The following is a 72,089-nucleotide window of genomic DNA, read 5'->3' on the forward strand; positions in this document are numbered from 1 at the left end:
ACAGTGCACAAGGGCTCATTTTCTCCACACCCTCACCAACATTTATTTTTTTGACTTTTGATAACAGCCATTCTAACAGATGTAAGGTGATAACTATTTTTGTTTCGATTTATATTTACTTGATGATTAGTGATGAGCATTTTTTCATATGACTTTTTGGCCATTTGTATATCCTCTTTCGATAAATATCTATTCAGTTCCTTTGCCCATTTTTTAATCAGGTCATTTTTTTCCATGCTATTAAGTTGTTTGTGTTCCTTACATATTTTGGGTATTAACCCCATATCAGATGGCTTGCAAATATTTGGTCCTATTCACTCTATTGATTGTTTTCTTTGCTGTGCAGAAAATATCTAGTTTGATGCAATGCAATTTGTTTATTTTTGCTTTTGTTGCCTGTGCTTTGTAGTCATATTCAAATATCATTGTCGAGACCAATATCAATAAGCTTTTCCCTATGCTAGTAATTTTATAGTTTCACATCTTAAATCTAAGGCTTTAATTCATTTTGAGTTCATCTCTGTATATGGTGTGAGACAAGGGCCCAATTTCATTCTTCTGCCTGTTGATATCCAGTTTTCCCAACACCATTTTGTTGAAGGGACTGTCTTTTTTGACATTTTGTGTCTTTGGCACCTTTGCTGAATATCAACTGACCATAAATATGTAGATTTATTTCTGGGCTCTGTATGTCTGTTTTAATGCTAGTACCGTGCTGTTTGGGTTAGTATAGCTTTGTAATATATTTTGAAATTAGGTAGTGTGATGCCTCCTCCAGCTTTGTTTTTCTTGTTCAAGATTGCTTTGGCTATTTAGGGTATTTGTGGTTCCAAATGAACTTTAGGATTGATTTTTCTATTTCTGTGAAAAATACCATTGTAATTTTGATAAGGATTGCATTGAATTTATAGATTACTTTGGGTAGTATGAACATTTTAACATTTTAATTAATGCTTCGAATCCATGAATTTGGAATATCTTTCCATTTATTTGTATTTTCAATTTTTTCCTCAATGTTTTATAGTTTTCATTGTACAGGTCTTTCACCTCTTTGGTTATATTTATTCCTAAGTATTTTAAATTTTGATGCTATTGTAAATGGGATTCTTTTCTTAATTTTTTTCAAATAGTTCATTTTTAACATATACAACATAACAGGTTTTTGTATGTTGAATTCATATCCTGAAATTTTACTGAATTTGTTTATTAGTTCTAAGAGTTTTTTGGTGGAGTCTTTAGGGTTTTCTATATACAATATTATGCCATTTGCAAACAGAGGCAATTTTACTTTTTCCTTTCCAATTTGGATACCTTTTGCTTCTTTTTCTTGCCTGATTGCTCTGGGTAGGGCTTCTAGTACCATGTTGAACAGAAGTGATGACAGTGGGTGTCCTTGTCTTGTTGCTGATCTTAGAAGAAAAGCTTTCAACTTTCACCATTGAATATAATATTTGCTGTGAGCTTGTCATATGTGGCCTTTGTTTCATTGAGGTACATTCTTTCTATACCTAATTTGCTGATTTTTTTTTTTTTTAATCATGAAAGGGTGTTGAATTTTGTCACATGCTTTTTCGGCATCTATTGAAATGCTCATATATCACATTTATTGCATTGCATATATTGAAACATCCTTGAATCCAGGGATAAATCCCATTTGATCATGATATATAATCATTTTAATGTGCTGTTGAATTTGGTTTGCTAGTATTTTGCTGAGGATTTTTGTATCTATGTTCATCAGAGATATTGGTCTGTCCTTTTTTTTTTGTTAGTGTCCTTCTCTGTCTTTGGTATGAGGGTAATGCTGGTCCCAAAATGAATTTGGGAGTGTTCCCTCCTCTTCAGTTTTTGGAAGAGTTTGAGAAGGATTGGTATTAACTCTTTTTTAAATGTTTGGTAGAATTTACCAATGAAGCCATCAAGGCCTGGGCTTTTATTTATTGGGAGGTTTTAGGTTATTGATTCAATCTGCTTACTGGTGATTGATCTGTTCAAATTTTCCATTTTTTTATGATTCAGTTTTGGTAGGTTGTAGGTTTCTAATAATGTATTCATTTTTCTAAGTTATCCAATTTTTTGGGATATAATTGTTCATAGCAGTCTCTTATGATCCTTCGCATTTCTGTGGTATCAGTTTTAATATCTCCTCTTTTATTTATAATTTAATTTATTTGAGTCTTCTCCCTTCTCTTAGTCTGTTAAATATTTGCCAATTATTTTATCTTTTCAAAAAAACCACTCTTAATTTTATTGATCTTTTTTGTTTTTTTCTTATTTCTAATTCATTTATTTACTGCTCTGATCTTTATTATTTCTTTCTTTCTGCTAACTTTGGGTTTAATTTGTTTTTTTTTGTTGTTCCTTTCAGTGTAAAGTTAGGTTTTTATTTCAGACCTTTCTATTTTCTTAATATAAGTATTTATTTCTATAAACTTCCCTTTTGGAGCTGCTTTTATTGCATCCTGTAAGTTTTTGTATGTTGTGGTCCATTTTTGTTTGTTTCAAGATAATTTTGATTTCATGGTTTTGATCTCTTCTTTGACCCAATGAATATTCAGTAGTATGTTATTAATTTCCACATATTTGTGAATTTTCCTCCTGTTATTGTGATCATAAAAGATACTTTATATGATTTCAACCTTTTTAAATTTGTTAAGACCTGTTTTGTGGCCTAACATAGAAGCTATCTTGGAGAATAATCTATGCACTTGAAAAAAATATACATTCTGCTGCTGTGGGATGGTATGTTTTGTTTATGTCTTTTAGGTTCACTTGATGGAAAGTGTTGTTCAAGTGCAATGTTTCCTTATTGATTTTTTTCTCTGGATGATCTAGTCATTGTTCAAGTGCAGTATTGCTGTCTATTTCTCCTTTCAGTTGATTAATATTTATTTTGTATCTTCAGGTACTCCATTATTGAGTACATACATATTTACAATTATTATATCCTTTTAATGAGTTAACAACTTTACCATTATACAATGACCTTCTTTGTTTCTTGTGACAGTTTTTGACTTAAAAATCTATGGTTTTGATATAAGTATAGCCACTCCTGCCCTGTTTTGGTTATCATTTGCATGGAATATCTTCTATCTCCTCACTTTCAGCCTGTGTGTGTACTTACAGAAAAACTGAATCTCCTGTAGGCAGTATATAGTTGAATTGTGTTTTTTAATCCATTCAGCGACTCTGTCTTTTGATTGGAGAATATATTTTTTTTTTTTTTTGTAGGGTGCAGCTCACAGTGGTTCATGTGGGGATTGAACCAGCAACCTTGGTGCTAACAACACCACACTCTAACCAACTGAGCTAACTGGCCACCCCCTGATTGGAGAATTTAATCCATTTACATTTAAAGTAATTATTGATAAGTAAGGAGTTACTATTGACATTTTGTTAATTTTTTTATTGCTTTGTAGTTCCTTTCTTACTCTCTTGCTGTCTTCTTTTGTGATTTGACATTTTTTTTTTTTTTTTGTAGTGGTATGCTTTGAGTCTTTCCTCTTTATCTTTTGTGTATTTACTATAAGTTTTTTCTTTGTGAGTACCATGAGGACATCTTATAGTTACAACAGCCTTTTTAAGCTGATAACTTCAACTGCATACAAAAACTACGTTTTTACTTTTCCTCCTCCCACAATTTACAATTTATATTTGATGTCACAATTTACATCTTTTAATATTATCTACCCATTAACAAATTATTGTAGCTATAGAATTAAAATATGTTGTCTTTTAACTTTTATACTAGAGTTAAAAGTGATTTATGCACCACCATTACAGTATTAGCATATTTGGATTTGATTATATTCTTACCTTTACAGTGAGTTTTATACTTTCATATGCATTCATTTTGTTAGTGTCCTTTCATTTCAACTTGAAGGACTCCTGTTAGCATTTCTTGTAAGGCAGGTCTATTGTTGATGGACTTATTCAGCTTAAAAAGAATGTTATTATTTTTATTGGTTTGGTAAATTCTCTATCCTCTTCATTTCCTAAGGACAGCTTTGCTGGGTATAACAATTTTGGTTGGCAGCTTTTTTCTTTTAACACTTTGAACATGTCATCCCACTTTCTCCTGGCCTGCAAAGCTTCTGATAAGAAATCCACTGATAGTCTTATGCGGATTCCCTTGTATGTGACAAGTTGCTTTACTCTTGTTTCTTTCAAAATTCTCTTTTTGTCTTTGATGTATAAGGATTTGATTATGATGTGTTTTGGTGATGATCTCTATGTCTAATCTATTTGTGGTTTTCTGGGCTTCATGGACATGGATGTTCATTTACCTCTTCAGATTTGGGAAGTTTTCTGTCATTATTTCTTTAAATAAGCTTTTTGTTCTGTTCACTTTCTCTGCTTCTCCTGAGACTTTAATAATGTGTATATTGGTTCACTGCTAGTGTTCTGTAATTCCCATAGGCTTTCTTCACTCCATTTTATTTTATTTTTGTTCCTCTGACTGGGTGATTTCAAGTAACTTGTCTATGAGCTCAATGATCCTTTCTTCTACTTGATTGAGTCTGTTGAAGCTTTCTGTTGAAAATTTCAGTTTAGTCATTGTGTTCTTCAGCTCCAAAAACTGTTTGGTTCTTTTTCATGGTTTTTGTATCTTTTTTGAACTTCTCATTTCGTTCATGTATTGTTTTTCCAATTTCATGTAGTTGTTTATCTGTGTTCTCTTATAGCTCACTGAGCTACTTTAAGACAATTATTTTGAATTATTTGTCAGGTAGTTTGTAGATTTCTATTACTTTAGGATCAGCTCTAGTGCTTTATTTGTTCCTTTGGTGATATCATGTTTCTCTGATTATTCATGATCCTTGTTGCCTTGTGTTGATGTCTGTGAATTTGAAGTAGTCACCATTTTGAGTCTTTACAGACTGGTTTTGACAGGGAAAACTCTTAACCAGCCAGCCTGTCCAGAGGTTCATGGGCCAGCTTGCTGCTAAAGTCCCTGGGGGTGCTGGCTTTGTGCCCTGGATCAGTGTGTAGGTAGGCCTGATGTCTGGGTCCACTGGGGCCAGCCTGATGCCTCGGTCTACAGGTGTACACCTGGAACCAGAGTACACTGGAGTGGGTCTGGTGATGGGGTCTGCAGGGCCTGGATCCTAGGCCTATGAGGGCTAACCTAGTACTGGGGTCTACAGGGGTGTGTCTGGAGACTTGATCTTTAGGGGTGATCCAGACTCTGGGTCTGTGGGGACCCAGATGGCACTGGGGTGGGCTTTGAGTCTGTGTCATTAGGGGCCAGCCTGACAAGGGCATGAGCCAAATGCCTGGGTTCTCAGGGATGGATGAAATCCTAAGTCTGTGGGGGCTAGCCTGGCACCAGTGTCTATTGGGACAGACCTGGTCCACGGGTGCTGAGATTGTCCTGGAGCCTAAGTCCATGGTGGTGGCCTGGAGTCTGGGGCCAGAGGCTGGCCTAGCACTGGGGGTGGACCTGGAGCCTGTGGCTGCAGAGGCTGGCCTGGTGCCAGGGTTCACTGGGGCAGCTTGATTCTGTGGTTCACAGCAAAGATGGGTGCTCACTTCACTGTCCTTTCTCCACAAAGTGGGTATCTGTCTCTATGTTGCACTGTAAGGGGTTGAGGGAGGGGTGGCACAATGTGTTAGTCTGTTAAGGCTTTTTAAACAAAATGTTGCAGAATGAATGGATTATAAACACAGAAATTTCTCACAGTTCTGAAGCTCAACATCAGGGTGCCAGCATGGTCAGGTCCTGTTGAAAGCCTTCTTCCACATTGAAGAATGCTGACTTCTTGCTGTGTCCTCACATGGGAGCTTTCTTGGCCCTCTTTCATAGGGGCACTAATATTCGTGGGAGCTCCGCCTCCCAATGTGTCCTAATACCATCACAATAGACATTAGGTTTCCACATATGAATTTTGGCAGAACACAAACATTCAGACCATAGCACCCTTTCTACCCCTTTCTGTCCTTTGTACCCTCTTCGATGCATCTTTTCTTATTTCTGTGTTCTACTCAGGTGCTGCAAACTCTCACCTGGTTTCCTTAGCTCTCTTGAAGGTATCTTCATGTGTGGGTGATTGTTCACACTGATGCTTCTGTGAGGAACAAGTGCTGGATGTCAGCCTATTAATTATATTTCCTTATTTTCTGCATTCTTGATACTCTGGCATTTGGGGATCTTACAGACCTCAGGAGAGTCTGCCCTTCACAGAGCGAGACAATTCCTAGAGCAGGCAAAGGGCTTGGCCAGGGGCACATCTTTTATATGCAAGCCAAACAATCCCAAGTCTGTAGCCCCAACCTCTTCCTTATCTAACGCTCATACAACAAGCCAATACTTCCTCTGCCCTAAATCATCTCAGGATCAGGTACAAGGCAACTAGAGACCATCCCTATTGCCCAAAGCCCACTGCAATTATTCAATCTAGTCAATCCTAAGCTCTTTACCCTACTCTGCCTTGCTGCCTTTCCTGCAGAAACCCCAGTAGAGACCCCTGACTCTGACTTTCCCCTGAGCCCTGTCTTCTGCCTCCTGACCATTCTGATGCTTCCCCTGTGACCATGCTTGGAGTGATATGTCACTTTCTCTTGGGAAATGTAAGTAATATATTTTTCTTTCAATGACATTGGCCTCTCTGTGTCTCCTCCATAAATTAAATTCCCACAGTAAATTTCAGAACAGAAGGTGCTAATAAATACTTGTCTGTCGCAATGAATAAAATAATGAATGGATGAATTAAAAATAATGTCCAGTGATCTTAAGTGGCTTTCCCAAAGTCACCCAGCTAGGCAACAATCAAAAACTAAAACCCTCAGTCTCTCAAATTTTATTTATTGCTGCCTTCCTTTGGGTCTCAAAGTAATTGCCATATTGGTGTACAAGGAGCTGGCATAAAAATCTAAAAAATACAGACAGCCCACAAAATACTCTGTTGTATCATAAATTTGACCTCCCCAAACCATTCTTTCAGGCTATCGCAGATAAAATGTATATTTCCTTCATAATTGTATTTGCTTTTTAGAATTTAAGAGGTTTTAGGGACGATTCATATGTTTCTTTTTAAAAGTTGTTTCAGGGAGAGTTGAATGGAAGCCCTCTTTTTCTTGTAATAAGTTACCCCACAGCAAGCAAAAATCCCACTGATCCGTCTTCTCAAAAGCAGTTATTGCATCTTCTGAGTTTTTGAAGGCTGGGAGGGCTTGAGAACAGGGTCTTCTGAATCTTTTCATGTTATTTCTGTTCTTCACCATCTCCCACTATGAAGGGCATTCTGAAGGGTGGGAGTGAAGGGAAGGCAGCAGAAGCAGAGAGGGATTTATAGGTTGAAGACATTGTCTTGTGGTCTTGCTAGCCTCATTGCTGCCTGAGTGGAGGAGATCCAGCAGGCTAAACCAGCAGGCTAAGGAATGACTAAAGACCTTTGTGAAGTGCTGTTTTATGAGATAATCTAACAGTCCTGGAGAATAAAAATGGTGAAAATCAAACTAGAAATCAGGAGCTGTCTATATACTGTAATGGTTCAGAGAAAAGTCTTCAGGACAGCCAGACTTGGATTTGAATTCTACCTGTATAACATTAACTATGCTGATTAAGCCTCAGTATGCTCATCTGTAAAATGGAACCAAAAACATCCACCTTCTCAGCTTATTCTTAGAATCAGATGATATAGCAATGCCGAATCAATTAAGTGCCTATCAAAAAGAAGCTGTTGTTACATTTCATAGCGTAGGACAATGGAAAGGTGATGGTTTCATAGAAAAGGCCTTGTATGTATGATGCTAATGTGAGGGCATAGGTATCTTTCCAGTGCTAGATTACCTTAAATGCCCAGGCTCAGAGACTTCAAGTCGGGGGAGAGAATTAACAATTTGGACACACTTGCATAGTCACTCATTCTCTGAGCTGGGAGATCTGCCAGGGGAGGCCCAGCTGATGCTGATCTTACTCTGTCTTCCCTGTGTGTGTCCTGTACAGGTTGGCTGATCACCAGCTCACACCACAGTTAATAGGGGCAGCCTCAATCTCAGGAATTTTATGTCAAGAAATCACCCAGTCAAACCCTAGGCAGACACTATTAATTACCTACTGTACACAATGCACTAAGCTTACAGAATCTATTCTTGTCCTTCTTCATGAACCAAATGAGAAGCTGAACTTTCCTGGAAGCAAACAGGCTGGAAATCACCTGTTTTTGTCAAGGGTTGAGATTTTCCAGAGCACTGTGGAAAAGAGTCATAGCTGACCTTAAAGTTACTGGCTATTTTGGACTTTCCAATACAACTGAACCAAATGCCATCACAAAACTTCCGGAGGAATAAGTAGAACAATATGATTTTCAAAGCTATGAGTCTTTGAGACTAAAAAAAAAAGGTAACAATTCAGAGGTAATTTTAATAAGATAATTATCATCCTGTTGAATTAACTACAGCATTTAAAAATAATTTTATGTCTTATTTTCATAAACGTTTATTTTTAAACTTAAAAAATAATATATGTGCTTTTTACTTTACACTATATATAAAAAGTAACTCAAAGTGGATCAAAAATCTAAATATAAAAGCTAAAACTATAAAACTCTTAGAAGAAAACATAGGAGAAAAGTAGCATGACATTGGATTTGGCAATAATTTCTTGGATGTGACACCAAAAACACAGGCAAGAAAAGAAAAAACAGGTAAACTGGACTTCCTCAAAACTGAAACTTTTGTGTATCAAAGAACACAATCAACACTGTGAAAGGGTAACCCATGGAATGGGGAAAAATATTTGCAAATTACATATCTGGTAAGGGAATATTATCTAGAATATATAAAGAACTCCTACAACTCAACTACAAAAACCAAACAACTCAATCCAAAAATGGACTTGAAGAAAAGAACTTGAGTAGACATTTCTCCAAAGAAGATATATAGTGAAGATATACAAATGGCCAATAAGCAAATGAAAAGCTGCTCAACATCACTAGTGCTCAACATTTAGGGAAATGCAAATCAAAATCACAATGAGATACCATTTCATACTCATTAGGATGGCTATTATCAAAAACAAAACAAAACAAAGCAAAACAAAATAGCAAGTGTTGACAAGGATGTGGGAAAATTAGGACCTTAGTGCATTGCTGGTGAAAATGTAAGGTGCTGTGGAAAACAGTTTGGAAAAAATAGACAAACTATACTGGACCACTTGAAAGAATTATTGATGATGTAATTTTACAGTTGAATTAACCAACCCTAAGAGTACTTTACACTTACAAATTTTCATTTGTAAGTAGAGTTTAGATAGTCTTAGATTGAGGATCACTTTGTTTCTTGAAGAGATTATTTTCATTATTTGTAACTCTTATTTTGAATCACTGGTACCTTAACATGTCTGATTTTTGTGTTAAAATGATGCAGACTGAATATTTCTCTAATCTCTTCTCCATGGAGGGGTAAGAAACTACCAAAAAAAAAAAAAAAAAAAAAAAGAAATAAAAAAGCATCTTTAAAATAAATTCGATAGACTTGTAAAACTGGAAAGGCTGTCAAGAGTTAATTTAGCCTATTGCCCTGACTAACTCTAAGCAGGCCTGATGAGAAACTACCCCATAACATTTCTTCATATGCTTTTCATAGACACAGACATGTCACCACCTCCCTTGCTGTGGTGCATTCCAGCATGTTAATGCCAAAGAAGGAGACACAGTGTCAGAGTTTTATCCTGAAATAAATGTGGTGGCATTTGTCCTGATGATAGAACCACTTTCTGTTAGTGTGTGGAGGCCTTTCTTGCTGCAAGAAAACCAACTAATTTATAAAATAGAAAGAGTCAGGAAAGTGAGAGTTTGAACTGCAGAAATGGTTTTATTTTACAAAATGCTTCCAAAGTGTTCTTTTGAACATAGAACTCACCAAATGGATTAAAAATATAACTTAATTTTGAAAATAAAAATCCAAAATACTACATATCTAATGGGTAATTTATTTTGAGTGATAATGCTGTTAAATTTACAAAACCCCTCTATTATATATAGTAGCTATTGGGAAGCTTCTACTTTGGGAGTGGTGTTTGCCTTCTCTCCACCAGGGACTTCCCTAGGGTGGGGACATGCTCAACTACCCTAATTCCTTCCACATGGAGGCTATGGCCATCTGCAGTTGTAAACCACGATTCTTTGACACGCAAATCCCAGATGGTGCTTTGAATTTAAGGTCCATATTGCATGCAGATTTCTACCACATGTGGTTTATTTATTTATTTTTTTCTTTTATTGTTACCCAATGCATGCTCGTTGTGGGGGAAAAGGTAGATAAATAAATGACACAAAGAAAAAGAAACTCTAGTAGCCCCATGACTATTAAAATTTTGAAATTTGTTCTTTTAGATGTTTTCTAGGCATATTCATTTATACATATAACTTTATTTGTTTCTTACAAAAATGGTTTTGCACCCTGCCCTGCTCAAGGTTGCTCACCATCCTGCATGTTCACGCCGTGGACACCATGGCTCACAGGTAACCTGATATATGTCTCATGAGATACTGCTCAAGAGCCCATGAACCTAGCATCATATAGCATCATACTTAGTTGCTGTTCATCAACATGAAAGGAAGGGCCAGGGGGCCAGTGGGCCCAAAGCTACCATGTATTGAGCACCTACTGTTTGCTAGTTGAGATTCTATGTGTGTTATCTCTACTTCTCACACCTACCCTCAGGGATGGTTTGTTATCACCTCTTTGCAGATGAGGACATTGAGATTGGCTGAATCAGAATTTAAACTCAGATTAATTTGGCTCCAAAGCCAGTATTTTCTATGGCACCACAGTGCTTCCGGTTAGGCAGCTGCAGTAACCTCCAGATCAGAGAGATCTGGAGTGGAGGCAGCAGGGAGGGGAAGATGCTGCCCATGGAGGAAGATGGAGATGGAGATGACATGAGTTACTCATGATGGACTGTGAGGGGGCACCCAGGGGCTGCTTTCTGTACAGTCAGAAGGGGACACCAGTGGCCAGGATTAAGGGAGAGGCAGAGACTAAGGTAGAAGAGTCAGGAGGGAGAATGAGTTCCTTAGGGCAAGGCTGGCCTGGGGAAAACCACAAGACTAAGAAAGGTTGGTTTTCATCCATCTGCAAAGCCCTCAAGCTTACCAGGTCCCTGCAGTTCCCTCAGGGACCCCAGGCCCCATGCCTGCCTTTCTAGCCTCCTTGGTAGGTCTCCTACCTGTCACATCAAAAGTCCCACATGCAATAGTTAATCTCTCAGAGTGCTTTGTCTGCTAGAGCTAACTCCAGAAAAGCATTCATATTGTTAGGTTAATGGATATTATTGGCTCAATGTACTTCTTGCTCCCACATACTTGCATTTTTAACAGTATTGTGGTACTGAGTGCTGGAAATACAAAGATGCAGCCACTGTCTCTTAAGCAGCTCCTTATAGTGGGGAGACATGATACATATAGTGGGAGAACATAACACAGGATATGACAGAGGCATGTGCAAAAGGTTTTGCTGCATTTTTTCCCCCTGGAGAGAGGTGGTTGAGTGTAACCCTGGAAGGAAATGTTTGAATGGGGCTTGAGGGATGAGTAGGAGATCAACACCAGGCTGAGTCACTGAGCATGGAAAAGTGACACAACTGAGATGCCTGGAAACAGTGATGGCCTCTGCTGTGGCTCACTAAAGTAGGCAGAGGCCAGTGTTATGGGCTGGACTCACATGACATTGTAAGACACTGGGGCTATATACTGTGGGCAGCTGGCCCCATCAGATTTAAAATTGTTTTAATCAGTGGAGAGACTTAATCTGATTTGTGTTCTGGAAAGATATTCTTAGTAACAATGAGGAGGCTGGATGAGTCACTTGGAGAAAGGGAGACCATATTCCAGAGAGTTCTGTAATATGGACATTTTCAACAGATGGTGAGGGTGAGTTTGGGTCAAGGAAGCCTTTTCCCAGGGTTCCCATGAATGGAGACTAGCTGTGGTCTCAGAGAAAGGACGGCAGCCTCAAGGAAATGTGGGGGTTGGTGTCTGGTTCCTAAGGACATAAGAGGAGCAATTATCGTAGCTCAGGGGCTACAGGGGCTGAAGACCTCAGTTATGAATTGCAGCAAGTCTTGGGACTGGCCAGTGGGAGGCCGTGGAAAGCTTCCTTTCTCATGTTCAGTTTTTAATGGCAACCAAGCTTTGTAAATCTCTTCTATTTCCGGAGGTGGGGAACAGCACAGGAAACAAGCCCTGGGGTAGTTTGTCAGGCCCTGGGAAGGGAAGGGATGTTCAGGTGGGCAGGAAGGTTCCAACCTAAAGAGAAAGCCAGTCACAAACTTTGGGGCACCTTCCAGGGGGTGAGAGCCAGCATGGGCGGGGTGTGGTCTGCCACACACCTCTTGGGCAGAACAGTTGCTTTAAAATGCAGTTAAAGAGACAGTGGCACATCCTGGTTAAGAACAGGGAGCTAGACTGTGTATTCACGTCCTAGTCCTGTTGCCTCTTTGCTGTGCACCTTTGGAAAGCCACTTTATCTCTCTGTGCCTTGGTTTGCTTATCTGTAGTATGGGGCAATAGTGATACTCACGCTGCAGGTGTGTTGTGAGAGCGACATGAGTTAATACACCTACAGAACTTAGACAAGTGAGTGCCTCGTGAGTACCATGTATGAAGTATTTGCTCTACTAGAGACCCAGGGTCGCATGAGCTCTGAGGAAATCACCTACCCAGAGTCACCCTGGCTGAAGTCTCTTCCATCCTCTCTCCAACGCAGGTGACAGCTGCACCGTGAGATACCACCCTTCTCTCCCTGAACTCCCTGCAGATCCAAGGACCAACTGATGCCCAGACACACCCAATTAAAGGGTCCGGGAGGGGTGGATGGCACCCTGCCTGTCCCCAGCCCAGTGTAGCCCAGCCCAGACTGTCCAGCTGTACCTGGACCATACCCCTTGCCTGGAACTTCAAAGTGGTTTATTTTTTCCTTTTGCATTTGGCTTCCAGGCATATTTAATGGGGTGTGTTAGAGCAAAACAGCCATAACTTGCAGTCTCTCTCTCCAGATTAAACAGGTGCATAATCCTTCTTTAGCCAAGCTGTCAGCTGCAGCAGCTGGGAGCGCCCCATCTCTGTGGGCCTCTGTGGCTGCGCCTTCCTCCTGTCTTTGGGGCTCCCCAAATGCTCCTCTGTTCAGAACTGTGACACTCCCAGCTGTCCTGGCCCAGGGAAAGACATCACACTCCTTCATCATGCTGGGCAAACCCATCTTAGCTATGAGAGTCTAAGGTAAAAATGAAAAATATCTGTCAGCAGGTGCCTTTGGCTGAATTCACATGATTTCCAAGGGGGAGGGGAAATCACACTGTGACAGGCATGTGGAGCCTTTTAGGTGAGCTCTCCTCCTCCTCTCCCCCCTGTAAGAGAGAATGTTAGGGAATGTTCCTGGCATGTCCTCAGGGATAGTCTGGTAGAGACCTGGCTCAGCCCACAACGACCGGGCCTTGAAGAGGTTCGGCCTCCACATGGGCGAGGCGGTTCCTCTGGCCCAGTGCTGTGTTTTCTGCCACCCTTCTTTTTTACCGGGTTTCACAATCGTGTTCTAACATAAACAATATTGTCAGAGAGGCCGGTGGCCCCTCGGGAATTCCACTGAGCAGTGGTGATTGATGGGCCTGAGGATGGAGTCTCAGGCCCACATCAGTCACACCTATTGCCTGGCTCCGAAACGGGCCTGTTAGCACAGCCTGACTTGGATCATTTGTCTCCAAGTACCAGGGGATTTTCAAACAGCTGTGGAGCCAACCATTTCAAAAGGGAACATAGTTCTGGTTTGTGGTAAGAATAACACACACCGCATGTGCTCCAGAATCCAGGCCTCTGAATTCCTGGAGCACCGGGCGTGGCGAATTTTCTCTCTGGGCCTGCTGTGTCACCACTGCGGGTAGCTCCCGCTCTGCACCTCCTCGAACAAATGGTCATGCCATTTAGAGCCACTGAGGGACTCAAACCCAGGGCACACTTAGGTGGAGGACATTTTCCTCCCTTCCCCCCTCCCTGTGACCTCCTTTCTGTCAAACTCCCAGGGGGAGCGGTGCTTGGTGCCAAAACCTGGGCCAGGAAGGATATTTATTTCCACAGGTGCAAATCATTTTCCTTTCTTCCTTCACCCTCTCCTTGTCCCTTCTCCCTATCTCTTGCCTCTTTCTCCCTCTATCTCATTTTATACTTTTCTTTCCTCAGGGAGGCCTTGCGCTGAGGAGGGATGAATTCAGATCTGGAGTTGTTACCAAGCCTGCGCTGTGGGTCGGAGAGAGCAAGTGCAGGAAGTCCACAGGGTCTAAGAGGCTGATAATCAGCAAGACACAATGTCCTGATAGAGAGGGAAGTGAGAGCAAGGGCTGAAGCACAGAGGAACCCAGGTGGGAGCCACAGAGAGGCCCTGAGGGCGAGGAGGGAGGGAGGGAAGGAGAGGGAGCTGGCCAGGGCTTCAGGGCTTTACTGCCTTTCCCAGTACCCCAGAGTCAAGCTCATGGCTACAAGATGGGGCTGGGCCTAGAGGTGGGACCTGGAGGCTGGCATTCCCCTTTCTCCCTTCTGGAGTTCCCAACTCAAGTTGCAGCCCAAGGGCCCTCCTCATCCACCCTGCCCACTCCAGCACCGGCCTGCAGGGAAGGTGCAGCTTCCTGGACTCCAAGGCAGTTGTGCCCAAGTGAGCAGGACTATTCTGGAGCCCAGTAGCCGTAGCCAAGGGATCAGCCAGCATGCAGACCAGCCAGTGCCCACCACCTTTAGAAGTTCCCCTCTTCTTCCAGCCTGGAATTGAGGTCACAGGAGCCTCTGGTTAGCATTTGACGGCCACAGGAAATCAGGACTTCCTGGAGCAGTCCCAACAGTGCTGTGAAATTGGAGTGGTTTACCTTACTGGGTGTCATGGAGCCCAGATGGGGATTAAGTTCTATGTCTACCTCGAAGCTTCTCTGTAGGGAGAAAATTCCAGGCTTGGGGTGTCAGCCCAGCCATGATCCCCAAGGATGTGGGAAGCAGGCAATCCCTTTCTGTTGACCCCCTGATCACCTTCTCACCCCATGGACCAGCATTTGCTGAGCCCAGATGCTCCCTTCCCCTCTCCTGTGCTTCCCCCTTCACCCTTGCAGAGGGTGAAGAAAGAACTCAGAATATAAGCATCCTATGTAACACACACTGGCACGCACATACACATATGTACTGACACTTTCACTATGAAAGCGATCATAACCACATTACAGAACACTAAGAAAACAGAGAAGAATGGGAAAAGAAATCCTCCATGATCTTACCTTAGAGAGCCGCTGACAATTTGGGAGTATTTCTGCTTATACTTTTTCATACGCAAATGCTAATTTAAAACATAGTAGTAGTTTTAATTCTCAATAAAAGTTTGCACCCTCCTTTTCTCACCTAACGTTTTATCATAAGAATTTTAGATGTTGTAACAGTTATTATTTAAAATAAGAGATTACTATTCTAGGAAATGGATGTAAAATGTGTAATAGTCCCACATTTTGTTTTGGACATTTAGGTGATTTCTGTTTTTTCATAGCTCCAAGTTGTACTACAAAGCAGCTTTTACCACATTTTGAACTTGTGTCTGGGAGAGATGAACCAATTGCAGTTTCATATTTCTTACCTTAGTCCGGCACCACAGACTAGGGCTGCCATCTTTCACCTCTGTGCCATCGGCCACAAGGGCAAATGGGCCAGAGTGTGTGAGTGAGTCAGGGTAAATCCACTGCCACTGCTGTGTCAGCTCAGCCCCTTCCTGGTGAGGGAATGCCACAGTTTCCTATGTCGCTGAAGTAAAGCAAGTAACAGGCCCACCATTCCCAGCTGGCTGAACTTTGAAGCGGCCTTAGCTGGGGCTGCTGAGATGGTCTTTTAGAGGGCATTGTGGCACTTGGGTGGGCCACCTGTCCACCGCCCCTCCCCCCCATCCCCCACCCCCGTTTCTCATGACTACAGTGCAAGGATTCTCAGCTTTGCACATTCTGAGCTGGATGGTTCTTTGATGAGAGGAACAATCCTGGGCATTGTAGAGTTGTTAGCAATATCTCTGGACTCATCCTAGTAAATGCCAGTAGCACCCTCGCACACCCCCACACACCAAATTTCATCAACCAGAAATGTCTGTAGGCATTTTGTCTCTAGACAAAATCATCCCCCATTGGGAACCAGCCCAAACCCAGCCTGGCCTCTGGTTCCTGCTGCAGCAGCTCCCTCGCCAGGCCGCATCTCACACCTTAGCCTCGGCACCTGTATCCTCCTGCCCCTCCTCTTTTTCATGTTTAACTTCCCAGGCAGGTGAAGCCTTCACTCTATACTCCTCACTGCTGGGGGCCTTTCTGTGTGGTCCCTCAGCTCCCTGTGCCAGGAGTTCACACCTAACTGCTCATCTGGATCCTCAATAGCAGGGAGCTCTTGCGCATAGGGACTGTGTTAGGTTCATCTTTGAAGCCCTCAGGTCTGGGAAAGGGATACTGAAAATACGTCACAAATGCCTAGGTCAGAAGGAAAGAAGGAGAGTAAAGAGGGGCAAAGTCACTTTGGCATGGTAATTCAGGACACTTTCATGATCTAGCGTTTTGTGTGTGTGTTTTTTATTGGGGGGGGGGGCAGGTAGTCTGTTTATGACTTGCCAAGTCTTTTTTTTTTGAATTGGAAGAGTGATGTAAAAAGGGGTCACAGCCAAAGTCATCTTTACCCACTTGGGGAATGGAGAGATGTGATGACCCCATACCTACAACAGCAGCTGCAGAAATAGTAGCAGCAGGAATCGTAGCGATGTAATCACTACTATAATTGTAGCAATGTAACATCCAACAGGTTTATTCCTCAGGCCTCTCCCTCTTTGAGCCTCAGTTTCCTAATCTGAAATGTGAATAATAAAAATGCCCACCTCAGAGATGTCGATGTTGGTGAATTGAGCCTGAGCCATACAAGTGGCTCGCTCAGCAGTCTGGGCACATAACTGTGTTTCCCCAAAAATAAGATCTAGCCAGACAAACAGTTCTAATGTCTTTTGGAGCAAAAATTAATATAAGACCCAGTATTACATTACATTATATTATATTACATTATATTTTATTATATGAACTTCTGCTCCAAAAGACGCATTAGTGCTGATTGTCCGGCTAGGTCTTATTTTCGGGGAAGCATGTTCAGCCCATGTTAATTGAACCAAAGTCAAAATCGGACCTTAAACATCTGTGGGAGCCCACCCAGCAGCCATGAGAAACAGACTGCCATCTAACCACGCACTGGCCGCTGAGGGTTGCGTTTCCTATCCCAGCACTCCTAAGGACAGGAGCTGTGGAGACAGCCCAGACAGCAGCTTTCCCTTGATTTGCATTTTCTGATACCTCAGAATTGGTTTGCCATTTTTCACCTGTTCTCTCCTTGGGTTATTCTCTGGTTCATTCAGGGCTTTCTCCCAGGTGACTGGATCCTTCCCATCTCTGGGCAGGTCAGCTGACTCAGGCACTACCTGTTGGGAACAAGACCTCTGTCATGTAGGGTCTCAGCTCCCGCTCCCCACATAAGAACGTAGGATATGGTGAGGCCAAAAAGGAATACCCACAGAGCCATAGATAGGGGAGTCATATCACTATATTCTCGCTGGTGGCTGGGTTGGAGACACGGGAAGCAAACATACACCAGTACCCCAACAGGGGGTCTTCTTGCACCCCAGTCTCTCTGGCAGCTGAGCAAGACACAGGAGGTAGGATCCACACAATCCACAATCCATCATCCACGCTTGCTAACCCCACTTGCTAGCCGCAATCCACTGTCCGCTTCTCTGCCAACCGACCAACCCACCAACCTCCTAGCATAGCCCTGGCAGTTATACTAGTAGCTAATGGCTAACTGGTAACAGCTGATGGCCATCTAATAACCGAGCCAGCACCTTTCCATGTGAAGCCAAGAGACTGGAAACTACTCTCTGGGACTCTGTCCCCACAACCTCCAATAGTGGCATTCCCTGGGTAGCATTTTTAAGCCCACCGCTGCTTCTCTTATTGTGGGGTTTGGCTCCCAGGCAGTGACAGGAACAGTAGTAGCAAAAAAGGCCCTTTTTGTCAAGCAGGGTATCGCCATGCCTTTGGGCTCCTGCCCTCAACAGATGTTGCTGTTGCTGCTGCTGCAGGTCTAAAATGGCCAGCATGGCGTCCAAGGACATACACGGGAAATCTGCTGATTGTAACGTTGCAGAGTGCTGTTGAGGATATTGCCAGGACCAAAAATATCTGAGGTTTCAGCAACAGAAAACGCTGTGCTTTCTCTAAACTACGGGTTTGTTTTTGTCCTGTGGACACCATAGCTCTTGCAACAGATTGTTTCCCTCATTGCTTAGGCTGCTAGGGAGCACAGAGTCAAAATTGTGTCCTGCCTCCCTGCACCCAAGGGAGACCACTTTGTCTGCACTTCTGTGAGGTCATCTAACCTTCATTTTCCTGTTTATGTTTCACTCAGTCCCTCAGTGGTTTTGATTGTTATTGTTCTGAATAAAACCTGCTTATACGAGGGTAACAGAATCATTTCTCGGCAATCAGCACCCTGGAAAATGAGCAGCCCAGGGTCTCTCTGTCCCGTTGTTTCGCGTTGTGGCTAAAGCCTGCATGAGTTAGCAGCCTAAAGAACTACGCTTGCTTGTGTCATAGTTTCTATGTTCATTTAAAATCCTGTCCTGTCATTTATTTTCTTTCAGTCCCTTGTGAAGCTGTGCTAGTTTTCACAGCTCTTTGCAGGACTCACCACCTGGCGATAAAGGGAATTAAAGTGGATCCGTCTGCCAGGCACGTTTTTGTTAAGACAAATGATTTTCAGAAGAAATTCTCTGAGACGTCTCAGCCCTTTCTTAAGGTGTTCCTTCCTTCTTCCCTTCCTTCTTGCTCCTTTCCTTGCTCTCTTTCTTTCCCTTCCATCCAGCATATATGTCACTTACTAGCTGAGCCATTTACTTCACTTATGGGAGCTTCAGTTTTTTTCATCCATTAAAGAGGGATTAAAAAAAAGTCTCGTGGGATGATTATGTGGATTAAATTACTCACATAAAGCACTTAGCATATTGCCTGACATAGTAGAAGTGTAATACATGTTGGCTTTTACTATTCATTCAGTGAACATCTATGACATGCTATATGTTAAATGCTGAACATACACAAACATTCCTCAAGAAATAAACAACTCACTTTATTTAAATACACACACACTCCATAGCAATTTGGGGCCAGAGAAATACTAAGATTCCACTAATAATGAGCAGTTGTTAAAATTCCAGGAAAGGCTTGGAACTCTATGCGGTCTTATCTTCCCCTAGAGGCCTTTGGGGGTTGTTAGCATTAGTTCTCATCTCCTTCCTCACCCCATTTGGTGGCATCTGCCTCCTTCTGCCTCTGAGACCTGCCTTCTCTCATTTGGGGTTACCTTTGAGTCCCCGGCCCTGGTTCACACTATAGGCTGGGCAGCTCCAAAGACTGAACTTTATCATTCGTTCCTACCTGGGCTACTTTAATCACTACTACCTTTATGCAAATCACTACCTAAATCAGATGGATCTCAGTATTGTATTTGCTACCCTCCTTTTATTTTTTTTTTCTAATCAAGGCCCAATTATTTTCAGTCTCTCTTTCTCTGCTTTTGTGAACCTGTTGTCCATTTCTGGTTCCCACAGGCTCCAAACACCCTCTATTCAGTGACGCCGTGAGTGATTAATCTGGGGATCGTTTCCTCCCACCTTCCCCAGAGCATGTGTAGTGCCCATTCATCAAGATGCCCAGATAATTGAAGCAATCCACCTTCGTCAGGGCCACGCTCTGGGCGGTGAGGCTGGCCTGCAGATCTGTGGTGTTCAGTGTAATTACTCTTTCTGAACAAATCCCTGGGGCTCCCTTCAGCCTCCTGCAGCTCCCCATCACCTTGAATTGTGTTTCTGTACATGCCTCTCCTTTTCTCCCCACCAAGTCCTTCTGTGGACTTCAATCCTAGACTGGCTTTAGCAGCAGTGTTACCCTGACCTGAGAAGAGCCCTTTTCATTAAAGAACCAGGCAGATGGACACTTACGGAACTTGAGTTGGCCATTAGAAAGAACGTTTTTTTCCCTGAGGCTTGGAGAAACTGAAATAACTATGGAGAAAGCTGATGCGGTCTTTTAAAGAAAGCTCTAGGGAAAGGACAGAAAGTGGGTCTCTCTTGAGAGACTGTTAGAGAATTTAATGTGTTCCCCTGACCTGTCCCTGATACAAGGAGAGTTCTTGGAGTTGGAAGAGTCCTTAGCAACCATTCCAACTTCCCTCTCAATAACAGTTTTGGGATACCTTTTGGGATACCTAGCATGAATCCTTCCTAATTATTCATTTATTCATTCACTCATTTCTCAGATATCTATGACTCAGGGCATCATATTGCCAGTTCTTCACTGTCCCAAGCACATATGGGACAGCAAAACAGTATCCCCCTGGAATAATGAAAATGTTGTATAAATAGCATCAATATTGTCTCCAGACTATCAGGTTAATAAAAGCAATAAATATCATGTTGTTATAGGGGACAATTCTGCAAGGGAGGCTTTGCATTCAAGGGAACATTATCTCTTCCAACCCAGGCCAATCATCAATGGCAATGAAACAAAGAGACATAATCACCGCGATAAAGAAAACTCTCATGTGTGTAGCCTTGTAAATTTACACCATGCAGTAAAGGATCCAAAACCCAGTGTTAGACTAGATGTATAACCTCAGGAATAATTAGCTGGACACCCAGAGAATTTGAGGTTGTCATGACCATTGAAGCCCTTGGCTCATCAAGACATGCAGAGTCTGGCTGCCTCACTTGGAATTCAAGTCTCCCAAAATATGCTCTACAGGTCTAAAGAGCTGCATTAGACCTTTAGAGATCCTAACAACTGATATCATTATGGGGTCTCACATTTACTCTCCACAGAAGTAAATATAAAACAATATTAAAAACTGTAACGTAAGTGTAAGGAAGTCCAACTCTGTTCTGATTTTTTCCCATAAAGTCTTCTTTATGCTTTAAAAAAATAATAAATAGTAAATTCTTGAACAAAAATTGTTGGTGTCCTTGCTATGTTGGTGGTCTGAGTATGTGCTCATTTTGATAAAAGGGTAACTAAGCATTGTCCACTGTGCCCCCCACTCCCCAAAACATCCATTCAGTTCATTCTGATCTCAAGCTCAGAACTTTGTGGGCTCGTGGGCTTCCTTGTTGTCTAGAATCTCTCTCTTTTCTGGTTCTATAACTCCTACTTTAATCTAAGGTCCTGCTCAATTCCCAGACCAGCAGTACCACAAGACCCTCCCCCAACCCAGGAAGCCTCCAGTGACTATTTCTGTTTGCCTCTGATCTCCCATAGAAAGTGTTGCTTGCCTCACTTAATAACATATCACTTTGCGACATGTCTCACATTGTTACTTCAGGCTTATATTTGATGTTTTAAGTGTTCCTGTGTTGTTTTCCTAACGAGCCTATGAGGTTTTGAGGGCAGGACTCAGGGCTGACATTTCTGTCTCTCCCTTTTGGTGCTGCTCAGTACATAGACAACACTCACATTTCAAGGATGCTGATTCCTTGAGTCAGTACATCCCAAACTGAGGGACAAGGAAACTCACTTTAGAAGCAGAAGTTCTCTGAAACATTGAGAATACATTCCACTTTGGAAATACTGCACTAAACGTTGGTGATTACCAGGTGCCAATGGAATGGTAAACTAAAACACACAATTAAGCACTGATTAACTTTAAAGTGAAAATACAAAACTTAAATATGTCATAAAAACTCTTAGACCCTCAATTATATATCTCTAGCCCTGTTTTTTTGCCCCCATCCCTGGTCTCCACCATCCCCTTCCACCACCATCCACATTTGAGAGACTCTGAGCTAAGTCTTTGAGAGCTGTTATCAAAATAGCGCACCCATTAATAACTTAGCTGCAATTATTTTATTAGATGAATCATTCCTCACTTAACAGTGCTCCAGGAGAGCAGGCATAGGCCATTTGCATTTTTGTGGAGTGAGAGGAAGGTTGGAAAAGTCTAGAGCTTTAGCTACATAGTACCTTTAAATTCTGGTACAGTTTCTGCAGGTCAAGCTTCTCTGTGTCAGAGCAAGAACCAGAACGAAAACCATCAAGAAAAGTACAAGTTTCAAGATAGAAGAAGTGGTTGCTGATGCCAAGGCTGGTGCCAAGAGGCATGAGCACTAGGAAGTGGGCATAGTTTGCAATGCACTCTTCATCAGGAAAGAGGGAAGATGAGAGGGAGCTGGACTGCAACAGCACATTGCTCTCAGATCCCCTGCATGTACCTCATTCTTCGTTCAGCTCTGCAGGCCCTCAGCTTATTCCACGTGGAAGGGAAACAAGGCTGACAGCTATAGCGATGGGAGAGAGACGAGACTGGCCCTCTTGGCCCCAAACCCAAAATTCCAGGGAAAGGTTCTCACTTGTCCATCTTGAGTTTTTAGAGCGCAACTGTGGGTCAATAAATTGTGGCTAGGCTGTAGAGAGGAGTTCCTACGTGAGCACATGCCAGCACCCATGGAGACCACACAGAACAGAAAGAGGGGCAGATTTTACTGAGGGGTGCCCCTTAATATACATAGTTTGGAGGTAGAGGAGAGTTTAGAAAATCTAAGAGGTTCATATCTCTTAGGTGGAGACGTATCCACAGAAGGGGACTGAGGGCTGACAAGCACAGGGAAGTCATCAGGAAGGAGCTAACAAACCATTGTGTCTCAGTGGTGCCTCTTCTGATGGCCTTTCCCAATGGAGATGACCCCTCAGGTAAGGTGAATTCATCCTGGTTTGCTCAGGAAGTTCCACGTCATTAACAGTGGCATCTCTTTTCATTATTGACAGGTCCCAATTTGGATGCTGAATCACTCGGTCAGCCCATACTGGGCCAGGTCTGAAGTGACTGGGCACAATGGCCTCTCAGGGATGTCACTTCTTTTTGTGTTGTAGCCCCAGGCCTGATCTGGAAAGAGTAAACCCTAGCTGTCAACCTACTTCTCTCCTCCTGGTCCCACCAAGGGAAATGGGGACTCCTGGAAGTCTCCAGTGCTTGAAGATTTGGGGTCTCCATTGAAAGGATCAGAGATAGAAACAAAGCTATCTTGGCCTGTCCTGCTGACTCACTGCAGGGAGAGGCCACATAAGTGGAGGCTGGAGGAAATGGCTCCATTCCTTGTTGGCAGTGAGTCTGGGAACACTGCCCATACCCAAATTGGATTCCCTGAGGCCATCTGATACACCCAGGACGCCTCAGAGCAGGAAGTCCCAGAAACCACTTGCAGTTTCTGACCACCCACTTCAGCTTTCCTTGGCATGGAAAAGACAAGGGCCATGATGGAATGGTCTTTGTTTTCACTACATGGAGACCAACAATGTCTTGCCCATAGTAGATTCTCGGTACATACTCATGTGATGGAATGGATGTCCTGTCCAGGACAGACTGGAGCTGTCCTGTCTCAGAGGAACCTCCATTGGTGGCCATAAACTTGGTTTGCAGAACTAAATGTGCAACAATATACACAGGAGATGGGGCAGATGAGAATGGGGGAGCAGATTGTAAGGAGCTGGGGTGGAATTTGTCCTGATCCCAGCTGGTGATCAGCTTATACCCTAAAGCACAAGGATTAATAACCAGGGTAATTTTATCCCAGTCAGACTATAACTACAGATGTGGGCTTATTGGGTGAAGCAGTTAATCCTTTCTACATTTGGCTGGCTCATGAAACATGATGCCTCGGGTTGTCAAAAGCACTATTTCCTCATTGGCCTGCTGTTAGGTGCAGCCTCCTCTCCAGGACTGAGTGGGCAGCTGTCTGTGGACTCGCTGTGTTCTCGCCTGTTGGGTGAGCTGACATCTCACTGGACAGATGATGGAGGGGAAGGGAAGAGGCGTACACCAGCACTTGCGCACTAACGGGAGGAAGGGTGGAGTTGCAGGAAAATGTCAGGTGTCAAAGTGGGTGGGTGCACAGAAAGGCTAAAGGAAAAAAGACTCTTGGAAAAAAATCTAGGGTTCATTGCAACCACAAGTTCCAAAGGCTTGAGGGGTGGGGAGGCAGCAGGAGAAGGGAAGAAGGCTGAGGAAAGGGGGTACCCCTGGGTATACACGTGTCCCACTCTGAGCCAGCAAGCACCCACGGATTTACAGCATCGTGATGGTTGGAGGCTCCAAAGCCTGGTGACTGAAATAATCAAAGAGCTGCCGCTGATGGAGCAGAGATGAAAGGGTTTCCAGGACCGTCAGTGATGGGCTTGGAGCTTCCCCCCCCCCCCCCCCGGGGCAGCCACCCTGGAGTGAGGAACGGGAGACTCTGCAGTAGCTGAGGTCTGTAAGGTTGGTGCTGCCTAGGTGCCCCGGTGGGTTCTGAGGAGTCGGCGGGCCCAGGGGTGACGGGTCTCGGCCCCAGCACCCGCCGGGCGCACGTGACCGCATCCCCAGCCCTCCCCCGCCCCCTCAACAGGAGTCTGCGCACCGCCTCCTGCTGGGAGCGGCGGCTGCGCTCTGGTCCCGGCGGGCACGCCCCCAGTGGGTCTCTGATCGCTGACACCCGGCCCAGCCAGCTCCACCCACCATCACAGGGCTCAGCTGGTCGCTCCGATCGCCTCCCACCTCCCACCCCTCACTTTTCAGTCCCAGGCTGAAGGGGTTGGAGACGTTAAAGCTTCATTCCTTGTGCTTCGTTCCAGAAACTTTAAAAAATGCCCCGCGGTTCTTGGAAGCCGTTGAGAGGAAAGCAGAGTGTCTGCCATCCCCACCCAGAACCAGAGTCAGCAACGGACTCAGGAGTCCCGGCGGGTGGGGGGAAAGGGCAGAGCGGCCGGGAACTTTTAATAAAACCTTCTTATCCATTTGTCTTCTTTCCCCTTTCCTCTCTTACCTAGTGTCTTTAATTGATGCCCTCTCCTCCCCACAAGCGCAAAGTATCTGGAGCCGAAACCCTTCCCCAACAGGGCAGGACAGGCCCCCGCAGCCACCGCAGAGCCCGGGAGACCAGGAGAACTGCTGCGGGAAGGATTTGGCCTTCTCGGCGGGTCTCAGGGTTGGGAGGCTCACATCCCCATGACAACGAGCTCTTCCCGTGAGAATAAGGAACTCCCGAATGTGCAGCAAATTGGAAGGGGACCTGCTGAGTTCCAGCTGAGGCTCCAAGCAGGCGAGGGGGAGGGGAGGGGGTCTGCAAGCGGGGGTGGGGCGCGACCGAGGCTGACATGCGACCTCCAGCACAGATGCAGGGCTGCGTGTGTTTTCCTCTGAGTCAGATGGGGCCACACATGCTGGACACATGACGCGCCGTGCTCTCCCACTGCTGCCAGTTAGCAGATGGATTTGCTGACTTGCTTAGAACTGTCACTGCCAAGCTTTGGGCTGGGCTAGGTGGGACGGTTCCCTTTGTGGGTCTGTTGCAGTCCCTCTAGGTTGTGAGACCAATAGCTCCTGTTGGGAGGATGGGAGTTTGAGCTATGGAATTCATTTTGTGTGGCCAAGACCACTGATCACGTTCTACATTTTTCTTTTTTTTGCAGTTTTCAAAGTTGTTTTAATTATTTACAAAATATTTGTATTTCCAAAAAACAAACAAACATATATATTTCCAATTCAGAAAGGTATAAAGAAAAAAGAAAATGAAAATGATCCTCCATCCCCAATTCTTCCACTCAGAGATAACACTTAACATTTTGTTGTCATCCTTCCCGATTCTGCACACACGTTCACGTATGGATGTAGGTATATTTACAAAAGTGATTACACGACGCATAATGTTTTGCCATCTGCATTTTTACTTAATTTACCACAGACATGGAAAGATGGAGAAAATCTATATCATTATTCTAATGGCAACATAGGATTACTATAATTTAATATTTACCAATTTGCTATTGCTGGAACTTAAAGCTGCTTCCCATTTTACAAGTATACTCTTCTGCATGGTGATAAACGTCCTTATATATATATATATTTCCCACACTCTGTTACTTTTCTTAAAGTGAACTTCCAGAAGTAGAATTACTGGATCAAAGGATGTGGGCATTTAAAAATTTGAAGCACATTTCTAAATTCTGGGTCTGTGAATTCCTTTTTTTTTAGGATCGAGTAGGCTTTATTTTCTCCTCCATAGTTTTTGGGAATAACAGGGCAAGGCCCGTTATATCCGGTATCTTAGTTTGTAAATACTTCCTCCAAGGCATCATCTGAAGTAAGAATTTGGGAATAATTAGATTTTTTCAGAGGCGATCCAAGAAGCAGTCTAAGGAATGAGCAATAAAAGGTGCACTAATGAATGTGTTACTGTGGGCAACAGGGGCCCAACCCTACTGGGGACCCTCTCAGAGACCATGTAGAACATTCCTCAGAATTAACTCCCGTAAGTTTCTGCAGGGTGTTAATTCTCCAGATCTTCTGACTTTCTCCACTGTTATTCAGAAAATGTCTGCAGGTAAGTTCTGAGGTAGGCCAAGGGGACGTGGCTGGAGCACCTACAGCCTCAGCTACAAATGAACTATTACTCCTTCCCCTGAATTCAACTCAAGGGATGAGGTTAATCCAGGACAAAATTGCATGATGGGTTAAGATTTTTGTCAGCACCTCCACCTTTCCCCTATTGCCTAAACCATCTCTGGTGCCAACCCCTGCTGCCCCAAAACTCCCAAGGTATTTAATTCTACGAGATACATCAAAAACATCTTCTTAGTGACTTATTCTAGAGTGTTAGAAACAAAAGCTGTCACCCTTCCAGGCATCTTTACATTTTAGGACAGGAACCAAAGTGGAGAACCATTCTGTGCCAAAGGAATTCGTGATAATGCTGGTATTTCAGGCACTGTGGCAGCTGAATGCATCTGTGGCAAGGGTGCCCCAGCCTGCGGCTGGTCCAGCAGAGGAATTCCGCTTGTCTCCTGTCCTGTAGTAGGTGAGAGGTGGCAGGAAGTGGAACAGGAAGGAAGAGTCCAGAGCCTTGCTTCCCTTGCCCGGATGACACTCACTGGCCTGTGGATGTTAGAGAATGAGTCAGGAAAGAGGAAATAAGGCGGAATCTGTTGATGGAGGGAATGGGAAAGAAGTGAGTCGCCAAGGCAAGGGGGTTGAGATTGTTGTTAAGAAGACAGAGCAGGTGAAGAGAATGAAAAAACATCTCCAATGGGTCCAGGTGAAATAAGGCACTTGAACGAGGGACTCAGCCTCGGTTTCCATCTTCCCTTCCTACACTCTTGTCTGTCCTCCTTCATCTCTGGTCACTGCTTCTCAGTGTCATTAGGAGTCCATCCCCCCCACTCCCACCCGGCTTATCCCCTCACTACTCATGCTATTTAGAGTTCTGTACTGTACCCTTTCTCTTCTCCAGCTACACACGCTCTCTGGGCTGTCAACATTCCTGCACGGCTTCTGCTGCCATCACACACAAATGCCACACAGATGGCTGGCCCAGCTCTCTCGGGAGCTCAGATCCCACCTGTCCAGAAGCTGACAGAAGTCAGGGTAGTGGGAGGAAGCTTGGGACAGACTTGTATTCCCTTCAGTCTGTGTGTTCTCTGGTCGTCATCTTTGAAAGCTGGTGTCCCCATTTAAGTTGTGAGCTGCATGAGGATGAGGTCTTTGGCTTTTACTTTCCTGATTTGCCAGTGACCATCAGACACTAGTTGAATTGACCACTGTAAAAGTTTCTCCACCAGCACCACAGTGGGGACGTGAGAGGAAGAGGTCCTGCTCCGGTGCAGACACCTTGTTTTTACCGACACAGCCCCTCCAACCATCCACAGTCACCAGTAACCTTCTGCTTACCAAATTCAGTAGACTTTCTCAGTTCTCCTTCTTCTTAGTCTCTTTGAAGTACATGGAACTATTTGCCAGTTGCACCATCTTGAAACTCTATGCTTTCCTGGCCTCCATAATATCTCACCCTCTCAATGTTTGTCTGTCCAATGAGCTGTTTCCTTTTGTCTCTTAAACAGTTCTCCCCTCAGGCTCCATCCTTTGGAGCAGCATGAGATAGTGGAAAGAATGCAGGTTTGGGAGCCAGAGTGGCTGTATGTGAATTCTGGGCTGCACCATTTATTAGTTGGGTGACCTCTCTGAGTCCCAATTTTTTCCACTCTAAAATGCAGATAATCACGAGGTTTGAAGATATTGTAGGTAAAAGGCCTGACACAAAGTAACTGCTAATGCAAGGCAGATATGGATGTTCTTGTGTGAGTCTGCCAAACATTACACAACCTCGTGTTGACCCACTGCTCACCTCTGGGCTAAGGAGTGCCAGCACTCTCTCTCCATCCCTGACTTCTCTCCTACATCTGGTCCCTGACTCCACATATCTGCTAAGTATTTCCACTTTTGATGTCTTGCCATGACCCAGCATCAGCCTGCATAAACCACCCTTGTCATTCTTCCTTCTCTAAAACTTTTCCTGCCAGCATTTCTCTGATTCAGTCGTCCACATGGCTATTTCCCAGACTCTCAGACTTGAAAAGCTTGGAAGTGTCTTTAGCTCAGCCATCTCCTTTGCCTTCATATTTGGAAATAATGATTGTTACTGGTAAAGTGACTTCATGTGCATTTCTGACTTAACTTTAGCAGTATTTTGAAGTAAAATATTATACAAATGAAGCCTGGAAAGGAAAAATAATTGGCTTGAAGAGAGAGTAAGTGGCAGAGCAAAACTCAGACATCAATCCTGGGTTTACCCCATTTCTCGGATATTCCTTCCTTGGAATGACTGGTAGCCAGGCTGGTTCCAAGTCCCATTAACTCAAAATGCTGAAGTCTCTCCATCTTAAAAACAAACTGACAAACCTTTCCCAATGTCTCCCTCTAGCCCCCAGCCTTCTCTCACCTTCCCTTTACAGATGAACTCCTTTTAAAATGTGTGAAATCCTACTTGCATGCCTTATTCTCTTCTCTCTGGTTCCTTAATCCCTGTAGACTAGCTTCTACCTTCCCTGGAAGGCCCTTACCAAGGTCACTTGGTGCCCAGGACACTTTGTAGCATTCTCCATACATAAGCCCTGTTAAACCCTATCGGAAGCCCCTCTTCTCCAAAATACCCTTCCCCTTAGTTTCTCTCCAGGATTTCCTTCTGTCTCATTGGCCATTCTGCCCTAGTGTCTTCAGTTCAGCCCATCACTTGAATGCTGATAATCCTCAGTGTTTGTTCTAGGACATCTTCTCTTTAAAAAAAAAATTAAAATATATCTAACATACAATATTATACTAGTTTCAGGTGTACACCATAATTATTCAACATTTACATACCTAAAGAAGTGATCACCATGATAAGTCCAGCAACCATCTGACACCGTACCACGCTATCACAATATTATTGACTATATTTCCTATGCTGTAGGTTACATCCCCATGACTTGTTTGTTTTATACCTGGAAATTTGACACTTGTATTCCTTTTCACCTTCCCTCCTTTTAAAAAATTTTCAATTGCAGTTGACATTCAATACTATTTTATATTAATTTCAGGTGTACAGTATAGTAGTTAAACATTTATATAATTTAAGAACTGATCCCCCTGACTAATCTAGTACCCATCTGACACTGTACATAGTTGTTACCATATTATTGACTATATTCTCTTCACTTTACACACCCATGACTATTTTGGAACTACCAATTAGTACTTCTTAATCCCTTCACCTTTTTCACTCTAACCCCCAACTTCTCTCCTGCTTATCGCCTCGATAAATCCAGTGCCCATCTGACACCATACATAGTTATTAAAATATTATTGACTATATTTCTACATCCCCATGGCTACTTTGTGACAACCAGTTTGTACTTCTTCATCCCTTACCTTTTTCACCCTCTTCCCCAACTCCCCTCCCAGCTGGCAACCATCAAAATGTTTTCTGTATCGATGAGTTTGTTTATTTATTTGTCCTTTAGATTCCACATATAAGTGAAATCACATTGCATCTGTCTTTCTCTGTCTGACATACTCCACTCAGCACAACACCCTCCAGGTCCATCCATGTCACCACAAATGGCAAGAACCCATTCCCTTCCCTGGCCGAGCAATATTCCATTGTATATATGTACCACCTCTTCTTTATCTATTCATCCATCGACAGTCACCCAGGCTGCCTCCACATCTTGGCCATTGTAAACAATGTTGCAATGAACATACGGATGCACATGTCTCTTTGAAGTAGAGTTTTGGGTTTCTTTGGATAAATACGCAGAAGTGGGATTACTGGGTCTTTCTTTGTCTCTTGTTGTGGCCTTTGCTTTAAAATCTATTTTGTCTGGTATAAGTATTTCTACGCCAGATTTTTTTTTTTATGCTGGACTGTGAGGACCTGTCCTGTACATTGGTATTTCCCACATTTCTTAAACTTGCATATGGCTGCCTGACCACCTGGCCATGCTGTGTGGCTTCTGTGGAACGTATTTCCAGTGGCATTCCCTGGAATGTCTTGTCAAGAGCCAGTTGGAGCCAGCATGAGTTATCTTAAAAGACAAAGCAGGGGCAGCAGGTGTCGTAGAAATGCCTGACGGGGCGTCCAGGATGGTGATGCTTCCAGCCAGGGTCTGAGCCTGTTTCATCTCCAGGTCCTCAGTGCCTAGCATGACCCTGGACCACTGCAGATGCTACTGAAACTGGTGACTGAAACACACTTCCAGTAGCAGATCTGCCTGCAGCTATCCGTGTCATTCAAGACCAGTCACTTAACCTCCCTGGGCCTGAGTTTTATAAAATTTTCAAAACGAGGAGGCTGAAGTAGATGATAATGCATGTCTGTTGAGCTCTAATGGTCTATGTATGCTTCTTTGCATGAGAAGCAGGCCAAGGTCTTCATTCACCCCCGCCACTCCCCTTCACTTACAGCAGAGTGCCCTGAGCAGGGGGCAAGGCTGGGGGGCAGATGAGTTCTGGGCCCTTGCTGGCTACTGCTTAGCCCATGGGTTCTGGACTAATAATATTTTTTCCTTGTGTGATCTTTTCCCAAAATGCAATAGGCGTACTTTTGCAGACATTGTTCAAAAACAAATTCTAAAGAATTGTGTGGCAGAGACTTTCGGGGGGGGGGGGGGACTCCATGACCCCCGCCTCCTGTTGTCCATGACCTTGTACAATCTCCTCCCCTTGAGTGGGAGCAGGACCTGTACTTCTATCTAACAGAATATGACAAACATAATGGGATGTCGTGATCAGGTTATAGTATAAAACTGCTAACACCCCAGGGACAGAGGAAGTGTGGGTGGCCTCTAGGTCCCCAGGGTGGCCTACAGCCCACAGCCAGCACGTAGCTGGGCCCTCAGTCATACAGTCACAAGGAACTGGATTCTGCCAATAACCTGAAGGAACCTGGAAGCAGATTCTTCCCCAGTCGTGCCTCAAAGTGAGAATGTGGCTCAGCCAACGCCATGACTGCAGCCTTGTGAGACCCCACATGGAAGACTCAGCCCAGACTCCTGACCCGCAGACACTGAGATAACAAATGTGTGCTGTTTGCGGCCACTGAGTTTTGGTAATTTGTTATGCAACACAGAAAACTAATACAGGCTGGATTCTGCTAATAAATAGTAGCTATGAAATTTTCCAATGGAATCTCTGGGGTGATGGTATTAAAGAACAGTCTTAATCCCAGTAACCTGGACTAACTGGGGAAGAGGAAGGCAGGAGGGGAAAGGGGGCCAGTCTCAAATAAGTGATCGATAATACCAAATAACAAAAGATTTCAGGATCAGTTGTCTTAACACTTTCAAGCAATTAAAAGAAGATACAACGGTTAGTGAATTCTTGTTCAACTTGCTATAAGCACATTTTGTAATTAGCATATTCATTGTTGATATTCAAATGAGAGATTAAAGATTTTCATTTTTTTAGAGTAGAGTAACCATGATCACAATCTTCTTTATGTTATTAGTTAGTTTTGAGAAGTAGATACAGCATGGTGGTAAATAGCATAGCTCCTCTTCAAATAGTCACAAGTGTCATATGAACTGATCGAGCTTTTACGCTGTGCCCAAAGGGCAGACCTGAACCCCATTTTGCCACCCAAGTGCCCTCCATGAATCTGCCAGTGATAACAGGAGAGAGGAGGGCATGTTGGTGTCCTCCATCTGGAGCCGTGGGAGCAGCACTCCCCCTGCCGCCCCACTGGGTTGCCTGCCTTGTAGAATTTACTTATTTATTTAATTAGTTTCAGGTGTACAAAACAATGTAATAGTTATGCATTTACACCCCTCGCAAACTGATAAAACCCCTTCCCTATCTACTACCCCTCTGACATTGTATATAGCTGTTACAATTCCATTGACTCTATTCCCTATGCTGTACTCCACATCCCGTGAATATATATATATATATTCATTTATAGTTGACGTTCAATATTATTCACCTTCAGCTTCCGGTGCATAGGGCAGTGGTCAGGCATCTGCACAGACTATGATGAGGTCTCCCCAAGAAGTCCAGCACCCATGTGGCATCCTACAATATGTTTACAACATTATTGATTATATTCCCCAAACTGTATGTCATATCTCTGTGGCTATATTGTGACTACTAATTTGTACTTTCTAATTCCTTTACTTTCTCCCCCATCCCCAACCCCTCCCATCTAGCAACTATCAGGTTCCCCCCCCCCATATATTTAGATTCCACATATAAGTGAGATCATATGGTATTTGTCTTTCTCTGTCTGACCCAGCAGTTCCACTCCTGGTTATCTATCCAAAGAAATCTAAAACACTAATTTGAAAAATATATATGCACCCCTATGTTGATGGCAGCACTATTCACAATAGCCAAGATATGGAAGCAACTGAAATGCCCATCAATACACAATTGGATGAAGAGACTATGGTATGTTTATACAATGGAGTATTACTCAGCTATAAAGAAGAATGAAATCTTACCATTTGCAATGACATGGATGGACCTAAAGAATATTATACCTTGTAGAATTTAACATTTTGTGTCTCTTCCTTTGGAAAACCCTCCAAGAGCAGTTCTGCAGTTCATGTGGGTGGGTGTAGAATCCTGGGGGGACCAAATGGCATTGGGTTAATCAGATTCTTTCCAGAAAATCTGGAAGTTTGAAAAAAAACCTGGGAGTCATAAAATGTTGGCAATTCGAATTTTGAGATCACATTCCTTTACTAAGACAGGCCAGAATGTATGATTGTGGTTTCGAGCCTTTGTGTCACCCACGTGCTCCTCTCCTTTCTTGCACTGTCACTCCAGAAACCAGAGAGACAATGGAGAGCACCCCCAAATGGCACTCTTGAGCAGAGAGCAACACTTTTCTTCCAGCTGTATCTTTCCCTGGATGAGGGTCCATGCCTTAGCCACCGCAGGGGTAACTTGTAGCCCAGGGGCTTGACATAGAGCAGAAAGAACTCAGTTTTTGCCCAAACTCACCCGAAGACAGCCTTTCATTCCAGAAAGTCTTACCTTAGAGGCCAAGGTACTGAACTGCTGGTGAAAGGCTTGGATCTGCCCAGAGAAGAAAGGGAAGGGAGGCCCACAAGGGTGGCGGCCCAGACTAGACTCCGGTTGGGAGGACAGAGCAGACTGTTCATGCCCAAGACCGCTTCTCTTGCAGAGCCCTTCCTAGGTCCCAGGCATCCCTGAGGCCACCAGGCCTCTCTTTCAGGGAGGTCCTGCAGCTGGAACTGAAGGCACCTCAGGACCAGATGCTAATGCAGAAGTCGGAAGCCTGCATTCCGGGCCTGGTGTGCTCACCACCAGCTGTGTGAGCCCTGGGCTTCAGGCTTCTCTCTCACCCATCGAACACATCCTGTTCCTGGTCACTGCTAAAATGTCCAGTTCCTGGATGTGTCCCCATCTGGCTGTAGATGTGGCATTAGAAGCAGAATCTCTGAAGACCAAGATGGAGTCTAATTTTTGTTTCTTATATGAGGGAGAACTGATTTGGCTGCATGTAAGAGACCCAAAATAACAGTGGCTTAAACAAGATCAAAGTTTCTGTTCCTCTGAAGTAAAATTCTGGATGAAAGCACTTCAGGGCAGTAGGACGGGTCTTCTGTCATCCCTACACCAGGCTCTCCAGGCTGCCTGCTCAGCTGTCCTGACAGCGTTGTTCTGAGGCTCAGGTCCTCAGGGCAAACTGCGGCCATCACGTCCATGCCCCCAGAGCAGGACAGAGGATGACGGGAGGAGATGCATGCCTTTCTTTAAGGGATCTTGTCCCAGATGTTGCACATATCTGGTCTTCACAGTCCATTGGCCACAGTCACCTGGCCACAGGAAGGCAGAGAAACACGGCAATAAGGAGTGAATTGTTATTGAGAGGACAGCAGATGCATTGTTTTTCTCATTAAATTTTTCTACTATATTGATTTTTTAAATTTCAAAATACTTGCTTATAAGACATCAAGTAATACAAAGAAAAACTCTATACCCCTGAGGGAATTCATATGCATAGTTTGAGATATATTCTTTTATGGTTTTCTTGAGAGTCATTCAAAAATAAATGAGATCTGCATTTTCAAGACAAAATACTTTCTGCAGTTTGCTTGTTTCCAATGTACAATAAATCTGTTTATCAGTAACCATATGTGGCTCTAACCTGTTCTTTTTAATAACTGCCTAATAGCTCATAGTATGGATTTCATAGTTGAATGCACTATTATTTCTTCTATCATTGCTCAATTGAATATGTAGGTTATTTCCTTTTATTGTCACTGTAAATAATGTTGCAAGAAACAACTTGTACACATAACCTCAGGTATTTTTTTTTTCTGTATGAACACCAGGCTGTAATGTAGATTAATAGGTGAGGAGAATGGGCCTGGGTTCCCCATGGGGGGATGTGACCCTCCCAGCCCCTCAAGGGCCAGACGGGGATGGTCCCAGGCCAGGGGCAAACGCAGTCAGGGGCTCGGGTAATGATTGGGCTCCACCAGCCTTTCATAGAATACGCCTAATTCCCCATCATCCAGTCAAGGAAACAGGCTCAGGGAGCTGCTGCACTTGGCCAAGTTCACTAAGGAAGGCGGGGGCAGGGTCTGAGGACTAGAACGCAGCCCCAGGACCCCAAGCCATCCTGATGGTTCACAGCTCTGCACGTGGCCAGTGTCTCTGAGCTTTTGGCTTGAGTTGTCCTTTGCTGTTCCAGTTTGCAGCCTGCTGAAACCCTGCAGGGATTACATAGCCTTGAGATTGGTGGGTGTGTGGAGGTGGGGCAGGTGCAGGAGAAGGGGCCTTGCCGGACTCAGGTCCACAGGGGCCACAGCAGGTGGTGGAGAAGCAGGCCCTGCTCCCTCCCGCCCTGCTGCTCCCTTCTGCTTCTCCTTCTCCTGGGTCTCCTCTGCACACCAGACACACCCAGCAGTGCAGAGCTGGGCCTCCAGCTCTGGGCCTGGCAGGCCCTGGGCCTGGCAGGTCCACCTCACAGCTGGCCATGGCAGGGAGGGGTCGGCACGTCTTGTTTCCTCTCAGCCTCCAGCCATATTTCACCGACTGGGAACTGAGAATGAAAGCCCTGTAGCTGGTGAGTAACAAACTGGAGCACTGAGCTTGGAACTGGTCCACCCCCACCCTTGCTTCCCTCCACTGCCAAGGTTGCCCTGTTCCTCCTTCACAGGCCCAAGGTCCACCCCCACCTTTCTTCCTTTCTGTCTCGGCAGGGCAAGAGGAGGAATGCTGGGGCAGGCAGGCTAATTCTTTTGCGCGCTCAGCACTTTGCAGAGCATCCTGTTTTTATGTTGGGGGTGTTCAGCCTGGGGGTGAGGAGGGGTGGTGCCTAACTTTAGGTCAGCCTGTGGCAGCCACAACCCCCTCAGGAATCGCTTAGTGCTTCCTGGATTCCTGGAATCTCCACTCCCAAGGTTTCTACCTCCTGGAAGGATGCAACCCGCCCCTTTCTTCCCCCCACATATACAATTGTGTCCTGGACATATGACATCAACAGACCATTGTCCAAGCGGTCTTACTCATAGCCAAAAGAGAAAATCACTCTCATGTTGGAGAGAGAAGCGGAGTTTCTTCCATCTCTAGGTATCCTGTGCATCTTGTGTCTTTCAGGGAAAGCACTCCTGTCATTGTCCTACACGAATCAAAGTTATTAACTCTAAATAACTCCAATTCAGGAAACTGCCGTTCTCACTTGGGTCCATCAGCTCTCACTGGATACTAAGGTTGTTCAGCTTTCCTAAGCCTGCATGTAGCGCTCAGCGCAGCCACGGGCAGACCCAGGACAGGGAATCACTATACAGCCCTGGAGTCCCACCTTTTTACTTGCACGTGGCTTTCAGTGTCTGGGACACCTCATTCCCATCAACCTACCCTTTGTTACTCAGGAGCTTAGCTTTAACTGTTGTTTTTCTTACATTTTGGGAAGTGCTGACTTTGTTTTTTAGGGTAAAGACAGAGGCCAGAAGCTGTCTTGTACGTTTTGCTCAGCAACTCAGAAAGCTGTTGCACCTAAAGCTATTTCTGAATTTGGAAAAGGAGGGAAGTGAAACCCTCTATGGTAGCCCTGCATTGTGGGGCAAGAGCAGGGCCTGTCTCATCCTTTTGGGTAGTCGAGTGAGATCTCGCTGAGGGGCATTGTGTGTTTTCTTACTTCTGAATCCCCAGCACCTCTGGGGAAATGCAGAGACCCTGAGCTCACAGACAGGCCACACACCAGGAAAGGCTATACCTAAGAACCCAATCTGTTCTGTGATAGGGGAACCAAAAGTGGCTACAGCTCAAGCAGGAGGGGTCCCCAAGAGGAGAGGCAAGATTTTAAAGGACTTGGGGCATTAGCTGCATGTTTGCCCCATGGCTTCCCAGGGCAGGGCCATGCTGGATGCCAGAAAAGGAGGCTGCAGGTTGTAGCAGACAAACAGCTGTGCCAGTGGAGGCCCCACGTGCTTTGGGCAATGGGCCAGGAGCCCTGCACCCTGGAAGCCCTCTGGGAACTCTTTATTTGTGTATGGCCAGCTCTGCTCCAGGCAATTGAAATCCACTGGCCGGCCCTAGCAACAGTTACCAAGATAAACAGCAGAGGAAGCCTGGATCACAGCTGGCTTTCTTCTGGAGGTGGCCCCGAGGGAGACATGTCAGCCCCACAGGGTGGTCTCCTGGAGGTGTGTGGAGGCAGGGAACGATTGCTGTACAGCACGGAGATGAGCCCAGCCATTTGTCATGTGTAATTAAATTGGGCTAATTTCATTTTGTGGCACAGAGCCGGAGAATCAGGGTTCTCAAAAAATATTATTATCTTATCTCATTTTGTGTAAATGTCATCATGGCGCAGCTGGCATGGGAAGAAAGGACATTTTTGAGATGTTCCTGGTCCCCTAAATGGATTGCGTTCTGTTCCTCCAGCATTAAGTCAATCCAATGCCAAGGCCTCCAGGAGCTGATGTAGATGAAATGTTACATTTATATAATCATTCCACAGACGGATAGGAAAGTGCTTTTTCTAGATAAACCTAAGAACTGAGTGAGGGAGGCTGAGTGATCAGAGGAGCCTGAACCCCCTGGGGCCCCTGGCATCTCTGCTCACCAATCGGCTACAGACATTCATCTTTCCAGGTTTGTCCCAGAGGGGAAATGACTGAGAGAAATGGAGAAATGAATCCCGCAGCCAAGTTCTCCTTTTAATCATTTTCCTCGAGTGGCTCTGTGACAGTAGGCTGCCCTCAGGGACATGCTGGAAAAAAAGACAGTGAACCAAAAAGAATGACCACATGGTTCATTTCAAGATAAGAACATAAGATACAAACCAAACTTATGATATGCGCTGTAAGAGGTCAAAATCTGGACAAACTCAGTCAACTCTTTCAAAGAGTTCCAGAGAAAAGGCCCACACAAACAAAAGCAAGAGGGAGAGCTCCTTCCACGGGGCTAAGCGCCCTCTGGGCCTTTCCACCAGGACATCGCTGGCCTGTGGGATGTGGGTCGGGAAACTGTCCACAGCCTCGCTGCCTTCCCTTGCTGGACCTTACCGGCTGCCTCCACCCCTCTCAGAAGTCTATTCTCCACTAAGACAACTTGCTGTCTGACTGCTGTCTTCACTGGGGGAATAGTTATTGTAGGTGTGCAAGTGTTCCTAGGGGCAGTGGTTGCTTTGGCTCCCTAAAACAACAACGAGGCGGAGAGACCGCTGTCTGTCCCACCTCAGCTGGAGCTTACCTTTCCCCCAAGTGCTGCACCACTGTGATGGCAGCCATGGCACGTTGGCTTCTGCAATTTTCTGTGCTAGAACAATCGATCTTAGGAGTGAACAAACCAATAGGAAAATATCCCCAGCTTCCTGAGGAGGTGTCTCAGATGCTGAGGCCCACAGGGGTCATTGTTGTGATATGCTTATATTTCTCCATGTGACCGAATCATCCCTTATGATGGCCATGTGCTTGTGTCATTGGGAAGATGGCCTGTCGCCACCCAGCCCCTGGTTCCCCATGCATGGTCCATACTCCCCTCCCAAGTCACCATGCCACTGGCCTTTGGGAGTCTGGATTTCACAGAAACACATGGCTTAGGCCTGGAAGGAACCCCAGAAAATAGTTTATATTTCTATCATGCGACATAATTTTATTTTAAGGAAATATTTATTTATTTATTATTTATTTATTTTTATTAAATGTTTCACATGTACAAAGCAACGTAACAGACATTTACACCCCTCATAAAGTGATAACCCTCCTCCCCCAAGCTACTACCCCTCTGACATCTTGTATCTGTTACAATACCATTGACCGTCTTCCTTATGCTGTACTCCACCTCCCGTGACCACATATACATGGTCATCAGCTTACTTATGCAACATTACTTTAAATTGCTTTCCTATACATTTTCTAATTTCATCATAAAGGCTGTCATCCTGCCCATGGAGAGCAGAGATCAGGCCACTGAGGTCTGGAGAAGGTAAGTGACTCGTTGCAGGTCACACAGACTCTGTTCTGTACCCTTCTTGACATTTCAAATCCTCTCCCTCCTTGGTCCAGTCCCAGCCTCTGGTGTTAAACGGACCCCATCACACCTCAGTCTGGCCTTGGCCATCCCAGGGGCTGCAGGGGTGGGGTGGGGGAGCAGTATGCCCCGAAGCCTCTGTAACTTGGGGTGGGGGGCGGTGTTAGCAGCAATGGCTGGTTCTCCTGAGCCTCATCCTGGCTGGAAAGTCTTGAGGCCTTTGCCTAAATGTCCCACCATAGGAGCTCAGGGCACAGTCAGCCCAAACACAGATGTTCTAAATCATCCTTTTGTCACAGGTCATCCAAGGCTAGCTGGAAACCTGCTATATCACAAGTGATGCCCCCGTTATATCCCTGAGTATGGCTGATGACTCATGGATGATTTCACTTCAAAATTCTCAGTAGCTCTTTTGTGCCATGTGCGCGATGGTCCAGGTGCCCTGGGCCCTTCAAACCCTCTCACACAGACAGACTCTCCACAGGGATTCTGATCCCTTCCCTTAGATGGTCTGTGTATTCTGGATTTCTCCTGGAACAGAGTACATGTGAGGATGAAATGTCCAGGACTGTGCCAGTAAATGAGAACCTAAGGGGATTCTCTACCATGGGTTCTCGCTGACTCAAGATGAAAGGAAGGTGACTTGTTCCTCAAGCCAGATCATGACTGACCACCTGCTCCATGGGATTTGATGTGTATTTAGTTCGACCTTAACAAGTCATCTCAGCAGGCCCCCTGCCTTCCGGTAGGCTCTGCAGAAGTCATCACAGGCAGGCGAGTCTGACCTATTTTTGAAGAGCTGTTCAGCGAGGAGGCCCTTTCATCTGAGGACACAGACGAAAGACACTGGTGTGTGGTGCTGCTTCCTGATGCTGTTCAGCGCTTTCAGTCCAGTAGAGGGACAGTGACTAGGCTCAGCCTGGGTGTGTTGTGTTAAGTTCCTGAGAGGGCACAGGATGAGATGGTTAAGTGAGCCCCACCTGGGAAAAGAGAAGCAAGTGAGGAATGAGGCGCTTCCACCAGGCTGGGGAGGGGTGGGGGCAAGATGGGCATTTTAGGCCTGGGGATAAGGGCATTTAGGGCATGGCATGCTGGCTGGAGGCTGCAGATACTGTGGAGGGGCAAGCAGGGGAGTCAGTAAGTGCCTCAGACATGGCTTGAGGGTTTGAACTCCATCTTGAAGGCCCCGGGGACCCCTGAGCAGTTTAAGCCAGGCATTGACTTTCAGGCCATTTGTCCACCACACTGAGCTGCAGATCAGCAGGATGGTGGGCCGGGTGCTGCTGTCCACGTCTGGTACAGAGCTGATACACAGCCCTTAACTTTAGAGTTAAACGGCAGAAGACCTCGGTGCTCCTCGAAGGCAAGACATTTTGCCCAGAGCCAATAGATTCAAGCCAACATTCTCCCCACACATAAGAAGCTGGTGTTTTCACGGAGCCAGACCCTCTGGTCTACAAAACTTCCCCACCTCATAGGAGGATGGGGTGCTTCCATGGGGTTATTTAGACAAGGACACCCTTTTAAATTGTGTACTGAGGAAGACTCAGATCATTTTGAATGGGTTGCCACAGCAGGCTTGGGGCCCTGGTTGACACCAGTGGCCTTGGTGTCTGTGGCCTTGTGGACAGTCGTTGGTACCAGAAAGGATGCTGACGCTGAGGCTAGGACCAGTAGGAGAGGAGAGGTCAGCCTGGCAGGCAGACTCCTTTATGCTCTGGTGGAGTAGGTGCTCTACCAAATATCTTTTTGAAGGATTCAGAAGCACAAGAAGCTTCTCTCGCCTGCTCTCCTCATCAGGGAGCCGTGTGCTGGCATTGACAATTTGAATTTCTGATTTATACTGAATAAACTTGTGCCTTTATTATACTCCGGAAGAAGTCATCAAGGGGGCTCCATATGGAAAACTAAAATATCATTCATGTTTCAGATTTTATGGCCACTCAATATATGCATCTATGTAAAATACAAAATAATAAGTGCATTTCTGATTCCATTTCTTTTTTTTCCTTACTCAACAGTATTTTAGACCTTCTCCTGTTGCTGTATACAGATCTATTTTGCAGCTTCTACATTGCATGGAACTCAACAGTCTTCATTCCATATGGTTTCTTATTTATTCTCATAGCAATAAACACTTTGATTTGAGCTTCCTGTTACTACAAGCAATGCTGCAAACTACTTCCCACCTCCCCCAGAAAAGACCTCTGTGAGAACTCAGGGTTACATGCTCAGAGGTGAGATTGCTAGGTCGATGAGATGGCAGCTTTAATGTCACTACGTACTGGTAGGATAGCTGAACTAGTTTATTCTTCCATCAGCAGTACAGGAGGGTTCCTGGTTTTCGTTTTCACATTCGCACTGTCAACTAATTTAATCCACTTAACTTTTCCCTCTAGTTGGATGAATACTATCTTATTGTTTTCCTTTGCATTTCTTTAATTGAATTTGTGCGTCTCTCCATATTTTCCCTAGTAATTTGGATTTCCCATTTGTTAAAGTACCTATTCATATAGGCACTGCTGATGTGAACTAGGGGAACACTTATACAGAGAAAGTAAGGAAGCAAAGAAAGGAAATTATTTGATTGGCTGTAGCTTAAAGCCTCATTGGCTGTTTGTGATTGGTTGTCCTTAGCATTTCAATTTAATAACACTGAGGCATTTACAAGCTTAGATCTTGGTTTGCTTACTTGGCAGCCACAGTATTAGAGCCTAATGGCTTCCTTGTTTAATTAATTTAACAACACAAAAACAGTCAATTGAGGGAAGTTATCTTCTACTGCTGAATTAGTGACTAGTACTAAATTAATGGAAAATTGATATATAGGAAACCATTGTTTTTAGGGGAAATACAAAGCTAAGTTACTTTGAGCCTCTGGTCACATTGTCATCAACCAATCAACACACAACCATGTTTTGTGTGTATTTCTGTTTAAAGACACCTTATTTAACATGTATTTCTCAGAAATAATTAATTTCAGCCTTTGAATTATTTAAAGCCAGGGGCTTTGGAGGCCATTCTATAGGTTCATTTGCCAACATCCTTGTAAAACAAGCCAATCTCATCAGCATTGAGAACCTGCTCTTCCACATATAACCCTTTCCCTCTATTACACTTAGCAGGTATTTCTAAAATTCTTCCACAGCCTTCTGATCTGTAGAACCTTCCCCTCCTGCAAGTTTAACATTTTTCATGCTGTCTCACCTTTTGAAACTTGTGAGCCAGACAGCACCAAGCCAAGAAGGGTTTGGCATTTTCCTGACCCTGGATAATGTGCTAATATATTTCTTTGGCTTTTAGCCTCACACCAGTGCTGTGTCTATTGTGCTTTTCTTATGGGTCATCATCTCATGAATCCTCAAAGGTGGTGGCTTTTCCACTTCTTCCGTAGTTTCACAGGCCGTCTAGGTGTTACATTAGCACTTTCCTGAGCAGCCTCACGTACAGATTGGTAAATTTCCTTTTCCTTTTTCTGGATGTACTGTATGTTGATTTCTTAACATCGAACTCACGGTCAATAGCACTATAACTCATGCTTGAAGGACGCTTATCTGACACACATTTTTTTCCATAAGGCGCATCACTACTAGATGGTATTTCAGGACTATGCTCAGAGCCATTGAAATCACCAACAGAAAGTACAGAAATGTGAAAAACTTGACACTAAAGAGACCATAAAGTGATGCTTGTTTACGATATGAAAGCTGAAACAAGAAGGCAGTGTTGACTTCGGCGTGGACCATGCATATCCAGCAACTCAAATTTTTCACCACTCTGCACATGTTCCCAAATGACTGCCAGTGTGCCATCAATCTTGATTTTGGGGTTACAAACACATTTTAGAGAATAAGCAGTTTCACAACTATGGAATCCACAAGTAATATGGTTTCCAAATATGGAAAGCAATTGTATCTGTTTCTGAGCTCTCTTTACTGTTCCCTTTGCCTATTGGTATGTACCTGTACCAGCACCAAATTTTATTACTATATTTTTGGATGTGTCAATATCCAAAAGGATGGATTTTCCAACTCTTTGTTTTTCTATATTCAAAACCAACTTTCTTAATTTTAATTTTTCTGCATTTTAAGTTTTCCATAAACATTTTATAGTAGAGTCTTTGATCTTTTCAAATAATCCACCTCTCAAATTATCCAGTTGGAATTTTGTTAAGCATTGCATTTAACTTATAGATTAATTAGAGAATATATTGACTTTACAATGCTGTCATCCAACCATGAACATAGTATATCTCACCATTTATTTGAATTTTCTTTTGTATACATTAATATTTAATTTTTACCTTATTTATTAGACTGATTCCTACATACATTATAGTTTTTATAACTATTATGAATAGTATCTTATTTTATTTTTAAATTGTCTATCATAAGTAAAGAACATTATGTTAATTTTTGTGAGTTGATATTTTATCTTGCAGTATTGATGAACTCTCTTATTCGTTGTAATGATTCATCTAATTGTCCTGCTGGGTTTTTATGTAGATTATCAAATCTTCAAATAAAGACAGTTTATCTCTTCTTTTTGAATCCTTTAAGCTCTTGTTTCCCTTTCTTGTCTCATAGTGATTGTCAGTATCTCCAGATTTATATTAAGTAGTAATGATGATGGTAGGCATTTCCAATCTTTAAGGGAATATTTAGATTTTTCCTATTAAGCATGATGTTTTTGTTGACCAAGTATGATTTTTTTTGTATTTTGATTTTGTCAAAATAAGAAAGTACTCTTATATTCCTAGCTTTCTGAATTTTTTTAAAAATAGAAATCTATACATGTTGAATGTTCTCCAGTACTTTTTTATTTATTGTCATAACAACATATTTTGTCTTTAGTCCTTAGTACCTTAGCCCTTAATGTGACTGCTTGTCTGATGTGTATTCATACTTGAATTTCCAAGATACATTTTTCTTGATACTGCTGCATCATCAATACCCACTGGACTTGGTTGGCTAATATTTTGTTTAGGGTTCATAGGTAGAAAGAACTGCTACTTTTCTTGTACTCTCCTTATCTAATTTTAGAATCAACCATACTATAGGGATTACCTATTCCTTGGAATTTGGCAGAAAGCACCCATAGGACCTATCTTAGTCTGGGCTGCTATAACAAAAACAGCATAGGCTGGGTGGCTTAAACAACATTCGTTTCTCACAGTTCTGGAAAGTGGGAAGTCCAAGATCAAGGTGCCAGTAGATTCAGAGTCTGCTGAAGACCTGCTTCCTGGTTCATAGAGGGCCATCTTCTTGCTGTGCCCTCATGTGGCAGAAAGAGGGTGAGAGAGCTCTCTGGGGTGTCATTTATAAGGATACTAATCCCATTGATGAGGGCTTCACTGTCATGACCTAATTACCTCCCAAAGGCTCTACCTAGGGTTTCCAGGCGGGAACTCCCGCCCTTTCTCAGGGATTATTTTTACTTTCCCGTTCCCGAATCCCAAGAAAAGTTGATCGGGAAATCGGGAAAATCGGCTCCTTCAACCCAGGTGGTTGGTAGTATCGGCCGTCACTTGGTGGAAATGATTCATTGTGGAGAACAGAAAACAGTTTATATCTCGGGATTCAGGAATGTGAAAACAAAAAAAATTCCTGAGAACGGACGGGAATTCCCACCTGGAAACCCTAGCCCTACCTCATAATACCATCACATTGGGGATTAGGCTTTAGCGTATGAATTTTGGGGAGGACACAAACATTCAGTTCATAATTATACCCTTTGGGTCTGGGTACTTTTGGAATGTTCAATTCAATTTCCCTCATAATTATTGGTCTATGTGATATTCTACTTTCTTCTTGTGCCATTTTTAAAATCTTTTTAAATTGAGGTATAATTGACATATAACATTATATTAGTTTCAGGGGTACAACATAATGTTCGATATTTGTATATATTCCAAATGATCACCACAATAATTGTAGTTAATATCTGTCACCATACATAATTATGAAAAAGTATTTTTCTTGTAATGAAGATTTTTAAGACTTATTCTCTTAGCAACTTTCAAATATTCAATATGGTATTATTAACGATAGTCATCATGCTATACAGTACATCCCCAGGAATTGTTTATTTTGTAACTAGGAGTTTGTACTTTTTGACCCATTTCATTCGTTTTGTCCACCCTCCATTTTTAAAAATTTTGTATTTTTACAGAAATTATTTATTTTGTTTAGATTTTCTACATTTGTTAAGGCTGAGTTCTTAATATTTTTATTATTGTTATATCTTTATTGTGTCAGTTAAATCATCCTTTAATTCAGCATTCATTTGATTTGCCTGTCTTTTTTTCATGCAGTTTTTTATTTTTATTTAAAAAAATTATTGAAGTATAGTTGGCACACCGTATTATATTAGTTTCAGGTGTACAACATAGTATTTCAACATTTATATACCTTACAATGTGGTCACCATGATAAGTCTAGTAACCATCTGTCACCATGCAAAGTTATTACAATGTTATTGACTCTACTTCCTGTGCTGTCCACTACATCTCTGTGGCTTACTTATTTTATAACCAGAAGTTTGTACCTCTTATTCCCCTTCACCTTTTTTTTCTTAAACAGTTATGCCAGAGGTATGTTTATCTGATTACATAGATTCATCTTCTCATTTGTTTCTACTGGCCAAAGCAGATCCAGTGTTCTTCAAAAATCAGCATCACTTTTCTCATGTTTGGGTAGTTCTTGTTCTCATTTCAGTTTTCTTTGGGAATTTTCCAAACCAGACTTCTTGGAAGTCATGGTAAAGTGTTTAAAGTATTACATTCAATGTCATTTCATATGCTGCATAATAGAAAAGATATACCACTTCCCTTATCTCACCATCCATCCCCATAACTGAATGAGATTAGGGTCTAGGGAAAATCAAGTTACTAACAAATTATCACACAAACACGAAAATGACAATGGGGTGTTAAGTTCTAAGGAGGGGGGAAACGCTATGAGATACAAGAAGCACTGACTCAATTATGATGGTCAAGGAAGGTTTCTCTGGGTAAGTGACAGAAGTTAACCTTGTGAGGAGGAAAAGGAACAGTGCTTCATATAGAGGGAAGCACGAACAAAGGTTAGGGTAGGCAATCAGTGTGACGAAGTGAAGAGAAAGACTAAGTACATACACGTTCAAGGATTCCTGTAGTCAAGTCTGAAACAGTGGGGGTGGTTGTACATTTAGATAGAGAAGTGTTGAGAAAAAGTCCTAGGCTATAAACTACAAAGAGTATGCAGTAAAGCTGGAAAAAAAATCAAAAGGCAAGTTGAAAGATATAAATCTTATTTGCATACTGACAAGCATAACTGCAAAGACATATTTTAATAACTGAACATACCCTCAAGGAAACATTGTCTCACTTACTACAAGTGTCTTTGGAAGAGTTTGAAGTTGTTCCTATACTGATTTGAAATAATTAAAACTCAAAATGTAGTTTAAATTAAAAATAATTTAAATTAAAATGAGTTTTTGGGATGATATAAGCCAAGGGAACATATCAGATCTAGAATACACTTTGTTCAGCGTTCCCATCATTTAATATTGAAGAGTAATGTATTTTCAACTTACAAAATAGCATTTGCCATTTGAGGGAAAGGTACTGATTAGGAGGTTTTCAAATCTGCAACAACCAGCCTTCCCTAAGAGCACAAACTCAGCAGCAATGCACGATGACGCTGCACCTTGAGCTAGTGAGGAAGTGGTGTGCATACATAGGCACTTCTGTCTGCATCATGACATACACGAGCATTTTGATGGAAATACAATATCTACAAGCGCTAAACATCTCTTGAAGTGAAAAGGCTTTACGTTTGCTTAAAGGATACAAACTTCAGCTGCCCCGCATATGTGAATGTAGGCTACAAATCTGAGCCAGAAAAGAGCCAAGAAATAGAGAAGATGTGATTTACAGCTTCTGTTCCAAAGAACTTGATGCAAAATAATTTGTTCATCCTAATAGGGTTTTAATAGGTTCTTTCCCATGACACTTACTGCAAATGAGAACATTAAGCATGACAGAAGCCTTATTATGGCCATGGATTTAGTAATGTGACAAACAAATTGCCCTGAATATAAAACCTGAGATTGCTTCATTTGGTTTTGCAGCATATGGAATTCTTTTTGGCAAACGATTTCGCGTGCAGCATGCCTTTCTAATTAAAACTAGTGATTCCCTTTGTCACCATTTATGCCGTCATTTCCTGGAGCAGAAACCTTTAAGCATCATGCAAAGGCCAAATATCTGTGTGAAATGCAGCTCCTCCTCAGCCTCCCTTCCCGGCCGGTCACACTTCAGGCGCCTATAGGAACCTTACAGACAAACAGTCTACCTGCCTTTCCCGGAATGTGTCTTATGTCTTCCTGCCTCTCTAGTTTATGCAATGTTGCCTGGAAAGTCCTTCTTATTCTTTCTTCCATCTTGACCTACTGAAACCCTTACAATTCTTTCGGAATCAGCTCAGATACATAGTGCCTCTTGGAAGTGTTACCTGGTCTTCCTAATAATGTTTCCCAAACTGGGTTCCTCAGAACACTAATCCTATGATCATATAAGGACTCTGCTTCCTGGAGAGTCACAAAATAAAAGCAATCCCTTAAATGCTCTGAGAAGTCATAAATAAAGCCATCTGTTATTTTTTGTGCAGCTCAGCAGTTCCCAAACTTATTTGGCTGTGGAATTCTATTTTCTTTTCCTTCCAAATAACACTCAGTCACATCCCAGAGAGCACACTTTGAGAAATGTCTCCCTGCTACACTGTGTTTCCTATTCTCACATCCTTATTTATTCCTCTATTTAGTCAACAGATATTTATTGACCATCCACTAAGTGTAGAGAAGGATAAAATATGACTCGGACTCAGAGCCTTGAGAGAAGCTTAACGACTGTTAAGAGCCATGAGAGAGGTGCTGAAAAGAGGCTATGGAGGCTCAGGAGATGGAAAACATTATTTCAACTGAGGGGAATGTGGCAGTCTGAGTTCTTCAGGAAGCAGATTCCAAGTCAGGAGTAAATGTGCAATGATTCGATTAGGAGGTACCAGCTTTGAGAAAATGGGGAGGAAGCTGAAAAAACCTGGGAGAGCCAGCAAGCCACCATGCAAGTCCAACTCTGAAGGCAGGAAGGAGGGACTGAGGGTGGGTGGAAGTGTGTGCAGCCCAAGGACGCTTTGGCCAGGCCTTCGAAGTTCTCGGGCCAAAGCCCCCATCAGACTTGTCTGGGGGCTCCCAGGAATGGGCCTGCCTTAGTGTTCCTGTCACATTCGGTCATGGACTAGGAGCAGCCCACGGGCAATGTGGCCTCCGCACAAGGACAATAATGAAATTCAGAGGGCAGCCATGGTCTGAAGGTCAATTCCATCCCTGTCATTGTAGGTATTTGAGGTGTATTCTCATGACTACAGCAGGGAATGCGGGAGACTGTGCAGGAGCTGGCGCTGGTGCTTGACCTTGATGGAGTGTTAGTACATGGAAATGGGAGAGAAGTGTTCTAGGTAAGAGGAGTAGCATGAGCAAAAACACAAAAGCAGGAAAGTATGGAATTATCTATAGAAAACTTGGAGTGTTTCATTTATGGTTAAACGTTAGGTATGCGGCCATGGTTATAGGTTATAAGCATAGATTCTGGAGTCAGGCAGACTGGGCTAACATTCCAACAGCTCCCCTAACTTGGGTTAGTCACTTACCATCTCTATTGCAGTTTCTTTATCATTAAAATGGGAATAGTGTGTGATTGTTGTGTCATTCCAACAGCATCTAACTCTCTGATTCTTTGAAACCAACTAGGTTTCCTATAATTCAATTCAATTCTGACACTAAGTACCTCGAGTTAATACAGACGCCAAAGTTGGGGGCTCAGTCCCACTTAAGTGACTGTCCCCACTTAAGAATCAGCTGCAAATGAGGTGCCCAGACTACTGTCCTTCTTCCAAGTTGACTATAGATTCAGGGTTTCCCACACTTTCCCCCTCATGTTTGATAATTCACTTGAATGACAAATAGAACTTAGAATAGTGCTCTACTTGCAATTACCAATTTATTACAAAGGATACAACTCAGGAACAACCAAATGTGAGAGACATATAGGGGAAGGTAGAGGGTTGGTGGGTGGGGTGCAGAGCTTCCAAGTCTTACCCAGGCATGTTACTCTCCCAAAACATCAATATGTGCACCAACCTAGAAACTCCCCAAGCCTCACTGTTCAAGAGTTTTCACTGAGGCCTCATTATGTAGGCACGACTGAGCACATCATTGGCCGTTGGTGATTGAATTCAATTTCCATACCCACTCCTCTCCCTGGAGGTCAGAGGTGGGGCTGGAAGTTCCAACTCTCTTATCATGTGCATGGTTTTTCTGGCATGGCCAGTTCCTCTCTTGAAAATATCTAAGGGCCTACCTTAAGTCACCTTGCTAGCATAAACATAGGTATGGTTGAAATAGGCTTGTTATGAATAACAAAAGATACTTCTATCACTCAGGAGTAATGTAATGGTTATGTAAAATATACATAACATAAAATTTACCATCTTAACCATTTTTAAATGTACAATTCAGTGGTATCAAATGCATTCATATTGTGCAACCATCACCACCACTCATCCACATAACTCTTTTCATTGTATAAAATGGAAACTCTATATCCATTAAACAACTCCCCATTTTCCTCTCCCCCCCAGTCCCTGGCAACCACCATTATACTTTTTGTCTTCATGATTTTGACTATCCTAAGTACCTCGTTTAAGTAGAATCATACAGTATTTGCCTGGCTTATTTCATTTAGTATAATGGCCTCAAAGTTCATCCATGATGTAACATATTGAAGAATTTCTTTCCTTTTAAAGGCTAAATAATATTCCATTGTATGTATATACCACATTTTGCTTATCCATTCATCTGTTGGACACTTGGGTCACTTCCATGTTTTAGCTACTGTGAATCATGCTGCTATGAACATGGGTGTACAGATATCTCTGAGACCTTGCTTTCAATTCTTTTGGGTATATGCCCAGAAGTGAAATTTCTGGATCATATGCTAATTCTATGTTTATACTACAACCTCTCGCTGCTTACAAGATTCTTTGTCTTTTGGCAGTGTGATTATAATGTGTCTTGGTGTAGGTCTCTTTAATTTCATCTTACTTGGAGATTATTAAGCATCTTGGATGCTTATACTTAAGTATTTCATCAAGTTTGGAAAATTTTCAGTGATTATTTCATCAAATATTCTTTCTTCCCCTTTCTCTTTCTTTCATCCTTTCGGGACTCAACACATTGCATACGTTGGTTCAATCGATGGTATCCCACATGTCCTTTAGGCTCTGTTCATCTTTCTTCAGTCTCTTTTCTTTCAGTGGTTCCACAGATTCTATAATTCCCATTGCCTTATCATCAAGTTTGCTGATTATTTCTTCTGCTTGCCCAGTTCTGCTTTCAAATCCTTTTAATGGATTTTTTTTCATTTCAGTTATTGTACTTTTCTGCTACAAAATTTCTTTTTGGTTTTCTTTTAGAGTTTGTATCTCCTTATCAATATTTCCATTTTGCTCACAGTTAATTTTGTTGACTTTCTCCACATTTTCCTTTAGTTCTCTGAGTATCTTTAAGATAGTTGTTTTAAAGTTTTTGTCTAGTATACCTGCCATCAGGTCTTTTTCAGGAATAGTTTCTATTTATTTATTTTGAATGGGCCATACTTTCCTGTTTCTTTGTATGCCTTGCGATATTTTGTTGTTGTTGAACATTGGACATTTGAATCTAATAATGTGGTAACTCTAGAAATCATATTCTCCCCCTTCCCCAGAGTTAGCTCTTTGTTATTATTATTTTTATGTTTGTGTAGGCTGTCTCTGTGCCAAGGATCTGCCTGAGGTGTGAATTTAAGGTTTTCTCAAGTCTTTTCTGAGCCTTTCCCTAGGTATGTACAGTCATTTTCTAATTATCCCCATATATCAATCCTTTTTGAATGTCCCAATCTCTAGGTTCCCAAAGCGGAAGAAGTGAAACATGAAGGAGGTTGGGAGTCACATTATCCAGAAGGAGAGGGGCTTGCAACAATGGGAAGAAGTACAAAAATGGCCACCTACCTTTTCTGCCCCTCTGTGATCAGAAGCAGCAATCAGGGATCAGAGCACACAGGTCTCTGACGTTTGGAAGACAGTTTTTTTTGTCCACCCTATATTCTGTAAGTTGTGTGTAAGATACTCCAGGAACACACATATAGCTGCCTTTCACAGGCCTGGGGGTGTGGGACGGGTAGCTGCTACTGTGCTAAGAGCTAAAATTGACTGAAATTAACTGCAATTTACTGTCTAAGTCATTCCCTGGAAATTGGAAGTGAAGTCTTCAATAGATTCGAGTTCCAAAATAGTTACATTAGACATATTCTGTCAATGTAATCGTTGTCTGTGTAGGGAGACAGATTTCTGGTGCTTCCTATTCTATCTTCCCACAATCCCTTTCTCTCTGAATATATATATATATATATATATATATATATATATATATATATATATAACCATATATGTATTCATATTAATATATACTTGTAAATATGAATACATATTCATATTCACATATATTCATAAATATGTGTATATATATATTCATATTTATTATACCACAGGACGTTTCTCAAATTGTTGCTATGAGGATTAAAGAGTTCATAAGTGAATTACACTCGGCCCAGTGTCTGACAAAAAGTGCTCAATAAATATTAGCTACTAATGTTATTAGTGGAAACAAGGTGCATATGCTAAAGAATTTGGCTTGTACTCCATAGGCAGTTGTCAACCATGAATAAAAAGCTATAATCAGAGCTGTCCTTAAGGAAGATTAAGCGAGCAGCATGTAAAGATGAATACTTAGGAGAGGAAATCTATTAAGCACCTACTGTATGTGACACGTGCTCAAAACATTTGTACACATTTTCTCATTTAATCCTCCTGAGGGAGCATATTAAATACATTTCATAAATGAAGAATCTGAGAAATGATTTAAATCTAGGTCTATCTGACTGGAAGAAACCAGCGATTTCTTTGTGATAGGATAGGAGGTAACAAAGAGATTTAATTGTATGAATGGAGAGAAAGACCCAAATGATGGTGAAGCATGGGAAAGATAGGAGAGGCAATTTCCTTGTATTCCCATGAATTGTACTTCTTTGTGTGTATGCCAGTATCCTGTGGCACACTATGGTATTTCCACATGTTTTATCTTTCACAACACATACCTCATACAGGTAACAAAAGCTACTGTGCAGCACCAACAAGGTGCCCAGCACTGTTTTAAGTGTTTTCAATGTATGAACTGATTTAACAACCTTTTCAAGTGGGTTCTAGTAACACCATCTGCATTTTACCAGCAAGGAAACTGAGGCTCTGACATGTTAGGTAATCTGCCCAGGATCATGTATCAGTCAGGTATATGATTATCTACACCTGACTAATACATGAGCATGTATGGGATATGAACATGGCAGTTTGGTCTGCCCTTAACACTAAGCAAACCACCTTTGAATTCAATTTCTGTAAATGCTGAGTGAATTAAAAGCTGTACTTTCTTGTAGGTCTTGATATTTACTTTGTTTTTACTTTGGTAAATGTTTGTGTCTGTAATGAAATAATGGAGCTATGGCAATCAGAAGAATAAAAACTACTATTTTCACTTTCAAAACATTCAAGGGAGAGTAAAAGATCATAGTTTCCCCATATTCCATAGGAGAGAGGCACTCTCCTTCAATGCCTTCTCCTTGCTTCCAGGATTTGGCCTGAGGCTCTGGATGGATGGCAATGGTTTTCAATGGGATGGAGATGGCTGGGGGAAAATCAGGTTTGGGGTAAAAGCAGGAAAATCAAGAGTCAATGCAAATCCAAACAACTATGACATACCATCTCACAACCATAAGAAAGGGTATTATCAAAAAAACAAAGCAAAATAAAATAGGTTTTGCAAGGATGTGGAGAAATTGGAACACTTGTGCATTGCTGGTAGAACATAAAATTGTGCACCATGGTGGAAGACAGTTTGGCAGTGCCTCAAAAACATTAACATAGATTTACCATATGATCCAGCAATTTCACTTCTATGTATACACCCAAAAGAATTGAAAGCAGGGACTCAGATACTTGCACATCAGTGCTCCTGGAAGCATTATTCATAATAGCCAAACAGTGAAAAGAACCAAATATCCATCAACATATAAGTGAATAAACAAGATTTGGCTTATACATACAACAGAATGTTATTTAGCTTTAAAAAGGAAGGACAAAGAGGATCTAAAATGGCATAGTAGATAAACATTGTGTTTGCCTCCTCTTGTGAACACATTAAAATTACAACTATATTATAGAACAATCAACCTGGAGAACCATCTGAAGTCTAGTTGAATGCAAGTCCACAACTGGGGATATAATGAAGCTATGTCAAGACTGGTAGAGGTGGTGGTTGAAAACTGGGAGGGATAGCTCAGGTGTGGAGGTACCCCTGGGAGGAATGAAGGACCCCAGCCACACATAAGACTTCACAGCCTCGAGTACCAGTGCTGGAAAGAGGAGCCCCACAACATCTGGCTGTGAAAGATAGTGGGGATTCCAACCATCTAGGTGAGACGGAAGGCTGTGGGAAACCAAGATGTCCTCTTAAAAGGCCTGTGCACAGATTCACTCCCTTGCAGGCACTCACCATGGGCTCCAGTGGAGGTATGGTGATTGGGAGGTGTCAGAGACATACTGGGAGAGACCGAGCTGTGTGACTTCAGGGTGAGGACTGGAGGGACAGTTGCCATTTTCCCTCTGTAGAATCCTCCTCCAGTGCAGCCAGCATGTGGTGCCATCTTTCCTGTGTTGAGCCCTCCCCCACACAGCCAAATCTGAATCTGCATTGGCCTGGTGAACTCTGCTTGCTCCACCCTGGTGACTCCCTGAAACCCTGCCCCACGCAACTCACACAACATGGGAGGCTCTTTTACGACCAACAGGCAGACCTGTCCATCAGGCAGGCAGGCAGCATTTGCCCTAGGCAGGCAGTGTTTGGCTCTCAGACTTTTGCTAAGTAGTACCAGGCTCAGCACTGACACCAAATCAGAATCTACATTAACCTGATGAACACCACTTGTCCCACCCTGGTAAGACCTCCTCTCACCAAACTCACATACCACATGGGGATCTATCAGTGGCTAAGCCTTATGGGAGCCGGTAGGCAGCAGCAGACCTTGGGGTGCCCTGAGCTTTTTGAGGAGCTACCCAGGCCCAGTACCAGTGGCAGCCATTCTCCATTTGCCAAGTGGCCTCTCCTACACACCTCAGGTTTGGCAGAGGTAGTGACTGACTGCAGATTGCTTTGTAGCTCCTACCAGGTAGTCTCCAGCTGGTCACAGGCAGTGGATGACATGGGCCAGCACCAGAGCCCCTCCCAAGGGGCCTCAAAATCAACATACCTGGAGGTTGGCTTCAGACCACAACAGAGCACCACTTAATTAGCCCTACAAGTGGTACACATAAAGAGAGGTCTCAGCAGGCACCAAAGCACACTGAGTTGAATCCTGCTCTGTGGGGTAAGTGCCCTGCACAGCAGCCCATAAACTGTGGACATGGCTGAATTCCAAGCAAGTCAGCCTGAGGGCCAATCTCACCCAATCACGTGCTAATGGCAATCAAAGCTCAACTATAACAGGAGAGCACACTTAATCCACACAAGGAACAATCCCGGAGCACCTGCCACAGGTGACCATGAAGACTGCATCATTAGGCCCTCCCAGGGCATCTATGACATAAGGCCACCCTCCCAAGACTGGGAGACATAGCAGATCTACCTCATACATAGAAACAGAGTGCCAGCCAAAATGAGGAAACAAAGAAATATGTCCCAAATGAAAGAACAGGAGAAAACTCCAGAAAAAGAACTACACAAAATGGAGGTAAGCATCCTACCAGACACAGGGTTCAAAACAATGGTTATAAGGATGCTCAATGAACTTAGAGGAAGAATAGAAGTCAGTGAGAATGTCAACAAAGAGATAGTAAGTATGAAAAAGGACATAGGAACCTTAAAAAAAAAGTCAGAAACAAAGACTAACTAAAATGAAGAATGCACTAGAAGGAATCACCAGGAGACTAGATGAAGCAGAAGATCGAATCAGTTATTCACATAGGGAAGCTGAATGGATAAGAAAAGAAGACCCATACATATCCTGTCTACAAGAGACCTACTCAGATAGAAAGACACACACAGACTGAAAGTAAAGGGATGGAAAAAGGTATTTCATGTAAATGGAAATGAAAAAAAAAAAGCTGGGGTAGCAATACTTATATAGGACAAAACAAACTTTAAAACAAAGGCTATAAAAAGAGACGAAAAGGGATATTACATAATGACAGAGGGTTCAATCCAACAAGAGAATATAACCCTTATAAACACTTATGCACCCAACATAGGAACATCATAAATATATAAAGCAAATATTGACCTATGTAAAGGGAGATATCAACAGTAATATAATCATAGCAGGGGACTTTAGCACCCCATGGACAGCAATGGACAGATCTTCCAGATAGAAAACGAACAAGAAAACTGCGGCCTTAAAAGACACACTAGACCAAATGAATTTAATTGATATTTTTAGAGCATCTCACCCCAATGAAACAGAGTATACATTCTTTTCAAGTGCACATGGAACATTTTCCAAGATAGCCCATGTGTTAGGACACAAAACAAGTCTCAATAAATTTAAAAAGACTGAAATCTTATCAAGCGTCTTCTCTGACCACAATGGTATGAAACGAGATATCAAGTACAAGAAAAAAACACACAAACACATGGAGGCTAAATAACATGCTAGTAAATAATGAATGGGACAACAACAAGATGAAGGAAGAAATCAAGATATCTTGAGACAAATGAAAATGAAAACACAATGACCCAAAATCTATGGGACTCAGTGAAAGCAGTCCTAAGGGAAATTCATAGCAATACAGGCCTACCTCAAGAAACAAACAAACAAAAAATTCAAATAAACAATTTAACCTTACACCTAAGGGAACCAGAAAAAGAATAGCAAATAAATCCCAAAGTGAGTACAAGGAAGGAAATAATAAAGATCAGAGTGGAAATAAAAGAAATAGAGTCTAAAAAAAAAATACAAAACATCAATAACAAGAGCTGGTTTTTGAAAACACACACACAAAATTGATAAACCTTTAACCAGAATCATAAAAAAAAAAAAAGGAGAGGAGACCCAAATAAATAACATCAAAAATGAAAGAGAAGAGGTGATGACCACAGAAATACAAAGGATTACAAGAAAATACTATGAACTATTATATGCCAACAAACTGGATAATCTGGAGGAAGTGGTTAATTTCCTAGAAACATAAACCTTCCAAGACTGAAACAAAGAAGAAACAGCAAATCTGAACCAAATGATTACTACTAATGGCATTGAATCAGTAATCAAAAAACTCGCAGCACCCCCACCAAACAAACAAACAAACAAACAAAATAGCCTGGACCAGATGGTTTCACAGGTGAATTTTACCAAACATTCAAAAAAGAATTAACACTAATCCTTCTCAAACTATTCCAAAAAGTTAAAGAGGAGGCAAGGCTCCCAAACTCATTTTACAAGGCCACAATTACCCTAATTCCAAACCCAGGCAGAGACATTACAAAAAAAGAAAATTATAGGTCGATATACCTGATAAACATAGATGCAAAAATCCTCAACAAAATATTAGCAAACCAAATGAACAAAACAGAAACAGACTCATAGACACAAAGAACAAACTGATGGTTGCCAGAGGGGAGGGGTGTTGGGGAGCTGGGAGAAAAAGGTGAAGGGATTAAGAAATACAAATTGGTAGTTACAAAACAGTCATGGGGATATAAAGTACAGCATAGAGAATATAGTCAATAATATTGCCACAATTATGTATAGTGCCAAGTGGATACTAGATTAATGGGGGGGGGGGGAATCACTACATAAATTATATAAATGTCTAACGACTACGTTGTACACCTGAAATTAATACAATATTGAATATCAACTGTAACTGAAAAAGAAATACTTATAAAAAAAACAGGAAAGAAAATTTTGATACACACTACAATATGGATAAACCTTGAGGACTTTATGCTAATTGAAACAAGCCAGACAGAAAAGGATAAATACTGCATGATTTCACTTATATGAGGTACCTAGAGTAGACAAATTCACTAAGACAGAAAATATAATAGACGTTAAGAGGGCACGGGAAGGGGAAAAAGGGAGTGATTCTGCTTGGAATGATGAAAAATGGATGGTGGTGATGGATGCACAACACTGTGAAGGTACTTAATGCCACTGAAATGTACACTTAAAAATGGTTAAAATGGTAAATTTTATGTTGTGTATTTTTTTTTTTACCACAATAAAAAGTATACAAGTCCCAAATAATATTAAATTTGGGTTGGTGCAAAAGTAGTTGTGGTTTTTGCAATTACTTTTAATTTTTTAAACCACAATAACTTTTGCACCAACCTAATAGAATACATTTTCTGAAGATCCAGATGATTTTTTAAAAAGCCAATGTAATTTGTCTTGAATGTCTTCATTTAAGAGATAGTACCCTTCCCACCTTCTAGTATTTGGGGATTAAAAGGAAACCTATTCCAGTAACAGAAGTGTTGAGTTACTACACAAAAACAATGGCAACGCAACTCAAATGTATATTTAGAACACAAAGCCAGTGCTCATTACCTGCTGTTTTGATCTTTATTAATTAATAAAGGAAATGCAGGTTATATGATGAGGTTGACATGAAAAAGGATAATTTTTACAAGTTTTACAAGTGTGTATACCTTTGTAGCCATCACACAATCATGTTACACTGAGCATATCTACTTTTGGGATTCATCCATGTTGTTACATGTTTGTTATTTATTACTGAGTGGTATTCCACTATATGGAAACACTGCAATTTATTCATTCACTGGGAGACAGACATTTGGGTTATTTCCAGTTTGGCTACGATGATTAAAAGTGCTGCGAACATCTTAATACAAGTCTTTGAGTGGACATGTTTTCCTTTATCTTGGGTAAATACCAAGGAGTGGGATTTTTGGATTATATGTTAAGTATGTATTTACAAGACACTGACAAACTATTTTTCTAAAGTGGTTATACTATCTTAAATTACCACCAGTAATGTATGAGAGTCCCAGTTTATCTATATCCTCGCCAACCTTTGATATTACTGATAATCTTTCAAATTTTAGCCATTTGATTGGGTGTTTAGTGATAGCACATTGTGGTTTTGCCTCTCCCTAATGACAAATTATGCAAATCATCTTTCCATATGCTTATTTCCCATCTGTATACCTTCTTCGATAGTCTGTTCTTTCCCCTCCAAAAAATTGCATTGTCTTTTTAATAGTGAGTTATATGAGTTATAATTCAAAATGTATATACATAGATTTAAAAAATTTTGTTGATATAATTCATACCATAAAGTTACCCATTTAAAATATAAAATTCCATGGTTTTTAGTACACATCACAGAATTATGCAAATATCACCATAACCTAATTTGGGACACTATAACCCCAAAAGAAACCCATATCCTTTAGCAGTCATTCTTTATTCTCTCCCTGCCACTAATCTTCCTGTCTCCTTCGATTTGCCTATTTTGGACATTTCATATAATGGAATAATAGAATATGTAGTCCTTTGTGACTAGCTTCTTTTACTTAGTGTAAGGTTTTCAAGGTTCATCCACATTGCAGCATGCATCAGTACTTCTTTCCTTTTTGTTGTCAAATAATATTCCATTGTGTGAATATACCACATTTACCTATTCATCAGTTGACTGACATTGGGGTTGTTTCCACTTTTAGTTGTTATAAATAATGCTGCTGTGAACATTCTGTACAAGTTTTTGTGTGGACATGTTTTCATTTCTTTTGGTCATACAGAGATATGTTTGCAAATATTTTCTCCCATTCTGTGTCTTCCCTTTTGATTTTCTTAACAGTATCTTTTGGAGAGCAAAAGTTTACAACTTTTATAACGTTCAATCCATCAATTCTTTTCTTCTATAGTGCATTCATCCTATTTGTGTCTTAGCTAGGAAATCTTGCTTAAGCTAAGGTCACAAATAATTTATGTTTTCTTCTAGATTATTTATAATTTTAGCTTATATTTAGGTCTATTATCCATTTTGAAACAATTTCTGTGTGTGGTTTGAGGTAAGGCTCAAGTTCATTTTCCTGCATGTGGATAGCTAGTATCAGCAATATATTATGAAGATGTTAATTTCATCATTGGATTATCTTGGCACCTTTGGCAAAAATCAGTGGACTATGAAAGTGTGGGTCTTTTCTCAACAGTTGTTTTTTAAAATTATTATCTCTATTTCTATTCTCATGTCAATGCAATTCTGTACTGACTACTGTAATTTTACAGTGACTCTAGAAATCTGGTAGTGTAAGTCCTCCAGCTTTATTTTTCTTTTTCAAAATTATTTTGCCTACTTGAAGTCCTTTGCATTTCCATATAAATGTAGAAAAAGCCTGTCAATTTCTACAATTATGTGGCTGGGATTTTTATTGGAATTTTATTGAATCAATAGATAAATTTGAGGATTGACACATTAATGATATTGAATCTTCTGATCCATAAACATGAAATATCTCATTTTTTTTGCATCTTTAATTTCTTTCAGCAATGTTTTGTAGTTTTCAGTGCACAGGTTTTGCCGATATTTTAAGTTATCCCTAAATATTTTATATTTTTATCTTTATTGAATTTATTGGGGTGATATTGGTTAAAATTATGTTTCAAGTGTACATTTCTATAATACATCATCTCTATATTGCATTGTGTTCACCACCCAGAGTTAGTTCTCCTTCCATCACCATATATTTGCCCCCTTTACCCTCTTCTACCACCCTCCTCCCCCTTTACTCTCTGGTAACCACCAAATGGTTGTCCTGTGTCTATGAGTTTTTGTTTGTCTTGTTCATTTGTTGCTTTTAGTTTTACATGCCATATATGAGTGAAGTCATGTGGTTATCGACTTTTTTTGACTTACTTCGCTTAGCATGATAATCTCAAGATCCATCCATGTTGTCACAAATGGCAATAATTCATCTTTTCTGATGGTCAACTAATATTCCATCGTATATATGTACCACGTTTATCCAATCACCTACCGAAGGACACTTTGGTTGTTTCCATGTGTTGGCCATTGTGAATAATGCTGCAATGAATATAGGGGTACATATATCTTTACAGATAAATGTTTTCAGATTCTTTTGGTAGATACCTAGAAGAGGGATTGCTGGATCATATGGTAATTCTTAATTTTTTGAGAAGACTCCATACTGTTTTCCATAGTGTACCAATTTACATTCCCACCAACTGTGTACAAGGGTCCCCTTTTCTCCTTTTTGATGGTACTGTTTTTAAAATCTAAATTTTCATTTTTTACCATTACTACATAGTAGAATGATTTTTTGTGTAATCAATCATCTTGTATCCTGTAACCTGTTCTCACCTACTTTTTTTGTAAATTCCTTGTTTTGTACATACGTAACCAAGCTGTTTGCAAAAACAGTTTTTTCTTTTTCCCCCCAATCTGTATGCCTTTCACCTTTTTCTCGTCCTGTTGCACCTGGTGGGATCACCAGTATAATGTTTAGTAAAAGTGTAAGAGCATAATTTGTTCATAATTTTAAAAGGAAAAAATATAATTTTTCATAATTATGATGTTAACTGTAGGTTTTTTGTAGATGCCCTTTATCAGGTTGAGGAAATTCCCTTCTATTGTATATTGATGAGCAGTTTTATGACTTGGTATTGAATTTTGTCAGACGCTTCTTCAACACCTAGTGAGATGATCATATAGTTTTTCTTGCTCTGTAAATAAGATGCATCACAGTAATTGATTTCTGAATACTAAACCAACCTTGAAATCCTGAGATAATCCCACTTGATCACGATGTATTTTCCTTTTGATATATTGTTCAAATTGGTCATGTTGTATTTTCCTTTTGATAGATTGCTCAAATTGATTTTCTAATACTTTGTTAAGGATTTTGCATCTATATTCATGAGGGATATTGGTGTGTAGTTTTTGTTTCTTGTAACGTCATTATCTGGTTTCGGTATCAGGTTAATGCTGGCTTCACAGACTAAGATGGGAAGTGTTTTCTCCTCTTCTATTTTCTGGGTGAGTTTGTATAGAATTGGTACAGCATCTTCCTTAAATGTTTGGTAGAATTCACCAGTGAAGCTACTTGGGACTGGAGTTTTCTGTGTGGGAAGAGTTTTTCAACTAGAAATTTAAATTCTTTGATATTTAACTCTTCAGGTTTTTTCTTCTTTAGTGAGTTTTGGTATTCTGGGTCTTTCAAGAAATGTGTCATTTTCATCACAGTTGTCAAATTCATTAGCATCAAGTTCATAGTATTTTCTTTTATCCTTTTACTCTGTAGAGGAGAGGATGTCTCCTCTCTCATTCTTGATATTGGTAATTTGTGTCTTCTGTTTTTTCTTTGATCGATTTAGCTAGAGGTTTATCAATTTTATTAATTTTTTCAAAGAATCAGATTCTGATTTCATTGATTTACTCCACTGTTTTTGTTTTCTATGCCACTGGGTTTTCGATTGTTGCGTCCTTTGTTTGTTTTGAGTTTAATTTTATTCTTCTTTTTCTAGTTCCTTAAGGAGGAAGCTTACCTGATTGAGTCCTCTATTTTGTCTGATATAAGCATTTAACGCTATACATTTTCTTATATGAACTGGCTTTGTTGCACACTACAAACTTTGACATGTTGCTTTTTCATTTTCATATAGTTCATATTTTATAATTGTAATTAATTTTTACCCATTGATTACTTAGACATGTGTTTTCTAATTTCCAATAATTTTTTTGGGGGGATTTTCCAGATATATTTATTGTTTTCTGGTTTAATTTTTTTGTAGTCAGAGAAACCACTTTGTTTGCAATTCTTTTGAATTTGAGAGTTGTTTTATGGTCCATATGGTTTCTCTTCAGGAACATCCCATGTGTTGGGGAAAAAAGAAGTGCATTCTGCTGTTGTTGAATGGAATGTATGTTCACTAGGGCAGAAGAACTTCCACTTTTTTTTTTTAAAGGTTCAGAGGCAGTCCATATTCTGATTGTCCTGATATATCCTCCCATTGATCTTAAGTAATCTGTTCTAAGTTTACATTTTCATGTTTTCAAGGCTGATCTTAAATTTACACAGATTTGAAAAATCTCATGCTGTTCTTGTTTTCACCATGTTGTGAATATAAATTGGTCTTGTTGACATTTTCTATTCACATTCTTTATGGCCAGACTTAAGTTTAAATGTAGGCAGTGGTCTTTATATTTTGTAAGCCTTTTGTGAAAATTAATTTTGATAATAGCAGTGAAGCACCTGTGCACGGCACAAGTAACATGGGCACTGTTGTTATGCAATTTGAGGGAATACTGGGAAGTGTTCAGAAGTTTTCCTTTTCAAAGCTTCTCTGATAATGCCTAGATTCATTTATTAGCTATTTATCCATATGTATCAAGCACTGCCTTCTTTGAGCTTCTTATTACGGTGATGAATGCCTCCTAAGAAGGGTTACTTATTGTTATTTCCTAACCCTGTCTAGAGAATTTGTTTATTGGATAGCTGTTCTCAGTCACAGGAAAAATAAAGCAACATGATGTTAATGAGCACCTAGCAGTGTGAAGCCAGAAACAGGGAAGTGGGTCCTAAAATAAAGGGAGTCTACTAGGATTGGCCCCATTTTTTACCCATTGAAAGCCTGTGTCATGTACCATGAGGGAAAGCACCAGAAAGACACCTAGAAACAAACTCTCAAATCAGACCAGTAAGGCAACAGAAAGAGAAGGTATAATTGAGTATTTTTCTATTTTCTCTCGTGTTTAATAGAACTTGAATAAGGAAATCATTAAGTTGCTGGAATCATTTAACATATATATTCTCAGATTAGAAGCTGAAGAGTAGTAAAACCATAGCTGAGCTTTGTTAACATGCAAATTATATTTTCATTCCACAAAATCTGTTGCACCTACTACTAGTGCGAGGCAGGCTGCTAGGTACTGGGGATGAGAGTGACGATGGCAGACGTGGTCCCTGTTCCTAGTGGGGAAGGAACGTGAAGAACTGCCTACGAGCTGGGATAAGAAAGGTCCAGGAGCTGTGGGAGTACAGAGGAAAGGCAGCCTAAACCCAGGCTGCCCTGAAGTGACATGAAGGATGAGAAGTCGTGGGATCAAGAGTGAGGTGTTAAGGGATTCAGGAAGAGGGAACAACCCTGAGGAGGCCTTTAGTTGTCAACTCTGACCTTCCCAGAAACAGTTAACCCCAAGAAAATCCATAATTTAGTGATGAGTATCTAACACATTTAGTTTGTTACCCAAACTCAGCGCGAGATAAATCAAGTGCAGGATGACAGTTTAGTATCCCATTTCACAGAGTTTTCCAAAGAAAATCCTGATAAGGATTGAAAGAATGACAGCAGGTCAGGCTTGTTGATGCATTTTATTGTGAGATGGGGGAGTCTGGTAAAAAACTAGAAAATGATCATGGTGTAACAAGGAACTTAAAAATGAAGAGTCAGATTTGTAACTTACATACATGTATACAGGAACAAATTGGCACAAAATGTTAAACATTGTTCCCAACACTGTTTATATAAGGTTATCCTAATTTGGCTTGCTAAGGAAATGAGAGTTTTATGGTTAGGCTAATCTCTTAATAAAACTGCAGAGCATCATGCTATTAGTCACACAGTGAATTTCAAAATTGAAGAGTTTTATATTAAAAACTGGGTAAAGGTAAAATGACTTGATTGTAGTTGTAAAACTAATACATTCCCATTTAAATTCTGTTCTACAGTCCCAAGGCAAGTATAAATGTTAACATAACACTGTTAAATCAAATCTCAATGCAAGAGAACCAATTGCATCTCTACTTTAAATCTTATCAACTTTCCAAATTTTCATACTAAAATATATTATTGTATTAATACAAACTACAGTATTATACACTACACTGTGTAATAAATAAAGAAATATAAAAATAAGACACATAAATATAAAAGTTTTCTAAAACTAAAAGTACATATGTCAGTAAGAAGGGTATTAATACTGCCAGGTTTGAAGACATACAGTACAAAAATGTTGCACAGATCTATAAACTAAAAGAAATAAAATAATACTGATAGGTAAAAATCAGCTAATGTTGTTAATAAACTGGGTCCATAATAACTAACATTTGGAAACAGTTATGAGCCAAATAACAATGGCATGTCCATGTGAGAAATGCAAGTACATGGATAAAGCAGATTAGAAAATTTCCCTTTCATTTCTGTAGAGAAATTCTGAAAGTCAATTAACACAAAATGAATACTGAGGAATTAAAGGATGAAATGTCCCAGTGTTTCGGTTTCTCTGACAGAGTCAGTGGTTTTAAGTTTTATTTTGGAATTTTGATACAACAAACAAATCAACAAATGCTAGTTATTGTAGGCCACACATCAAACGAAGGCGGGTTAGAGCCTTGAAAATACTGATAAATGGCACTTACAGCACACAGGTCTTGCTTAAGGCCAAAGGAGATACAAAGCTTCATATCATATCCTTCATCTTTGTTACCACATCCTCAAACACAATTATAAACACTGATTCTGACACCTCTGCTGCCCTTACCAGTATTAACACTGTTAGTCCCTGCGATCAGAACTCAATGACAATCTTCTGAACTCCATGTTAAACCACATGAGTAAGAAACTTCAGTTCTTCTATCGGCGGCTTTCTTAAGGCTAACGATACACTTTAAAAGAGAATACACTCTACTCTGACATCTAAATATTAGAAATTACTACCTTCTAGATTGAATTTATAAAAGGTAGTTAGCACGGTTTGGAACTGCATTATACTTCTCTGTGAAGGGAATTTTGTAGTGCAGAAGTTCTCACATTTTGAAAAACATAATAAAATACTGAAGCGGATTTAGCATATGTTTACCAATAAAAAATTATAAAATTTCTCCCAATTGTACAGCTCAAGAATAAACCAACATAAGAGTGATAATTAATACTGATAAAATGAAACAATGCCAGATATTTATCTAATTAATCAGTTTCCTTTAACCTGTTAAATCTTTGCTTTCTGAGTCATTTAAAGTTTTCTAATCTGCTTCATGTTACAAACTTGTTCCTAACTTTGAAAAATGCATGAAAAATTACTAGGTCTGAGGTTCAGGCACACCTGGATTTTTTTTGTGTGGTTTTTTTCTTTTTTTTTTTTGTATTTTGTAGTTTTTAAAATTTTTACTTTACACAGTAGTGAACAGAAATCACAGTATACAGGTTACTGTGTTTCCATGAAAAGCATGTATAATATAGAACAAACTTCATTACCAATTAGAATTTATTTTCTTTCTAGAAAAACGATTAGGCTTCATTTGTTTTTTCTTCAGACACTTGCTCACTATTCTCGCTTACTTTTTGTTCTAAGCTGCTTGCTGGATTTACAGCTCCATCAGCCTTCACGGCACCTTCCGATTTTGCTCCTTCTCCCTCATTCTCAGCCTCTTCTACCTCCTCCTCCTCTATCTCTTCCTCCTCCTCCTCCTCTTCCTCCTCCTCCTCCTCTTCCTCTTCTTCATCCACTTGTGGTTTTTCACATTCTTTTTCTTCCTGCAGTTCTTCCATCTCTTTATCCTCGTCCTCCTCTTCTTCTTTTTCACTGTCTTCATCCTCTTCCCTCGTCAAACTCTCTCTCTCATCTGAGTCGACCTGCGAGGGAGATGCCCTTGCGCCAACATGCTCATTCGTTAGGACTTCGGGCCCTGCCTCTTCCTGCTCCATGCTATCACGTTCCTCTGCTTCCCTCTTGCAATAGGAGTAGCGGTGATTCATGTGCTGAGAGTAAGACCCCGAGTGTGAGAAACGCTTTCCACATTTGTCACACTGATAGGGCTTTTCTCCAGAATGCAATCGCATGTGTTCAATCAAATGATGTTTGTGTTTAAATGCCTTTTTACAGATTCCACACTCGTGAGGTCTTTTACCTGCAGAAACAACAAACAAACAAACAAAAAAACACAGCAATGAAATAAAATGGTGGTTTAAGCAAATAAAATCCTCATAAGGCTTTTGGCATTTCAGATTGTGGACAGGGTTAAAGACTGATTTATCAAAAACTGTCAGGTTCATCAACATACCTGTGTGTTCATATTTATGTCTCAATAATGAGCTACTCTTTTGGAATATCTTGTCACACAAATCACAAGCATACATTCCATTTTCTGTCTTCCGCATTTTCTTTTTGGGTGGTGTAGAATCAGAATCATTCTGATCCTCTACATTTGATACGCCTTCTGAGCTAGTGTCTTGCCTTTCATCCTAAAGGGAAAAAAAAAGAGTGAGAAAATTCAATTTAAATATAAAGATAAACAAGAGACAAATAACGGTATGGATTAAATGAGTACATTGATTTATACTTTCAACAACTTGACCAAAGCAAGTATACTGCTTATCACTGCATCTAGGCTCCAATGGTGGGGTTAGAGGAAAGGTGGGGGCTGATAGAGACAAAAATGAGGTTGGGGGCAACTGAGTCACAACTATCACAAAAATATATGGTCAGATGGTACTAAAAAGAAAGGACACAAAAAAGAAAAAATGTGTAGTAACAAAATGTATAGTAACAAAATCTACTTATTTCCCTGTGAATCATTACTTTATTGAGTAATTTGCAGAAAGTTTTAACTATGAACTTCCTAAATAATCACTAATTTCTAACTGCATCCTTTACCTTCATTTTTTCTTTCTGGGTTTCATAAAGCAGAAATTAAGATTCAATTTTTTAAAGGTGGTTTTTAAATTGTATTTTCCAGAGCTTCAGAGTTTTATGAACTAACCTCCAGTCTTCTTCAAAAGAGAGAGGTTTGCTCTATCATTTTTCAAAGGAGCAAGATGGAAAAACAATGCAGGAGAGTCTATATTTTTAAACAAGAATACTTGTTATTCAAAGTGAATCTTTAAAATTTCAGTGGAATAAAAACATTTCAGGCAGTTTTAGGAAGATAATTTTGGGCAGGAGGCCCTCATGTAGGTAGGATAATCCTGCAGGAAGCCTGTGGTGACACTGGGTCTTCTTGGATCCTTGTGTCTGTTGTAAAGACTTCCATTCTATTGCCTCTAGACTCACACGTTTTCTAAAAGTTCAAAGGTTTTCCATACCATTTCTTATGGCTTTGTAAGATGGGAGAAGTGTAGCCATTTGTCTGGGTCATTTGTGAGCTGTCAGTGGGTGCTAAGTAAGTTGGCTCTACTTTCATTGCTATTTGATATAGTCATAGAATTAAATGAAATGTTAGTGGCTCCCCCTTTACTATTCAGAGCTGCGCACAGTGTTCTATTCACTAAAAATTTAGGTGAATTCACCGGTCATGTGAAAATTTGTTTCAAGAGTTATCACAATTGTAAGAAACTCAATTCGTAGCACTATTTAAGGGGGGAAAAGCAGAAAAACATTTGAAGAGGACATTTTAATTACTTTAGCTGCATCTACTTATAGACTATTTCAATAAAAGATCAGATTTGTCTCTATTATTCATTTCATTCAACCAGAAATTGATGGGAAAAATGGAGAGACATCAAGGTTAGTGTCACTGAAAAAGCCTGGACAATGAAATATACAATAGTCACACAAAATGTCTCTATCTAGAACTATCATGAATTTGGGGGTAAAGTTATAGAAAATGCACATATTGATTCACAATATTTTCCCATACCAGGGGTGCCAAAAAAATGTATGCACATGACTTGTATTCATCTTTTGTTATTGGTATATATTATTATAATTTTAATCATTTCTTAAAATGTGTATACATATTTTTTGTCACCCTCTGTATATATTATGATGGAACATGGATCAGTAAATTCACTAAATGAGTTCTTGGTATTCTTAATTTTTGTTTGCTTAATTAAAGCCTTTTATAAACAGAGGTGTTAACACATAAAAAGTGATAGCTAAGTTTGCCTGGTGCGCAATGTCTGTGAAAAGGAACATATATTCATTTATTAATGAACATAAACAAGGCAGAAACAATTATGAATCTTGGGAATATAAGTATAGAAACAGAAATCCAATCAGTAAGTATTCGAATTTTTCTTTTCCATCTCTAGCTTCAAATAGTTCAGTCTTTAGCTGAGACTTACCCTTTTTCACAGTAGAGTAACACTTTCAACTTTAATTGATAAATGTACCTTGGATGCCACAAAAGTTGAAGCAAATACTCATCAATTTCCTTTCAAAAATGACAGTTGGTAACAACCTGTTTGGCTCTATAGTGACTGATTTTTATTAGAAAAATTCACTGAAATAAGTTAAACTAGCATTTTACCAAACAGGTTCAGGATGCGAGTTTTTTTTGTTTTTTATTTTTACCTGATTTCCATTTGGCTGGATCACTTTCAAGGGTGGTTCCTGGACTGCAGGGCTGACTGTAGTCGAGTACGTGTAAGCCACCTGAGGAATCAGAATAGTCTGCTTATTGGCAGCTAGTGCTCGCAAGCATGGAACACTGTTCTGGTCAGCAATGGCCACGATTGTGGGTAACTGGGCAGTGACGGTAGGTATAGCAATATTTATGGGGTTGGCACTTGGTGGGATTACATTTACAACTGGTTCTGAGTCTGTAACACAACTGTCCTTCTGTGGCTCCTTTTTTGCGCAAGACAAGTTCAAGGGTTCTTCCTGGACAGAATAAACACTGTTCTGGTAAACACTAGTGATCGTTGACCTTTCCAATAATTCTCCCTGTTGCTTTGGTAGTGAAAGATCAAGAGGTTCTACTTGTGGTTCTTCCTGTGCACCTTCTGCTGTGTACACATAACCCTGTGGATTTCTGGATGAGGAAAGGTTCAGAGGGGATGGGGAGGACGTAGTACTTCTGGAACCATTGATGGTGGATCCCACTGGTAACACTGGAGAGCTAGTTATCTTCAGAGGACTTTGTAAATTTATTGTGCTGTCCTGGGATTCATTTGCATTTGCAGATTGAGGCTGATCATCCTTCTTCGCAGGGGTATTCACTTTGCCTGGTTCAGGAGAAGATGGTTCAGAAGACTGCACTGAAATCTGCCCAGCTTGCATCTTTTCAAACCACTTTTTTACTACCTCTAATGGTAGGTTTACTGAATCAGCAATTTTTGAGAGCTCTTCTGCACTTGGTTGTGCATTCAAAGCATAATATGCTTTTAGAAGAGACAAGAGGTTCTTTAGAGGTGGCTGACTGGGAGACAAACTGCCATCTCCAGACCCCGATGAGGCAGAGGACTCTGGCTTCTCAGCTTCTGGTGCAGCAAGTGGAGGGAGCTGAGCAGGCTGCTTTAGGTCATAGTGCTTTAATTCTGGAAGTGCATTAATATCTCCTGGACAGTCATCACACAGAAGGCAAGTGCTATCGTTCACTCCTCCTTCGAAGCTTTTGTCCTTCTCAGATTTAACAGTAAGATCTTCGGGTAACTTTTCACTTTTGCAACTGTTTGTAGGGACTGGATTTTCTTTTTTTAAATTTTGAGGAACAACTTGTAGTTGGCTAGGCTGCTCAAGACTGTAGTTAATGATAATTTTGGTTGTTCCATCTTGATCAACCAAAGGAAGACTGATGGCTGAAATAACAGAATGGCCACCTTGTTGTATGGATGAAGCACTGATTGTTTCTTGTTCTTTGGATGCAAGATTGGCTTGATTATTCTCCAAAACTTGTCTTATTACATTACCATCTACTGCCACTTTAAGTACATTCTGAATATCACTTAAATTGATACTTATGGGAGACACCAAACCAACTGTTGGCAGAACAACAGCTTGCACCACGCCCTGAGGAGAACTGGTTGCCTGCAATGGGCCACCACCACTAAAAACCCCATTTTGTAAAGGGGTTGAACAGTTGATTCCTGAAGCAACCACTATGGGTTTGAATTCATAATCCACAGGTTCAGTTTTAATTTGGTTTACAGAAAGTTGTTCTTGAAGGGGTTTATTCTCTATCTTTTGCCGTATTTGTGGTCGTGTGGGACTGCCTGGCGATGCTGAAAGAGACGGTGAGGAACACTGAGACGTCTTGAGTCCTGTTCTTGGTCGCCCATTCACAGGCATCAAGCTGATACATTTCTTACTGCTTATGTGTGAGCTATAGGAACCAGAATGGGAAAAACGTTTCTTGCAGTTTGGGCATTCATATGGCTTCTCTCCTAAACAAACAAACAAACAAACAAACAAATTATCAATTTTTGTGTATCCACATTTCCCCAAAACAAGCAATAACAATTTGAAAAAGGGTTACCACATACTCATCTGCTTATGATACAATTTTATTTAGAATCACCACTTTAAGTTCAAAACCTACATAAATGTTATAAACAGTAGTAAAACATTAGTCTGAACTACATGTGCTAACCAATAGGGAATCTTCTCAGCATATGTGTGTAATATTTCTGCTAACCTTTAAAACTTCAAATCAGTCTCAAATACTCCAAATCTATAACATTCTACTCTTTCAAGTAATTTTTTTTCTTATCCTGTTTTGCCAACATATATAATTTTCTATGTTTCCCTCTACCTAACTATTTGCAGGAGAAACTAATATTAGAGGAAAACGTAAGTAAAATCTCCCATAAGACTTAACAAGTATGAGTATTCCTGATTGTATGAATCATATAAATATCTCTTTCCCATATCTATAAGGTTTCCTTGAAAAGGTCTTTACATTGGGAACAAAACTTTAAATATAAGGTACTGCTATAAGCCTTGGCTTATTAAATTGTGATGTATGTACTCCCGGAGATAGATGTAAGACAATGTTCTAGTGGGTATGCAGAGAAAGCATCTTGGAGTGTCAATTTTAGTGAGAGTGGTTTTGGTAATTTAAAACACTGTTTTTATATTAAAACACAGATTATGCAATGTTGCACAAATGCAACATTTTTGTCAATTGTTAGGAAACAACCACAACGTCAAAGACGCTTCTTGCTTGTACCGTGTTTCCCCGAAAATAAGACCTAACCGGAAAATAAGCCCTAGTATGATTTTTCAGGATGACATTCCCTGAACATAAGCCCTAATGCATCTTTTGGAGCAAAAATTAATATAAGACCCGGTCTTATTTTCAGGGAAACACGGTAGAGGCCTCCTTCAAGTGGCTTCCTTCCACCTTCCAGGGTACAGGCATTTGTTCTTCTTGGCTGTCAGGGTTACTTTGGTAGAAAATTTTGAGGAGCACCGAGCTAAATGAAGTATTTTCATACAACTCTAATAATTTTCACGTTAGTTTTATAGTTACAGTTCATTAATTTTTAAGTCAATGGTTACAGACTATCAGTTTCAATAAGGAGGAAGCTCTGGGTCTTGAGTGCCATTTATCCCTTATACCTATTACAATGCACGTCAAAAAGATGCATATTAAACCCTTTTTTTAGATTAATGAATGGCTAACTGTAAAATTATGAAATGTAGTGCTGCTTATTTACTCAATATCAAAATAAAGCTCTTTCACTCCCCTTTCCTTTTTAAGAATTAAAATGAATTAAATTGAAAACACTGTGAAAGTCAATGCAAGCTCTCCTAGTAATGCAATGTCAATGTTGTAAAGTTTAGAAAAAGTGAGTTATATTTTCTCAGAAATTTGATAATTTGAAGAACCAACTATTAGAATTGGAAGGGATCTAAGAATCCCGCTAGAACAGCCTCCTTCTCACTGAAAAGTTCATTTGATCTCCTTGACATTGGCTTGTCTCTGCGGAAACTCCTCTATCAAGAGGAGGTTATTGCCCCTGGGCAGCTCTATGAAGATGGTCTAGTTTGGTTCTGCTGAGGACCATGGATTTGGCTTCAGATCCTGGCTCTGTCACATACTACTTTCTTAACCTTTTCAAGCCTCAGTGTTTTGGTATGTAAATAAATGTAGATACACCCTCACTGACTTGTTGTAGCAGTTATATGAGATAATATAGCAAAACTCTCAGCGTTCTCTCAGTAAATGTCAGTGATTCTTTTAAAAAGCATTTCTACTGAATACAGGTTCAGTCAACTTGGTGTAATGCCTACTTTCCTGTCCTAGTTTCCCCTTCTGATGTGACCCAGAACAAGCCCGAGTTTTCTTCTACAAGCAAGACTTTCAAGCTGATGGAGAGCT

General features: G+C 41.3%; 1 protein-coding gene and 1 long non-coding RNA gene across 14 annotated transcripts in view; one reads left to right on the top strand and one right to left on the bottom strand.

The window, feature by feature from the left end:
- Positions 1-24,274: 24,274 nt before the first annotated feature.
- On the top strand, positions 24,275-24,855 carry LOC141568361 (uncharacterized). Its single transcript, XR_012491514.1, has 2 exons — positions 24,275-24,338; positions 24,692-24,855. It is a non-coding gene; the product is annotated as an uncharacterized LOC141568361 (long non-coding RNA).
- Positions 24,856-63,400: 38,545 nt separating this feature from the next.
- ZEB1 (zinc finger E-box binding homeobox 1) overlaps positions 63,401-72,089 on the bottom strand; it is a 200,778-nt gene continuing 192,089 nt past the window's right edge. For all 13 annotated transcript variants that reach the window (XM_074324716.1, XM_074324712.1, XM_074324715.1 and 10 more), the window contains 3 exons: positions 68,339-70,149; positions 66,108-66,288; positions 63,401-65,954 (listed from right to left, as the gene is read on the bottom strand). In XM_074324716.1, coding sequence (XP_074180817.1) covers positions 65,335-65,954; positions 66,108-66,288; positions 68,339-70,149 — 2,612 coding nt within the window. In that variant the 3' untranslated portion in view covers positions 63,401-65,334. The remainder of the gene's footprint in view (positions 65,955-66,107; positions 66,289-68,338; positions 70,150-72,089) is intronic.

This window comes from Rhinolophus sinicus, linkage group LG02 (genome assembly GCF_036562045.2).
Source record: "Rhinolophus sinicus isolate RSC01 linkage group LG02, ASM3656204v1, whole genome shotgun sequence".
NCBI classification, from domain to species: domain Eukaryota; kingdom Metazoa; phylum Chordata; class Mammalia; order Chiroptera; family Rhinolophidae; genus Rhinolophus; species Rhinolophus sinicus.